At 41.2% G+C, this 70561-nt stretch overlaps 5 protein-coding genes across 9 annotated transcripts in view; 2 read left to right on the top strand and 3 right to left on the bottom strand.

Annotated features, from left to right (window-relative positions):
• b4galt1l (DP-Gal:betaGlcNAc beta 1,4- galactosyltransferase, polypeptide 1, like) overlaps window positions 1-8977 on the bottom strand; it is a 29817-nt gene extending 20840 nt beyond the window's left edge. Inside the window, exons 1-2 of the mRNA XM_067519575.1 lie at window positions 8079-8977; window positions 324-559 (exon numbers count right to left, since the gene is read on the bottom strand). Of these exons, the coding sequence (XP_067375676.1) occupies window positions 324-559; window positions 8079-8382 (540 nt within the window). The 5' untranslated portion in view covers window positions 8383-8977. The remainder of the gene's footprint in view (window positions 1-323; window positions 560-8078) is intronic.
• A 4871-nt stretch (window positions 8978-13848) lies between these two features.
• rest (RE1-silencing transcription factor) lies at window positions 13849-22536 on the top strand. The gene is made up of 6 exons (XM_067519043.1): window positions 13849-14006; window positions 15778-16078; window positions 16184-16738; window positions 16819-16979; window positions 17140-17223; window positions 18966-22536. Exons 2-6 carry the CDS (start codon window positions 15849-15851, stop codon window positions 20816-20818), a joined length of 2883 nt encoding a protein of 960 aa, XP_067375144.1. The 5' UTR covers window positions 13849-14006; window positions 15778-15848; the 3' UTR covers window positions 20819-22536.
• A 2850-nt stretch (window positions 22537-25386) lies between these two features.
• On the bottom strand, window positions 25387-31655 carry noa1 (nitric oxide associated 1). The gene is made up of 9 exons (XM_067519044.1): window positions 31253-31655; window positions 29940-30908; window positions 29363-29527; window positions 29022-29135; window positions 28714-28805; window positions 28258-28389; window positions 27310-27426; window positions 26169-26286; window positions 25387-25907 (listed from the first exon to the last, which is right to left on the bottom strand). The coding sequence occupies exons 1-9, from the start codon at window positions 31449-31451 to the stop codon at window positions 25663-25665; spliced, it is 2151 nt and encodes a 716-aa protein (XP_067375145.1). The 5' UTR covers window positions 31452-31655; the 3' UTR covers window positions 25387-25662.
• A 1035-nt stretch (window positions 31656-32690) lies between these two features.
• On the top strand, window positions 32691-36254 carry nipsnap3a (nipsnap homolog 3A (C. elegans)). The gene is made up of 6 exons (XM_067519045.1): window positions 32691-32851; window positions 34148-34355; window positions 34428-34589; window positions 34662-34811; window positions 35009-35095; window positions 35950-36254. The coding sequence occupies exons 1-6, from the start codon at window positions 32798-32800 to the stop codon at window positions 36024-36026; spliced, it is 738 nt and encodes a 245-aa protein (XP_067375146.1). The 5' UTR covers window positions 32691-32797; the 3' UTR covers window positions 36027-36254.
• Window positions 36255-36433: 179 nt separating this feature from the next.
• Window positions 36434-68981, bottom strand: LOC137134335 (phospholipid-transporting ATPase ABCA1-like). Of its 5 annotated transcripts, none has more exons than XM_067519037.1 (49): window positions 68825-68981; window positions 65873-65996; window positions 65018-65111; window positions 60734-60875; window positions 60342-60460; window positions 56732-56853; window positions 56328-56543; window positions 54649-54738; window positions 52182-52422; window positions 51783-51922; window positions 51584-51700; window positions 51302-51496; window positions 50430-50635; window positions 49429-49605; window positions 49130-49352; window positions 48369-48590; window positions 48083-48287; window positions 47823-47936; window positions 47003-47177; window positions 46711-46842; window positions 46343-46620; window positions 46034-46254; window positions 45858-45933; window positions 45532-45782; window positions 45227-45278; window positions 44976-45098; window positions 44665-44813; window positions 44457-44581; window positions 44278-44376; window positions 44006-44195; window positions 43564-43658; window positions 43451-43483; window positions 43268-43373; window positions 42804-42878; window positions 42316-42485; window positions 42013-42190; window positions 41820-41935; window positions 41533-41677; window positions 41318-41441; window positions 41093-41222; window positions 40864-41014; window positions 39778-39840; window positions 39583-39689; window positions 39080-39221; window positions 38852-38986; window positions 38401-38504; window positions 38016-38108; window positions 37608-37851; window positions 36434-37456 (listed from the first exon to the last, which is right to left on the bottom strand). In XM_067519037.1, the coding sequence occupies exons 2-49, from the start codon at window positions 65936-65938 to the stop codon at window positions 37304-37306; spliced, it is 6924 nt and encodes a 2307-aa protein (XP_067375138.1). In that variant the 5' UTR covers window positions 65939-65996; window positions 68825-68981; the 3' UTR covers window positions 36434-37303. The 5 variants fall into 5 exon arrangements, with proteins under 5 accessions (XP_067375138.1, XP_067375143.1, XP_067375142.1 ...); XM_067519042.1 differs by having other exon boundaries at window positions 40864-40990; XM_067519041.1 differs by having other exon boundaries at window positions 45876-45933.
• Window positions 68982-70561: the final 1580 nt, after the last annotated feature.

Raw genomic sequence — 70561 nt, 5'->3', positions numbered from 1 at the left:
CAGAACCAACACACTCTCTCAAATGCTGATTCATGTCATACTGCAACTCATCATTGCTTGCTCAGGCTTCATGATGTTTTCCAGGATGTTTCCAGGACCTTGACACACCTCGAGCACAGAATAGTCAAAAGTGTCAACACACCTTCTCATTAGTTTTTTCTCTTGACTCCATTATGTTTTACTTTACAACAACCCATTACCACAGTTCAACTAATACCTGGTGGACACAAATGAGCACAGACCACCGCTGTGTTAGCTGGAAGGAAGAAACCTGACAATGGGCACAGGTGATATGATTACATCACTATGACATTACGCCATACCTGGTTGATGACGAAGACGCCATAGTCCAGCTGCTGCCTCTGCAGGATTGGGTGCAGGTAGTACAGCCAGTACTTCAGGTGTTCATCCCTTTTACGGAAGGGGATGATGATGGCAACTTTCTGAAGAGCCTCACAGTCTTTGGGTTTGAAGCGTCCCCCTGGCTGCACATTAGGGTTGTCCCTCTTTATTTGGTCTAGATTCACGGGGATGTTAAACTCCACTCGCAGAGGACCAACTAAGGACAAGAGACATCAGAAAGCTTTAGAGTATGCCCGCATTATATAGTGTTAAACAAGTTCTTCTCCTTCAGTTTCCACAGTTTCAACATTCACAGACATTAAGGCCTCAATCAGACAGAACATGTTTTAATATTTTCTGAGGATGCTTGTTTGTGATTGTTTTCTATCAGAGTGAAGCATTTTGGGCGTTGTATTGTGGCACGCCTCGCACTTCTCTGTTGTATGTGTCTGATGTTTTTTGCATCACCATGAACATGTCCAGTTGAAAAAGGCTAAACTCTTGGCAGAAAAGCATTCTTTAAAAACTATACTGACTCATCCTAAAATACGTATCATTCTAAGATGTTTAGAGTAATGATGACACAATATTTAGACATGTTTAGCTACTAGTGATCTTTAGTTTAGTGGTTAGGCTAAGGAAAGTGATTTAGATGGTACCTTCCGGTAAAAACTAAACCAAAAAACGCAGCAAGCGGCTAAAAAGCATTCTATCTGATTAGGGCCTTTCAACATAAAAAGCTAGTGTGTAGCACCTTATGTTTTCGAAATTTAAAGCCTGGCCTTCATTTCTGAAGCCTTTGGCTTCCTTTTCCTCTTCCTTTTCTGGAATCAGTTGTAAAATGTCTAGAAATGTTAAAGGAAGAGTGGATTGTTAAATTACGTCTTCTCTTCCTTGCTGGACTCTTTAACACTCCATCACATTGTCTTTAACATTTCATTTAATGTGTTATGCAACATTTCTTTACTGTGCTGTTACTTAAAGGTGTTTTTTTACTGTGTTTGATGCAGTTCTTTACTGCGCTGCACTGCACTGCATTTCTTTTCCTTCCCATATTGCATTGCATTGCACTGCTGCATTTCAATGTGTTTGTTTGTTTACTGTATTCTCATATTTACTGTATTCTGCCATGTTTTGACTTTCTCACTCTGCTGACATTACATTATGTTGGGGAAGATCTGAAAAAGGATTAATGGGGATTAATGAGGATTACTGTGAGGTTTTACAAATATAGTAAATAGCCTCTGCAGACATATTGAATGATCACTACATTTATGACATCAAAAAGTGGTATTCAGGTAGGATGTTTCAGATACAGGGTTTAATGTGTTTCCATTTGTTGTTATACATTCATTTCTTATAGCTTGCACTTTGTTTAATTCTTAGATTGAACTAAAGACAAATAGCAGGAGAGGAAACTTTTTTCCTTCCAACAGACAATTTTCCAAACTTTAGTGTGTAATCAGAAAAATATGTTGCTGCAGAAAGAGGCTGGTTTCTGTCCAAACTGATCATTAACACACAGACTCAGCAGTTCACTAACACTGGTAGTTTTCCATCATGACTAAGATACTTCAGAGAGCAGTTAGACGTACTGTATCTCAGGTCAGCAACCTTTATCTGATCTCCACGTATCTTCATATTCAATTTAACAATAACACGTGTCTGGTTTGGTTTTTATGGAAATATCTGTGACTAAAAACAGGACACCACCTGGACTATAAACTAGAACTAAAAAACAAAGAACCCTTTTTAAACAACCCATTTGTGAACATGTGGTGCGTTCTGAATTGTCCTCTGCTGTCAGATGTCACAGTTACTGGATGGTTTGATTCTTAAGTCCAACAGTCATCAGTTTGATATCCAATGGTTGACTGATGTGTCTGTTCACCACTAGTAGACAGAAACCACACAGGATTCACCAACAAGGAAAGAGGAAAATGTCTGATGAACAGACCTCCATATTTTATCAACATGATTTCTCCCCCCACATATTTACCAAAATAAGGTAAACTAGTATCTTTGAATGCCCTCATAAAGTCTTAATTTTCCCCCTCAGCTTAATTTATTCAAACATTATTGTCAAGGATACCAGATGAATTTAAGTGTTAACAAGCTTTTTTCCTTCCCCTCCAGTACATAATGTTTCCCACTCTGGTCCAAGTCAGAGAATTGTGTATTCCAGGAAAAACCTTTGTAAGTCACTAACTTCCCTCACCCCTAAACAACAGAGAAACATTTGGTGTTGTTACAATCAAAGTCTGCCGATTATAGACATAACTCGAATTTAAAGCAGTTTTGACTGCTATGAACCAAGTCTTGAAACAAATTGATGGATAGAACTCTCTGGAAATAATCAAATTACAATCATGGTTTATCTTGACATTTCCCCAACACATGGTCATAATTTTGGATTTTCACACACATGTGGAGGCTCCATGTTGGTTTGCTGTGTGCGGGAGCTGAAAACAGCATTAACAGGCACGACAATGCCTGTTGTTCTAATTTGGGTATGTCATTTAGGTGTTTCTTATCAAAATGGAGGATACAAACATCCGATTCTCTAAGCTATGACACAGAGAAGAAACATTAACCAACACGATGACAAAAATTAAACGATGTCTGTTAAAAATTTCTGGTGTCATTATTTGAGTAAAACTTTAATTTAATCCACTGTTGATTATATTTTAAGTAGCACTGTCAAAATAAGATGTTAAATTTAAATAATAATCAAATCAAAATTATGCGTTTTTATTATCAGCTATTATTCATGTTCCATGCTGCTCTTTGACCCAACATAGTATGAGTTCTATAGCTCTCTCTCTATGTCCTCACTCGCCACGACACCCCACAACATCCCCATGCCTCAACGTACACATACACCAATTCAAGTTCTCACTTGATTTCTTCTGATATATTCAGTTTCGAGAACAAGGATTTTTTTACAACATTTTCAACGACGGCAGACAACAGCAGAATGAAAGGCTGATTGAAAAGAGATAACATAATAAGGAGCGATGCCTAAATATATTCCTTTCCAGCACCTTTTCTAGATAAGATAAAACTTTATTCATCCCACACTGGGGAAATTTCCATGTTACAGCAGGACTAAAAGTGTGCAAAATGTGTGCAAGAATTTCTGTACAGATTCTGTACAAAAAGTCAATACAGATTTTTTTTTTTTTTTTTTTTAAAGTTGCATGACATGAACTCTCTGCATCATCTCCCCCTTGGAGACAGTGTATACAACAACAAAGATATCAGAAAGCATTGCTTTGTGTGACCATACAGCTACTATTTGTGAGCTACAATTCTATTAGTCTGTAGATGTGGATTTCATTAATATAAAATAAAAGATAAAATCAGCATAAAATGTTACTGATGAAAACTAAAAACAATAGGCTATAAGCCTACATTTTAGTCAAAGCAGGGGGGGAGCTGTGATGCAGTTGGCCTGAACTCACTGGGAGCCACAAAAATTGGGGTTCGGTGTCTTGCTCCAGGACACTTATAGAATAGAACAACAATCCTGGGATCAGTGAACGAACGCTCTGCCTCCTGAGTCTAAGTAGTTGTCTAGAATCCACTTTCATTTTAAATATTAAAGCTTGTCTAGCTTCATATTATATATTTTTTACAGTTTTATTGTCTATTGCTATTTTACATTTCAAACTGCAATTTATATCTATCTCCGTTTGTAAAATGTTCATGTTAGTCACATGTGCTAGAATCCCAAACTTCTCCAGTCTTTACCCAGAGGAATCCAGAGGATGTAAAAACCTTAATGTCTGAGTCAGATGGTTCAGAGATTACCTGGACTTTATCCTGCGAGCCCCCCAATATAAAGTCCAGGTAATGTGAGTGAACATGTTGCTCTGTCACAAATTGTCAGGATGATTTAAAGCGGGCAAATGGGCATGTTAATGATACAGTATTTTCATCAGGTGAATACCAGTATCTTTTTTTAAAACATGGCTTTGATGTGATGTTAACAAAACACTCTTTCCTGCAGCTGAATTTTACCATCATGTTGTGCCTTCTGTACTCGCTCACCCCTCAATGAAATCAAGCAAAGTTTCCCTAGTGAGACTCTTCAGACTCAGACAATCTCCCGCTGAAGTGACAACCCCGGACAATGTCCAGAGCTGATTCTCCAGACAATATCTGGCTGTGCTTTGTGTACCTATACAAAGCTGTATTTGAACTGAGTCATTTTATGTTCACATTTACTATTAAAGGATAACACATTTATATATGAAATAAACCTGCACACTTTTATTTTAATAACACAAACAGCTTTACACTTAAAAATAAACTTCAAAGAATATTAAAAGTATATCCAGAGCTGAAAAGAAACTTTCTGCTTCTGAGCTGAAACTCAGACCTGGTGGGTTCAGTTCGTGGGTTTTCAGACTGAGGTGCAAGACTGGGGTGGGGGAGTGACAGCTAAGAAAACATGGACACCCTCAGACTGAAAACAAACATCGGAATAACATAAACTGATCCATCTGAGACAAACTGGACCATCTCAGGTCACTGCAAAACCACATTAAACCAGCACACTGCACAACTGTTTCCTTCAAGTATGGCTGCTATTGTTATTCGCCAGGTTTTGATAATTTATTTTAATTAATAAGTTTTAAGTTAAATTCTTATGTATTTGTAGCTTATTGCTGATTTGTTTCATCATTCACCGTGTGTTGTGGGTTGATAACAATAAAGATTACTTTTCATAAAGGGGAACAATAAAGTTATTAACTTACAAAACTACAATGTTGGACAGTGTCCAGTTAAACAACAATACTTAGTGCACAGTATGTGGGATGAATTATTTTTAAATTTTAACTTTGAATTTTACTTTGCCTTAAATTATTCAACCTCAAAACATAATTATAATGCCCATCTCAAACTCTCAGTTGCTCTAACAATCCAACGGATTATTCAACCTCAATTCAAACTGAGACTGAGCTCCTGTGTTATTATCAAGCAACAAAGGAAACCCACAAACTCTTTTATCCAAAGCCCTTTACAATGTTGATTCCCATTCACCCATACACACACACACACACACACACACACACAGCCGTGGCTGCCATGCAAGTTGATCACCTGACCTCACCTGCTGCATACAGGCACTTTAACCAGCTAAGCCACAGCATGAGCAACTTCGGTCTTGCCCAATGACACCGACATGTAGCCGGGAGCGGGGATCAAACCACTGACCCTGTGGTCCATGGACGACTGGGCATTTAGAAGCAAGCTATTCATATTATATTATATTATATATATATATTCATAAATGGTGTGTGTAAACAGAGGCAGTGCTGGGATTTGAACCCAGGATCTGCTGTTTACAAGACAGGCACTTTAACCAGCCAAGCCACAGCACCTCATGCTGTGGCTTAGATGGTAAAGTGCCTCTCAGAAATACTGGTTAATTATTATTTCTGTTATTCGACCTGTAAATTCAGATAAGAAATGATGTTGTTTGTGCTTCCAATCTTTTGATTCAATTCACTCTTACTTATTCTGCAGTAATAAAGTGGAACTTCAGGTTTTCTCCCAAAAGACTTGTAACACTGTCAGCTGCTGCTGCTGCTGGGTACTTCCTACAGTCAGAAAAAGCAACAGGCTGTAAATCCTGCACTCGCTCTCAGGCTGCAGCATTAACTCCTTACACTGCCATCACACCACACAAACTGCTGCTGCTCAGAGAAGAAGACAGTGTGAAAGAGTCGAGGAGGGAACACAAGGAGGGAGGCAGGGAGAGTAGGGAGGAGATCAGGAGGGAAAGGAAGGACCTGAGGAGGACGTATTACTAGGGCCAGGAATGAGACACTGACAACAATATAAACTAAGATGACATCAGATCAATGATGTCACATGATAACGTTTGAGAGTTTCTGTTTAAGATTCCCCTTGAGGCTCAGTTTCTTGAGAATTACATTGTGTGGCGGGCAGGTAGGTGATGAAAGAGTGGACTTAAAACAGTGCCTGTCCTGTAACACTACATTCAGATATGACTACATTTTATCATCTACTTTGAGGGCTGCAAAATATTGTCAAAAACTGATGCAGAGTTAAGCTAACAAACTGACAGAACGAACAGTTCCAACAACGCATGGTAAAATTGTTTTTCCCAATTGTATCAAGAAGAATTGGCTGTAGCATAACGTGTTGGGGTAATTTCCCATTAACATCACATGTCCTGTGATATGACTATTGGACATTGTGGTTATAATGCTGAAATTATATATCATGCTGTTTGAGTTACACCTGTAATACAGTTTAACTCCTCATGAGTGTCGTCAGTGTTTAACCTCAAGAATATGATAAGCTTTAGATATTTACCACATAACCACTGCTATCAATTCACAAAACAAGACAGATCATTTCAAAACAAAAACCATTGTTTGAGATCAAAATGATGTCACAAATGCACAAAAGCTCATCCACACTCAGTTCATCCTCTATTACCGTTTTCTGGAATGCAAGTGAGTGTGTGACATGTGTGAAACACGTCACATCTCTGACACTAGGATCTCAGCAGCTGTGTAAAAACAACGGGAGCAGCATTTCAGTCTTTAATACTTTGTTATAAATATCAAAATCTGCCTTAAAGCAGAGCTGACTTAACACCATCTATGTCAAAATCGGGCTACTGTGTAGGGACATGCCCAGTGAACTATGTTTGACATTTTCAGTGTAGGGCAGGTAAATTATAGCAAGTATTTGGTTTTGATCATTTTAGGACATGTAGATAAGTGTTAAATAACTGTTTGTTTTTTGGTGTGAGAAACATCTGGTTGCTCTTTAACCTTCTTTTGTTATGGTAAGAAATGTTCCCTCATGATAAAAAGTAACTTTTCTGAAGATAACCCAACTAAAATATTGTGTTTCCTCCCTGTTCCTGTGATAACTGGGCTGACACAGACACAGGTGAGATTTTACTTTCAGGAGTAAAAGCTTTCAATTGTCTTAAGTCTGTAATGATCGTTATCACAGCTGCATGAGAGACTAAATAAAATAATTTTTAACAGGGACATTTCTGTCCTCACAGAAACACTTATTTTTCGATTGGTCAGGGTCAGCTGCTTTATTTATTCAAGTCATTTTGCTGCTGCTGCTGTAACAGGGGCATATTATTACTTAACAAACACACTGGGTAACAGAAGGTCAGTTTGAATTTAACTGCCTGACAAAGTTTAAACAGCACCACATGGATAGAACAAAGGCTTTGGGTTATACAAACACTGACACTAGTCTGACCTGTAAGACAGGTGGGTGTAACTGAGGTGTTTTCTGACAAAAACTGGGATATCCCAAAGAGTCAAGAGAGCAGCTGAAAATCACAATAATGGTGATTTAATGGGAAACAGTACTTTAAAGTACCTGTTTGGTAATTTATTGATCGTTTTAAAATAATGTTCTGAACAGTAAAGGTGTTGAGACATGTTTAATTTCCTCAAAACGAATTACCTTAGAATTATTTTGGACATAAACTCGGATGTGACGCCATACGTCTGTTACTGACAAACTTCAAAGCTTATTTGATACGATCTTAAATCAAAAACTGATGCTCGTTTTCAGTCACTACTCTAAATCAGAACAACAGAGACTGTGGTGGATTTTCCCTTAATCTAAAACCTACGTTTAACCCTTTACAATGAATCTGTTCTTTGTGTTCCTGCGGTGACGTGGGAGAAATCCCCAACAGGAAACGAAAGCAGTCTTACCGAGCAAAGGTGATGTTTCCGGGCATTTGTCCAGATTTTTCACCGGCTGGTCGATCTCCTTCTCCTCCGGATGGGGCTCCGGCTGCACTACCGCGGTCACCTCCTTCTTTGCGTCGGAGTTTCTGACCTGGTTCGTTGTTGTGACATGGTAAGGGGACTGCTGATTCTGGGCAAAGGCGAAGCGGATGTCCAGAGAGCGGACGTAGAAGACCACAGTAACAGAGATGTGGACCAGACACAGTAGCACCACCAACTTACAGATCCGGTGGAGAAAGTTAAAGTTGACGTTGTAGTCCCCGGACATACTGGGAAGCTTAAATTAAAAATAAAAAAACAAGAGACGTTCCGACTCAGCCTGGACAACGAGCGCAGTCTATAAACAATGTGAATATAAACTTTAACTCCACCCTAACCAACTGTTAGCTGCTGCTTTCGGGTTCCATGTTCGAAGTTCTCTTGAAAGTTTCAAAGTTTATCTATCGACAGTCGGTCAGATTAACACGAAAAGCTACCAAAAGCAACCCAAGTAACACAACAAAGTTTGAATAGGTGTTATCTCCGTCAAGGTCAGATATCTGTACATTAATGTGGTGTTCAGGTCAGTTATTTTTAAAATTAGCCAGTTTAAAGTAAATTCTTGGCGTTAGCCGCTACAACGTTAGCCACTCAGCAACTCTGCGTCTTCGTCAAATGGATCCTTTAAAACTGATGGTAATAGATGAAAAGTTATCCAGGCGGTCCTGAATAGTACGTACGTAAATTGTCATTTAATATCCTTACGCAGCAGTTAAGGACATTTTCTTGTTTTAAACAGCTACGTCAAATAAAGTCAGCGGAGAACGTTCGATAAACTTTACGTCTCAAACTGTCTGGTCGCCGGAGGGCACTAACCTGTCAGGGTGACGAAATGATCCGTTTCACTTCCGCTCCACAATTTCAAAATAAAATAACTTCGTTCATTTTTTTTATTAACCGGATGTGTTAATGGAGTGACCTACCAACAGATAATTTATTTTGCAGCACCAAGGTGGCCATTGGTTGCTGGGTGGGGCCACACCTGGTGCGTGGGACTTGATCTTGCTGCCATCTCCATCTCAACCCAATGCTCTACCACTCATCTCCCTGACCCCATATATTTTCTTTTGCAGTGTTTAGCATTATTTGTTTAATTAACTAATACATTTTCAAACAATGTAAGAAAGTTATAAAACATTACAAATACGAAAGACAATGGGGAGATTGATAAATTAAAGACTTGTTTCTGCTATTCACAAAACTGTCTCCAGCATTCAGTTTACCTTCCCTGATGCTTGAGGTTGTTTATATATGAAAATGCCAAATTGTCATAATACAGTGCAAAGACAAGTGATATAGTTTTATTTTTTCTTTATTTACCACTTGGTGCGTTCCGTTTGCCAGAAGTAGGAATTTCCGAGCCCACAGTTGGAACTTTCAACTTGAACGCCCACTGAAGTAATTTCTCGGACCGGACGAAACTGAGCAACCCCGACCTCCAAAACCCAGTAGGCTTATCCGTTCGTCAGCAGAGTAACCATTGTAGTAATACACATACAATTAGTAAATGGTCTGCACTTATATAGCGCTTTTCTACGTATTGGCACGCAAAGCGCTTTACACTGCTTCTTATTCACCCATTCCCACTCACAATCACACATACATTCATACACCGGTGGGGGAGTTGCTATGCAGCTGGCCAACGCTCACCGGTTCAGTGTCTTGCTCAAGGACACTTCGACATGTGACCGGAGGAGCCGGAGATTGAACCAACAACTGTGAGATTGGTGGGCAACTGGTCTACCTTCCAGTATTTTAAACACAAAATACAGTTTGATGCGTTGCTATAAACCAGCGTTGCTAACCTGGTTTTGTTGTAGTTAACTAGCAGCCAACTCGGGTGTTACGTCATCCCCTACTCCGACTTCCAACTTTCGAGGTAAATAAAACGCACCAATAAGCGATTAAAGGCCGACGCGCTTTGTAAACATGTGACGTCACTTTACCGACAACACACCAGGCTTATAAAGGTTATGAATCAGTGTTTATTCAGTCACTGATTAGCCTATTGTATGATTCCTGATTCAGTCTCAGACATAAAGACCAGTTTGAAAAGTGCCTGCAAGAAAAATAACATGTTTATATGCCTTTTTTATTTTTGGAGAGCATTTTCTGTACAACCTGTGACGTATAAAGTAAATAAATCTCGAGATTTTATCTTTTATATTTCATAAGCCCAACAGTGACGCCGGTTTTGAAAATGAAGCAGCAGCGTCCTCATGAGGCAACAAGAATTAAATGCAACCACAAATTTGTCAAAGCGTCCTTTTTAATTTTGTTTAGTTTTTAGTTTCGTCATGTTGCTTATTTTTTTCAACAGTTATATTTATAGTTTTCTTTCTTGTTCTCTTGTTTCCATTTTATTATTTTCTTAAAGTTACATTTACTATAAAATCAAAAATGACACATGCTGCTTTATTTTGGATCATCTGAAGGGGTTCTATTGTGCTGCCGGTAGCCCCATCAGCAGAGAATAGTAGCAGTTGACAAGATATATGACCAGTGTAGAGAACAAATCTGCTGCCCTATTGACAGAGGAGGTGTGGTCAGTAAAGCTCAGTTGGTTGTCAATGATGAGTCCCACATTTCTGGCAGACTTAGTGGGTACAGTCACTGAACATCCTAAGTTGATGCTGATGTTGTCTTGTAGGTAAGACTAGAACTTCTGCCTTGGAGAGGCTGAGTTGAAGATGTCTTTCTCTTATCCAAGCAGAGATGTCAGAGAGACATGCAGAAACGTTTTATGAGACAGTGGAGTCATCTTGTAGAAAGGACAGGAAGAGCTGTGTATTGTCAGCAAAATCATAGGAAAAGCCAGAACCCAGGGATGTAGTATAGATGGAAAAAGATCAGGATCAAGAGCTGTGACAGTTAGGAACTTGCCCCTGCCAGAATACCTGGAAGATTCATCCAGATAAGTAAGTCCTCAGCCAGCCCAGAGCTGTACCAGAGACACCAAAATCAGAGAATGTGGACATGAGTATCTGGTAGATCATTGTGTCAAAGACTGCAGACAGATCGAGCAGGATAGAAGACAGAAGACTGAGCTGCAGCTTTTGCAGCCCGCAGAGATTCCACAACTGTCATGACTGAAGTTTCTGTAGGATGACAATTCTTGAAGGCAGACTGGTTGATATCAACGAGGTTGTTCTGAGAAAGAAATGTTGAGATTTGATCAAAGACTGGCGTAAAAATGGAAGAAGCGAGACAGGTCTGTAATTCAGAGTAAAAACTAGGAGAGCAATGCGTTGTTTGATGAAGGTAGCAGGATGTCTGAATCTGTGGACAAGAGATTTAACAACTGAGCTACAGTCACCCCTTTATTTTATTTAATTATATCTATTTTTTTCTGTGAACCCTGTGTTCCCTTGGTATCAAAAATACTCAATCTAAATCTTACTATCTTTTTCAGCAGCTGGCAGATGTTTGATGAAAATCCTCTACTGAAGAACAGAAAGCATAGAGGGGGTGGATGGGTGTGACAAAGGTCCAGGGCCTTCCAGGTATGTCCTATATAAAGTGTAAACTGGAGAAGACGCAGAGGCTAGCATCGTCCGTCCATATGAATATACTGTAATAACATGTTTTTGTTTCTGCAGTCAGACCTGCATGTGTGTGAACCCCGTACGTGATGACCAGAAACACAAAATGATAATCTGCAGCTGACAAACTCATTCACACATTTAACTATCAGTATTTATATCATGTGAGAGCCCCACCCATTGCTAATTACCCCCAGGCCTTGTCTGTGTGTGTTTTTCCAGTTTTCCTAGTTTCTTGATCTTATAGTGTTTGTGACGATGAAGACCAGGAGCCAAGTCTCAGTCCTGCAGTTAGGTGATCTACATTTCTCTGAGATCTGTTCCACGTCCTCTTCACAAAGTCTCTGGTTTAAGACTAATGAAAACCACCAGTTTGACATTAAATTATTAACGTAAAATCACTATTTAAGGCTCCTGTTTGTCTTTGTTTGTGGGAAAGATTTTAAGCTTCAAAGACCCTAAGACAAGTTTTGATTTACTTCAGACTCAACTACTGAGATGGAGAGACTGCTTGGAGCAACAACAAATCACAAAAGTATTTGTAAAGTGGCAGCAATGATGGTAATAACATTAGTTTTGTTTTATAATATACGTCTATATTGCATTTAAACTATAATTCCTAAATTAAATGCGTGTATTTCTTATATTAAATCCAGTTTGTCGTTACACTGTAGTCTATTTAAAACCATGATAATTTACAGATAATAAACTATATTATTAATAATCAAAATATTTGTTCAGTGCAAGATATCTGAAACACAAAAGTATGTATTCCGCTCAATTAAGTTTTATTTACAACAAAGTCATCTCAGGGCACTTCACATAATAAGGTCAAAACCTTACAGAATGTAGCCTAAACAGGTTTGCTTTGGACTACTTTTACCCAGCTACAAAGACCCCAACAGCTCTGAGAGGTGTGTGAGTGTGTTTAGGTGAATGAGTAGCAACTTTATAAAGTGCTTTAGATTAAAGCCCTGACCGACCCAGAGCAACATAGGGTTCAGTGTTAGGAGGACAAGGACACTTGGGCTACTGACATGTAGCCAGGAAGTACCAGGAGTTAAACCTTGGATCGAGGTCACCCATTTTAACCACTGCAGCAGGCAATGGCAAACAGAACACATTGATCACAAGATGGAGCTGCATCCCCCAACAGTTAACATGGTGTGATGTCATTTAACATTTACTGTTTTCCAGTAGGAAATGAGGTGACAGAGAGAGGGGTATGATCTAAAAACAAATATCAACAGGTGGAGTGAATACAAAAACTCTGCAGCTCACCATTTCAGTTTCCTACCACTGGGTTTGTCCACCAGCACATTATTTAAGTTCACTGTGAAAGAAAAGGATGTTTTTTGACAGAAAAAGGGGAATCATTACATTTCTTTGTCATTTTGAGAAAAAAAAACTATATCTGAATAATCTAGTCTCAATTGTTTTAATTTATTAATATGGTTAGTAATTATTTTTTATGTGTATTCAGAACTTATCACCAAGCGGCAGTGCAGAGGTAAGAACCAGCTTTAACTGAAGAAACCTGCAGCAGAACCAGGCTCGGGGTGGGCGGCCCGATTACCTTGACAGGTTGGTTTAGTGGAAAGTGGAGAGAAAAGAAAAGAGGAACAACAAGAAGCAACAACAAAACTATAATCCGGAAGCTAACAAGAAACTTCCAGGTGCAACTACCAGGTAATGCCTATAACACAGAAGCTCCTCTCCATCAGAGAGAGGAAAAAGGTGCACAGCCTAGATGCTCATGTGCTTGCTAAAGAAAAGATGATGCTGTGATTTTCAGTAAGTTCAAAATTAAGAAACAGTTTTTTAAATTTGAATTAACATTAATAATTATTATTAGTACTCTGAAACGCCTTTCTTATGTAAATACATAATTCTCTACGGTGGCTACATGTTCACTAACACAAACACACACAAACAGAAAACACACAACAAGCAAAAACAAAACGCATAACGCCTAAAAATAACAGAACAAAGAAAATGACAGACAGACAACGATGAACATTAGACACAAGAGAAGTCATAACGAAAAGAAAGACTGCCTCAGAACCTTCACGTCTACAACATTTCACGTTAATAACAATTTTAATGTATTTTTTCTCTTCTGAAGTTTTTAACACGAACATGTCACCGCGGAGCGACGTGCTGACGTCACAGCCGTACGTGGCTGTGGAGGAATGTGCGGAAACTTCTCCGTCTTCACTTTTTCTCTTTCCGCGCTGTTTGTCGAAGAAAAAAATCACTACGCTGGTAAAAAGTGCACCAAACTCCAGTAAAGTTCGTATCTGAAGAGTCGGTGAGTTCCTCCGGGTTTGGGTTTAAAGTGTCGGACAGAGTCCGGGGCGGCAGGGTGAATTTTTCAGAGAGCAAAGCGGCTCTAAAGTTGGAGGTAGTTTAGATAAAATGGAGGCGGTGAGGTGGAGAAGAAGGCGCTGTCCGGGGCTGATCAGGACCATGGCTAACACTCCGACACAGCTGCCCCCATTTTACACACATTTAACCAGCTTTAAGTTTACTTTCCCAGCAGGAGAAACTTCCTGCAACACATTATAAAAGCTTAAATTATCTAAATGTTTACTGTTTGATTTTGTGCTTCCGCAAACGGAAGTTTTGTGAAACACTGACGGATCTGAAATGGTCGCTGTAAATCACAACTTTGTATCAACTGGACCCGAATTAAACAGTCAAATTTCAGTGTATGAATTTAGCTAAACGTAGATTACAGTTACAGACAGGTCTAACTTACGAGTTTTGTAGAAAATGTTCCAGGCTGATGTTTTTTAATCGGATTAAAGTCCTCAGAAATCCTACGGAGTTTCTGTTCTTATCACTTTCCCTTTTTAGTCTTTAAACTCGTTGGATTTAAAAACTCACTTGTTTTAACTATGTTAACCTTAAAGTGTTTTTTTACTAAAACAACTTTATTTTTACTAAACCTACATTTAGGTTTAACCATATTTAATATTAAATCAGAAATCTGTGGAGAGGCTGTCATTACGTGCCTGACGTTTTTAAATACTTTGAATGTAAGCCAAAATCCAGTTTCTAAACTTTGTGTAGTTTTTAAATCTAGCTTTAGATTTATATTTAGTATCTTTTAAACTTCAGTGTGTTTTGAGTAATGTGTTAAAGTCTAAAGTTTTCCGGGGGGACTTCTGAATATGTTTTCTGCATGTGTGGCGCTGTCGACTGAGCTGTGGTGCTGTTTCAAAATGGCCGATAGGCACATTGTCAGTGTGCTGCGTTTCCACATCAGAGTAATCCAGCGAAAGTTCATATGAGAATTTTTTGCTTAAATAAATCCATGTCTAAAGGATATGTCGGCTGGTGCAGAAAAGTTAAGTAGAAAAAAATCATCTGCAGGTTATATTTTGAATTATTCATTGAGTCTCTGAAACATCATAAATAACCCAACATATTCATAACCCATGTTGTTTTTTAAAGTCTAAAATATTTGGTTTACAATAAGAAAATCAGGAAATCGTCCTATTTGAGAAACTGGAGTCAGAATATTTAACATTTTTTTTATTTTTACTCCAGAGATAATTAAATTAAAAGAAAAGTGTCACATTATTCACATTCATATTTAAAAAATAATGATGTCGAAAGTAATTTGTCACTTTCCTGTCACCTTTTAAATAAATTAAATCTGCTGAGAGTAAATTTGTGTTGTGAGATTTAATATATAGTTTAAAATGATGTGAAATAACCTTAGTACAGTGGGTTTTTCTCTCTAAATTATTAAACTACACATATTTGGTCATAAATATGAATCTGATTCTACTATAAAACTGTGTTTGACTGTTGTGACCGGTAAAGGCAGATGCCTGCCCACCCTGAGCCTGGTTCTGCTGGAGGTTTCTTCCATTAAAGGGAGTTTTTCCTCTCCACTGTTGTCTAGGGTTGTGCAAGGGGGAATTGTTGGGTTTTCTCTATGCATCTTTATAGTCTTGACTTTATTTTGTAAACTGCCTTGAGATGACTTTGTTGTAAATTGGCGCTATATTAATAAAGTTGAATTGAATTGTTGATTGGAGTTTAATCTGAATGTCATGTCTTCACAACAGGCTGTTGTGAACTCAGACTGTCGAGGCCTCCCCAGATTTTCATCCACGAGGAGGTGAGAGCTGAGATCAACATGTCTGGTCAGTTTTCTGCAGAGATGTTTCCTGTGGGCGTGTCTCTGATGGAGGATGGTCAGAGCCACACACTGCCCCCCCCCCAGCTGGTGATGCTTGCCAATGTGGCGGCAGTGACGTCAGCAGAGGGCGGTGGCTGCGATGACAGCATGGCCGATGAGAAGGAGATGATGGAGCTGAAAACGGTGGGATGCAGCTACTCCGACAGCGAGGACGAGAGCATCATCAGGTTTGAAACAATTTTTTATTGTTGCGATTTGAGTTCGCTGTAATTATGCTGATAGGAGTAACATTGTGAGCATCTGAGCATTAACTCACCTGTCTGTCTGCTCAGGTACAGCTACGACAACCAGAACCACAGGGAGGTCTGTATTATCGAGTACCCAGAGTCCCCGGGCCCGGGTGCCAACACCATCATCGCAGGTAAAAACGTGGAGGAGGAAGAGGATGAAAAGGACAAAGCTGAAGACCTGTCCCATCGCACTCGGCCCCGCTCCGCCACTGGCACCAAAATACCTGAGCAGGCAGCCAAACGTAAAGACGGGCCTGGCACTGCTGCACCAGAGAAGAAGAAGAAGAAGCCATTCCACTGTAAACCGTGTCACTTCCAGGCTCAGAATGAGAAGGAGTTTGTTGAGCATCTCAGCACCCACAGTATCAGCAAGATGATAGTGGTGAACCGGGTGGAGGGACGCAGCAAGACAAGGACCAAGGAGGCAGAAACACCCGAGGTTCCGTCAGGTGGAGATGGAGAGGGCAGTGGGGATACAGGAACAGCAGGTGACATCAAAGGGCTGATTAGGTGTGAACGGTGTGGATACAATACCAATAGGTACGACCACTACATTGCTCATCTGAAACACCATAGCAAGGAGGGAGAGGACCACAGGTAACTGGACACAAGCTATAGTCATTGTACCTTCATTCATTAGAGTAACCTATGTTAACCCACTGTTGCTGTGTCTGCAGGGTGTTTAAGTGCACTCTGTGCCCTTACACCACTGTCAGCCAGTATCACTGGAGGAAACACCTGAGGAATCACTTTCCCAGCAAACTGCACACTTGCAGTCAATGCTCCTACTTCTCTGACCGCAAGAGCAACTACATCCAGCACATCCGCACTCACACAGGTATGAAGAATGGGGGTGTCTCTCACTTTCCTTCTTTTATATTTGATTATTCTTTGTAGCTTACTTTTTCTGTCTGCCCTTAGTGTAAACTGTCAGACAATTAACACTAAAAGCCTTTATCCAGGTGAACATGTGATGTAAGTGTTTCTGCATTTTACAGGTGTGCGTCCATTCCAGTGTCCATACTGTGACTACTCCAGCTCACAGAAAACCCATCTGACCCGACACATGAGGACTCATTCAGGTCAGTCGTCTACACAGAAGTAACTTAAACTAAACCACAGCAACAGCTGCAATGTAATAAATCTGCTGAATAACTGACTGATCAGACTCTCTATGTCAGGGATCCTTCACTGAATTGCTTGTAGAGACATTCTGTGACAGTCTGAGCTCTGGACAGGCAGACAGTTTAGGACTTTGAGATGACTGCAGACCTGATTTTGGATCGGTCTGTCTTTACCTGGGTCTTGCTGCTCCTGACAGGATGTTGGCAGTACTGAGCAATACATTAAATTAATTTGCCTAATTCAAACGTTTGCTTTTGTTTTCACGGCAAAGTTGGACACTAGCAACAAAGAGGAAGCTTCTTTGTTTGGTGTGTTTAAATGAACAACGCGAAAAAGTGAATATGTGTAACTGCTTCACATAAACAGTGTCAAGGACATAGAAATAGACATCACAGAGCTTGGCTGCTTTACTTTTCTGGCACAAGCACAGATGGTGCAGTTGGACAGTACAAATACAACTATTATTAAAAGAAATAGTAGTCTTACAATAGGAGTATAATAGTTACATCAGTAAAATGTTTTTTGATGTCATTTGTGTTTTTCTTTTTGACACATTGGGAAAATTTCTGTTTGTTTTCTCTGATGCAGTCGATACTGGATTAACACGGTAAAGTGATTTACTGTAGAACTACACACTGATGTCCTGTGTTGTGTTTCTGTCTGAGGAGTTCACAGTACTGCAGGTCAACATGAAAACCAACTGGTGCACTAGATTCGGAAAAGGAAACAGTTGAGTGCTTGCAGAAACTGTTTCCAGGGTCATCTGCTCTACTGTGGACTCTGCTGAGACCTCCTGCATGAACTGTCTTCCGATTTCAAAACGTTGTTAGTAACAATGTTCTGGTCTCCATCGGCCTGCATGAACAAATACTGAATAATTTAAAATATATAGGCAGTCACATCTTAGACAACAGACTCTAGTGTCTGAAAATTTGATAAGGCCACAGTCTTAAAACGTACTTCAGTTTTGCCGTCACCGTGTAGGTTTTTTAATAATAATGATTACTTGTCTCAGGTGTGCCAAAAACTGTAAAGAGATCATTGTACAGCTACAAAATAAATGTTTAAACTTCACAATAAATTAAGTTATAACTTAATTCACATTAGATTTTTATAGTTTTAAGTGCTGTCAGTATTTAATTTTACACTGTGGCTTTGGTAAATGATCTGCTTATGTAGCATTTTTATGCAAAGTGCTTCACAATGTTGCTAAAAGCATAGAATATTGAACTACTTAGCCTGTGGTTTGTGGATGACTGCTTTACCAACTGAGCTCCAGCTGGTCTGCCTTTGCCATAACACGACACTTTGCATACCCATTATTTGCTTTGTACATATTGCTATATAACCTAACAAATCATCACATGGATAAAATATAGAACTCTAATAGAAATAAACTGTTCAGTATGTGGGTGAATGGGAATCATCATTGTAAAGCGCTTTGGATAAAAGCGCTATATAAGTGGCCATTTACCATTTAACCATTTACCAGTGATGTCATTGACTGGGGAATACTGGAAATGTTAATATTTCTGAAATCTATGTTAAAAAAGCTTGTAAATATTAATGTTTATAAAATGTTTGTTTTGTGATACAGTAAATATCTTTACATGACATATCAGCTTGTAATGTCAGTTTTCAGATGAATTGCATGAAACGTTTTGGTGTCCACTGTAACATCTTACCTTTTTGTGTTCAGGTGAGCGTCCTTTCAAGTGCGAAAGCTGTAACTACTTGGCAGCCAACCAGCACGAGGTGACTCGCCACGCTCGGCAGGTTCACAACGGCCCCAAACCACTTTCCTGCCCATACTGTGACTACAAGACTGCCGACCGCAGCAACTTCAAGAAGCACGTCGAACTCCACCTGAACCCTCGGCAGTTCCTCTGCCCACTCTGCAAGTATGCAGCCTCCAAAAAATGCAACCTGCAGTACCACATCAAGTCCAGGCACTCTGGGTGCGACGTGGCTGTGGATGTGTCTAAAGTCAAACTGCGTGTCAAGAAAGCTGGTCCTGAAGGTGCAGAGGAAAGCTCAGAATCTAGAGAGGGCAAGTTGGATAATTCTTCCATCATAGAGGAGGACTTTGTCATGGACAATGGCAACACAGATGAAGATCTGGACTTGAGCCCTATCAATCTCTCAATCAAAAAGAGCAGTAGGCCCAGCACTGTCCAACTGGTGCAGAGTGACACACCCGATAAGGCTCAGAAGAAATGTAATGCTATTTCTGAGAAACTGCCAAAGACGAAGGACAGAATTGAACTAGAGAAAAAAGTCACAACAAGGCAGAAGAAGGTTGAAAAGGTCAATGTGAATTCTGTAGAGAACACATCTGAAACCCAGATAGAGACTAGAGCTGCTGTAAATACAGGCAGCAAGGGAAAGAGACGAGTGAAGAAGCTGCCAACGGAGACAACAACTGGCCAGGAACAAACAGAAGTACCAGATTCCCACAAATCTCTCCCTCATCAAACAGTGAGAGAGAAATCTGATCAACAAAGATCAGTGGAGGAAAAAGTGGTGAAGCAGAAAGCAGGAAGGGAAGAAGAAAAGTTGAGGCCTGAAAAGGAGAAAGAACAGCAGAAGAATGATGGCAGTGGGAAAGAAAACAAAAGCCTCAACAAGCTCAGGAAGTCAGGATCTAAAAAGTCTGAGAAAATTACAGAAAATGTTGATAAAGCCCAGCAAAAACCAGACAGTCAGGAGGAAAGTCATAAAGAAAAGGTCGTTAAGGAAAAGGCTGCAAAGAGGAAAGCAGTGGAGGCTTTAGATCTTTCCACAAAATCCTTGTCTGAGACTCCATCCAAGCCCAAACGGCTAAAAAGCTCTGTTGGAGAGAAGCTGCGGTCAAAACCACCTTTAGATAATTTTAAGACAAGTGAAGTCATTCCAACGTTGCACAAGTCCAGAGGAATGATGCCAGCAGTAAAGCAGAAGAAGACAAGGAACTCCAATAAGAAAACTACAGGCCTTCAAAAAAATGTGGATCCAACAAAAGATAAGACTTCTTGTGACAATAGTTCATCCACACAGGCTCCAGAGGCATCCCCTCAGCTAGACAAGAAGAAAACCCCGACAGATGAAACACCTCCAGCAGTACCAGAAAAGAGACTGAATAAACCCACAGAGAAGATGGAAGTATCACCCTGCAGCTCATGTGAGGACACACCTCCCCCAGCTGAAGACTTCACTTCTCCCACCTTCCTGAAACCTGGTTCACCGCCTTCACTAGTGCTTCCAGGTCCACGAACCAAACCTGCCGATGCAGAAGACGATGAAGGCATCCACAGCAGCCATGAAGGGGGAAGTGACATTAGTGACAGTGCCTCTGAAAGCAGTGATGACTCCGGGCTCAACGGCAGGTCAGGTAAGATGGCCAATGACCCTGAAACGCCCTCTGATGAGATCCCAACGCCAACTGAGCTGAAGAGTCACATGTGTATTTTCTGCGACCGTACGTTCCCTTTGGAGGTGGACTACCGTCGGCACCTGAACCGCCACCTTGTCAATGTCTACTACATGGAAAACAGTGCCACTGGAGAGAAATGAGGATCTGAATCCTCTGCAGTACCTGCAGTAGCACATTATTGCTATAAGCAGGATGTTTGAAGCTCTTTGTGCGTTAAACAGAAACTTTAATTTCCACTACTCAGTGGTCTGGAACATAATTAATGGTTTCTTCATATATTTTGTAAATAATGGCACAAAGATTTCCTCTACTCTATAATACGATTATATGAACTCTATTTTATACTGAGGAGTCTGAGCACCAGTGAAAATATGCTGAACCACATATCAGACTGAATTGGCATCAGATGTTTATCAATTACTAAATATCAGATGCATTTGTTTGCAGCTACAAGAGCTCAGCCTCTGTTTGTCTGGGTTCATTTTAGGAAGGTTCAATGAAATTATTAACTGACACTAAATATGGTACACTAATCCTCAATGTGCTCCAGATCTATAATGCCAAAATTACAGTATCTGATTAAAGACAAAGATGGAGGACTGCCAAACTGGGCAAGAAGTAGTAGATACCAGCTGGAAGTTGTTAATTGTGTCAGAAGGAGGCTTGGGAAAGCCAGTGGTCAAGGTTATAAGCGCCAAACCCTAGTTTGTCTATTTTCCAGGGAGAGAAAGCTGTTAGGCCTTAGGTAGATGATTTAACACACTCACTGGCCACTTGATTAGGTTCACCTGTACAATCTGATCCAATCCAATATAGCAGCTCTGCCATGGATTTTACTTTTACAATGATCTCTCTGTTTGAGTTGAAACTGTTTGAAAGGTGGTAATTCTACTATGTTCGTAATTGCGAGGTGATTATGGGTGGTGGAGTGGTAGTGTGTCCTATTAAGAGGTGGTTCTAATGTTTTAGCCACCGAATTTAAAAAGAATGAGGGGGTATGTCAAATGTTTATGCATCATTACTCCAAATCAATTTTAAAAAGATAATTCAGGACCTTCTCTTATTGATTTGTTAAAATCAACGGGACATTGACACATTTCAGTCCGAACAGTTTAAACTGCTACCACACTGTTCAAGCTCTAAATCTGAGGCACAACAGCAGTGAAATCTGGTCATTCTCCACTACAAACTGCTGGGGAGTGTAGCTGTAATATACTGTGTGTAGGTGGGGTTAGAAATATTAGTTTCTATGATTAAAGTTGATTTTCTATATGTATTAACTTTAAGTGCTTTTGACAATCAACTTCGTGTACAGGAAATCCTTTTAAGCTTTTGTCTTCAGTTTCAGTGTCCAGTGACTCCATAGAAATAACACATTGTTCATTTAAAAGTGCTTATTTCCCTAATGTAATTTTGTAACATGAGCCAGCAGAAAAAAACCTGAAAAACATTTTCCCTTTACAGAGACGACTGATTGATTTCTCTAATGGAAAATGTTTTATGCAGAGAGAATGGTTTTTCCTTTCCTGTAAAACAGGGTAAGGATTTCAGACTATTTTTTTTAATGGTTAAACAAGAAACACTGAGGTTAATTCTTCATTTAGAACCATATTAGTCTAAAATAATTAAGCTTCAGGCTAAAGTCAGCAAAAACTATTACTGGAGTTCATGTAAATATTTCTGTGCAATATTCTTTCTTAGTTAAGAAGCCAAAGTAAATTTAAGTCTTGTTTCTGACACGTTTATTTCTTCCTGTAAAGGATCTTTATTTTCTCCTGATATTTAGAAATAATGTAATAATTACAGCAGTATGATGATGCCACCTCTAAAAAATAAAATGTCACATTTCTCATTACAAGTGTTTTTAATTTATTTTATTTTGTTGCATAGTATTTTCTTATGACAAAATATCAGTTCATACACAGAAGTTTCGTAACAGCATTCTTTTATAAGTATGTGCTGTTTTGGGGAAATATTGAAAAGAAAAAAGAAGTATGCCTTCACTGTAGGTTATGGTTTATTTTACTGCAGTGATATGAAAAGCTAAAGGACAATGCTGATGTTACTTTACATATAAAAACAAACTGAAAGCAAGTATTGATCTATTATTATCATCCACTAATGTTGTTATAATTAACTGTTCTGTAAAAAAATTATATTGCCAACAAGTTTTTTTGGTTCATCTATTGAAAAATAAGCAGTGAAACCTGACAGTGTTTTCACTATTTTCTGAAAACAACATGATTATTTTAACAAATGAAAAGTAACATCAGATTTAGTTTCCCCCTGTCACTAAAAATCGTGAGAGTGAAGAGAGACATTAGTATATTCACCTATATGTAAATCATGGACATTTAGCTTGAGTGAGGCTCTTTGCTTCAGTTGAAGGCTCAAGGTAAATGTGATCTGTATCATTATGAGATCCTTTTCTTTATTATTATTATTATTTCATAATTTTTCGGTCACTATCTACTCCTAGACAGTTTGTTGTAGAAACTTTGTTCCACTTCCTAAGCGCAAGTCTCTTTTAGGAGATCTACGCTCTTACTTTTCATATTAACTTTAATTAATAACTTAATTAACTTTATACTTTTTATATTTCACTTTTTATCAATTTTTCCTCCCATAGAAAATGAATGGAAGCCGCTTAAAACTTCCCTTCAACTTGCCTCTTTTGATTTGCTTCTTGTATCGCCATACTTTGGCGTAGAAACTTCATTTAAAGTTTATATGGGTCTAGACCCTGGCAACATTTTCTGTGTTGTTCAGCTTCTTTGTATCTTTTATACTTTTTGAATAATCACAGTTTTAGTTTTAGGCACCTTTTGGAGCTTTTTCAACTTTTCCATTAGTGTGTATTGCAGAATGTTGGAGCAGCTAGAGTGGGTGACATCACACGCACTCTAACTTTTCAGCTTCCACTTTTAGCAACTTTTTTCCTTCAGTCAACTTTAATCTTTAACATTAACAAACTGTACATCAGAATGTAGTAGTAGTGACATAGTGACAGGACTTAGTTATTTCTGAAGCTGTCCAGACGCAGAGAGTGTGCCATCTGAAACTCCCATTGGAGGCCATTATAGCAGAGGTCCTGAAATTCTCCTCAAATCACAAACAGGGAGTTGTTTTAAAATTGCCACCATGCCTTCATTTGATCGAGTTTCTTCAAATAAAGTACATCACCATGTTCGTTGAAGCCTTTTGCCGCTCACAGTTTTTGAATTTTGTCCATAAGACTAATACTTTTTCATATTTTGAACATTTTGCGAGGCAAAGTCTCAGCACTTTCCCAACCTGCCTTTGCATTTGGCTCATGATTTAGCAGGCAGGCAGCAGTCATTGTCATTGTAACGGACACAGCTGCATGAGTTCATGTGATCAGCCTCAGAGCTGTGTCCACACACTTTACCTGAGTTTTTCTCCCTCAACATACACAGTGGAGAGAGACACACACGAAACACTTTCAAAATAAAAGCCTTTCATCATCACTGTTTCAATTATTTAGCATTTAAATGCTAAAATGAGTTTGTGGTGAAGTCTCCCTACAGTGGACACACACACCCTTTTAAAGTAAAAGCCTTTCATCATACTCATTTCATTTATTTAGCATTTAAATGCTAAAAAAGACTGTGGTGAAGTCTCCCTACAGTGGACACACACAGACAGGAAACACTTTCAAAATAAAAGTCTTTCATCATACTTTTTTCAATTACTTAGCATTTCAATGCTAAAATGAGTTTGTGGTAAAGTCTCCCGATAGTTGACACACACAACCAGACACTTCTTTCGTTTTTCTTTACACTTGTATTTTTTTAAATTTATCTCTCTTCAGCGTTTGCGGCTTTGAACATGCGAAAGCCTCCGCTCTCTGCAGCTTCTGAGTGGTCGGCCTCTACCGGCCAACTTAACAGCTCTCCCACATAATTTCATCGGAAATTGCCTGTTCTAGTTTCTTTTGTTTGTTTAAGTAAAGTCTATGCTTAATGGTACCTCTGACTCTGTTCTTAAACACACGTTCCAGGCGCAAACTATAGATTTTATTATGCAGTCAGAAGCAAAAATATTTCGATTAGATATTTCTATTCACATTTTTCCACTGCAGCAGGGTCTGGTGGCTCAAAGGGAAGAGCATTGGATTGCGATATAGAAGAACGGAGTATTGAATCCCACCCCACTAGGTGTGGCTCTGCCTAGTTCCCAAGAGCCACCTTGGTATTGTTACTGAGTTTGGATAAAAAAGGGAGGGCATCTAGTGTAAAAACTCCAACACGTTCTGCTGTGGTGACCCCTGAAGTGAGAAGCCAAAAGCCGATGACCTTTGATTTTTACACTGCAGCACACCAACCTTTACCCTTGTTCTACATAGAACCTGAACTGAAAAATGCAATATACACCTTCAGCTGGTGCTAGTAGGAGATTCAAAATCAAAAGTCTGGCTCACACAAGACCTTTCCACAAATTGTCACAGCATATTTCCACAAAAATATCTGTTATAAAAAGGTTTGTACTGAAGGTTTTGGTGCAACATTATTGTCTTTCTAGTGGATTTTATTTCGGACATATGCGTCATGTATATGACAGCTTTGTGTTATGAGACACTCGGTATATATTAAGTTGCAGGGAAGAGGGAGTACATCCTACAGTATGTGATGACAGATGTCCGGTGAGTTATTTGAGGTGGATTTGTGTTATATTACAATGAACAGGAATTACAGTGATTGACAGCTGGTAAATCATCCAATTATGCAGAAGGTTCATCGTATTCTGCAGAATACTGCAGAGTCTTACTGCAGGGCTGAAAGGACATCTGTCACTTTGTGTCCAGGTCCCAACATCTGTCTGCTGCATCCACATCTGCAGAGACATGTTTCTGTAAAATCAGAGATCCTGAGGCAGAAACAGGGAGTACAGCGTCCTCACTGTAGATGCCGGCTCCTCCTACCTATACTTCCATTATTCCAATTGTCCTCAAGTGCCTACATGTTCACGTCTTCTTCTTCTTCCTCTTCTTTACCTGCAGCCTCTCGACTACTCGGGCCGAGAGCCCGTTGTCCAGCAGTCCTGCAAGTTTCAGCAGCTTGTAGGCCGGAGTTTTTCGGACCCGATCTCCCTTCAGAGACACGACATGAGGCAGCAGTGGCGGCGTCCTCAGACTGAATCCTGCCGCCTGTGGACCATGAACCCTCAACAGAACCTGATCACCTTCAACTGCTGTCACAGCCACCCAACCTGCACACAGAGGGGGATGTCAGTCAACGCTGTTATTTCACTGCTCTTCCTTTCTGTACTCATTTTAACGTTAATATCATGATCTACATTATAGTGTCACAGGAAAGTTAAATATAATTTAATTCATCAATAATTGCACAAGCAGCAACAACGACAAACCATCTGTAAAGAGTTTTTCCTGTTAAATTTGGAGCGACAGAGGAAACTGCCAGTAATTAACTTAGTGTGAAAAGGACATGAAACATGTAATTGCTCTTTTACCTGCAGATGACAGTTTGATGTCAGCAGCAGCTTCCAGGTAACCACGCCCCTCTAATCGAAACTCCTGAGGAACCAACGCAGGAAACTCCTTCATACGCTCCGAGCCCCCCCCAGGCACCTGAACACACCACACAAAGATCTGTGTTAGTATCTGATCCCAGTGAGGCAGACTGAGCTCGCTGTCAAGAGGTTTCCTCAGGGGGTGATGGCAGCAGGACGTTCCAATATTGGGTGCTAAAACATCTGTACAGATGTTATTCATCAAATGATTGTTTGGCACAAAATATTTCAAAACATCCAGCAGTAATTTTAATTTCTGTGTGATGCTTTTACTTGCTCTTTTCTTGTCATAATTTTACACTTTACTGTCTCCTTTTTCCCTAATTTGCCATCAAGCTAAAGTAAACCTGCTGAAAATTGTACTTTCTCTATAAGGCAGAAACTTGCACACTGATGTGGGTTGATGTGAATTGTCCTGAGAAACAAAAAACCTAAACAATCACAGAATATCTGCACATATCTATGGTGTGACCTGATATTTTTAGCATCTGATAAAAGCCACAATCTGACTAGAGTGGATGTATTAAAAGCCTATGAAATGTTTAGAAATGTTTTGACTGAACAACGACGTAACATGTTCCAACAGACATAGAGCAAGGTTGATCCATACAGTCTGAGGAAGACTTTTTTTGGCCAACTGTTAAAAATGGACAGTAAAAACAACATGACATGACTGAATAAAAATATTTTCACTTTTTAGCTTTAATTCAGTATTTGACAAAGGAACTATCAAAATAAATAAATACATTTTGGAATTTTCATATCATTTTTATTGTTCAGAGAGCTGACCAATAGGTTTTGGGCTGTTTGCCAACAGTTCAAATTCACTATGTTCTTACAGGCAGATATTTTTAAAGAATACTTGTCTAACACACAGTACTTAATAGTCTAGTCTCATCATAACCTAACAGCTTTCTAAACCAATCAGTACCTAGATCAGGCGATAGCCAGGTGTTTCCATCATGCTCTCTGGGACTTTGCACGAGAAACTGCTGCTTTGTTTACCATGTCTGACCTCTGAGTCGGGATCAAGCTGGATGCACACATTGTGTGTTATTGTGTGTGCATTCATGTGACTCACCCCCAGCAGGACATGTCCGGCGTGTTTCTTGTAAATGTCGTCAGCTTTTTCCAGACTGGTGATGTGAACTGGGACCCTATTGGAGACCACAGCTGAAAACCAGCAGGACCTCCCCCCCTGTCAGAGACACCATCCGAACCACAGTGATCAATTAATGATTGATCGTCAATCAATAACACCTAACAATCTCAAGCCACTTTACAGAATATAGTCAAGACTATAAAAGATGTATAGAGAAAAACCGACAAATCCCTATTGCGGAGAGAGAAAAAACGCCCTTTTATCAGTGTTTTCAATTTTGAAAAGGGCGTTTCACAAGGCTCAATCTTAGGTCTATTGCTGTCCTGTCTTTACTAGTCATCCTAAATATTTGATCAAATAATTTTCCTCACTGTCATTTACCCACATTTGTCTGGTCTACAGTACATAAAATTCAAATGTTTGTTGCAATCAGTTTCCTCTAATTTAGAACTCGCTTTTTAAGTCTCAGTCTGCTGTCTGCTACTAGATATCACCTCAATCATTCATTTGCTCAGTTAGTTATTTTACTGAAGATCAGAAAGCTGCTGAACTTCGTTTTCCAGTGTGACCCAGTTAATAGACCATCTGCCACTATGTGGTAGTAGTTGTGTGTGATCAGGTTTGTGTGATCTAGGATGGTAGAAAGGTTTCTGCTTGGGTGTTTTTGTTGATACTGGTTATATTTTTATTAGGATTATTTCTTAATGTTTGAGTTACCACTTCCTATGCATCTGAAGCAGATTATGTTCTAAGTAAATCAGAAGAAATAAAACACTATAAAGAAAGGAGGTCAGATTTTCAGGAAAGAGATAATCGTTCACATATGAACTATATCTGAAACAGTATTTACTGAATGAGGTAAAAAGTGACAGAACAGGTGTCCTGCAGCTGAGTCCTGCTCATTAGAATAAATGTGTGTGTCCTGACCTGCAGTAGGTCAATCCGGGCCAAAGCCCCCACAAACAGACTCATCCCGGACTTCAGCACAAACGTTCGGGGGACAATGGCCTGAGTGGGAACCACCGACCTCACTTCCTGTTCTTTCAACAGGTCGAGGATCTGGAAGAGACACATTTAGACAAACAGGGAGAGAAAGGTTCTTCACCAGGATTCATACATCCTAGTATCACACTGACATAGTGTTAGTACTGCACTGAGTATTTCAATGTTCTGCTACTTCTACATTGTAGAATATTAAAGTAAAACATTTTTCTGTTACACTTTTTTTACATTCTTATGTAAATGGATAAAATCTAGTGTTTGCAACATCAAAATAGTATTAATGTCCATTCACCACTAACAAAAATAATAATAAAATAATCCTCAAAGAGAATTTATTACTGTGTAGGAAGGACTTTAGTTTCCGTGGGGACAAACACTCACGTCATATTCCTTCATGATGCCCGGGGTGTCGTACAGCCAATGGGCATCTTTCAACTCGTTGTACGTGAACTCCCCTGTTGTCTTGCTGGGAACTAAGGGGTCAGAGGTCATGCAGAGGTCAGAGACAGATGGTTATTTGAGATGTAAACTGTGGAACTGCATAAAACTCACATATAAGCAGCAACGTAACTGCATCTTAATGTGGTAAAGACACACAAAACCAGAACACAATGATCTCCATTATACCTGCTTCACCATGAGTAAAAGACACACCCGTTGCTCAGTCAGGTGTCTCTCTCTGTCCTCACCTGTTTTTGTCATCTCTCCATCTTCAGTTTCGCTAAAAGCCAAACTGTCAGGGTCAAACTGGATCTCATCAGGCCTGGATCTAACGCCAGAGTGAAATGTTCTTCCAACACGACCTGAACACAGACATATCAACAGTAGGTGGACAGGTGAGTGGTCATTAAGGTGAGGCTCAAGCTGGGTCATATCCAGTTGTCTAAACAATAATTTGATGTAACTAGATGAAATATTAAAAAATTTAATATGGATACATGGTGAAAAATGTTCTTTTTTTAATTAGAACTTTCCTTACATTTCATCCAACCACACAACACAAAACATGCAGTGAGGAAGTCAGTCTTACCCACTAAGTATCCCTGCTGGCTGAACCATCTCAGTCTCTTCAGCTCGTCCTCCGACAGCTCACTTTCCGTCTGTCCTGACGCTTTGTTCAGACGCTCCAGACGTCTGAACATCCGGTAAGGAGTTGGGTTGATGATAGGAAACTTCAGCAGGTTCAGAGTTGTCCCTGAATGCAGCACAGCAGGACAAAAAACAAGAACACAGACAGGATAAGTTGGTCCCTTGAAAGCAGCTCAGCAAGACAATCAACTCAAAACTCAACTCAAGGCTAATAATTATTAATATTCTGCTGATTAACAAAAAGCTTTAAACTGTACTAAACATGTCACAGATAAACAGCAGAACAGAAAATACTTTATGTAACTAAAATGCAGTTAAAAAAAAAATTAAAATAAAAAAAATCATACTTATGAACTAATACATTTCAGTACATGTGATTAGGTTTTAAGCTTCACTGGGATTTTCAGGATGATAAGGACCCTGCAGAGTCACAAAACCTTTCCCATCATGCATCAATCTCTGGCTTCTGTGTTCATGTTAATCCGATAGAATAGTAAGGTAAAGAGTCTGGTGCTAACCCGGCCATGGTGATATGGTGGCCTTGTGAATCAGGTCTGAGGCTTTGGACTTGCAGTAGTCAGACTCTAGGAGCGTGTTGAAGAGGGTTGACTTCCCTGAATTGGCGCTGCCCACCAGGTACACGTCACCTTTGTACTTCCAGGACCTCTGGAGACTGGAGATCAGTGTCTCGATGCCATAGCCGGTCTTAGCACTGATCAAGTGGACATCAGTGACCTGGTCACCGAAGCCGGCATCCCTGCAGTACTGGGCCAGCTGCCGTTTGATCCTCTGCAGGTAGTTGGGCGAGTCTCCGGGCAAGAGATCGATCTTATTGCCGAGGACCACGATGTGTTTGTTGGTCCCCACCATCTCAGGCAGGTCATGGACGATGGAGTCGGGGAGGTCCAGCAGGTCCACAGTGAGCAGCACAAGGGCCTTATGGGGCCGGATCTGCCGTACCACGTCCAGGTACTGGTCCCTGGACACCTGCAGGCCCAGTGCCTTGTGGTGGTGGGTGATTAAGTAGCAGCGCTGACAAGTGGCCCCACTCAGACCCCCCTCCATAAGCAGGACCTTGTACTTCTCACTGGGCAGGTACCCAGGCATGTGGGGGGCACTGCAGTGCAGGATGGCCCCGCAGCCCATGCAGAAGGTGTCACTGACTGGTTCGTCCACGTCAGGAGTCCCGAACACCTTGTGCTCACCTTTACCTGCCGCCACCTCCTCCTTGTTCTTCTTCTTCTTCTTCCTCTCTGCAGAAACTATTTCTTTATCCAGTGGGAAGTTGATGTCCTGAAACTGGATCAAAGAGTCAGGGTCCTTCTCTTTCCGGGCCTCATCCCTCAACACCTGGAGCTGCACCTGCAGAGACCTCAGGTGGTTCTGAGAGCTCACCTGATGGACGTCAGCGGGGGAAGCAGGGGAGGAGGCGAGGCTCAGCTGGTGGAGGAGTTCTTCCTCCTCCTTATAGGGGTCCTCCTCTGGATCTGAACCAAAACAGAAGAAACAGAACCACAGAATTCTCTCATCCTGGATTTAACTTTCATTTTATTTTTTATTTTTTACTTCTCAATACTTGTCTGTCATAGCCTGTCATAGTACTTCTACTTTACCTGTTGTTACTCTGAATGTGTGTTTATACTTTCCCCAATAGTAATCAATTGTCCTACTGACTAACCTGAGGATTTATTCTTTTGTTAAATAGTAAATATTCTGCTCCTAACCTAATCCTAACCCTTAGGATTGGAGTATTAGTATGTGCACCTCTCAGTGTTGTTTATCCCTTTCCCCAACACCAGTGAAGTACCTGTAGTATTTTCAGTAGCAGTACCTGTACAGTCCAGGAAGACGAACTGTTCCTCCAGTTTCGGGTCTATGGTGCAGCTCGGGATTCTCCTTCGATCTCCGCTGCAAAGCTGCCGCGTCAGACCCGGAGCCGATCCGGAACCCGCGGAGAGAAGCCGGGGACTCGGGAAACAAACGGACTTCCAGAGCCGCCGGCGGACACATACCTGGAGCAGCTGGAACATGTCGTCCCGGTCCAGAAACGCCTGAACTCGTGAAACTCACCTTGGAGCCAAAACACATGTGACAGCATTAAGGAGACTTCCTCAACGGATGTGATGTTTTCTTCTTCACTCTATTCGGGGTTTAATGGCGGGAAGCAAACGAGCCCCCCCACTTGGCTGGAGTGTGGATCAGCAGATAAAATAATCTTTTTTCATGTTTCTTATAAGCACACAATTCAGAGACTTCTGTCCTCTTCTGTCTCTTGGTGAAGTGTCATGTGTTTTAAATGTGATCTAGTTTCCTTCCTTGTTCCCACTGCACTTCCTGTTCCCAAGTTTCAACCACAGTGTGTGTGGGCCAGCAGGCTGCTGGCCTTTAGGGTGATGGGTCCTGGGTTTGAGGTCTTTAGTCATTGACTGTGAAAATGTCCATGTCTTAATCTAATGCAGACTATGTTTCAGTGATTTTCCTGCGGAAAGCTGGACAGTGCTGAGAGGAGGTGAAACACCAGTGTGTCCAGTCTCTGTCTATTTGGGACCATCAGTGCAAATCCTGTCCTAACATTTTGTTAAACAACTGTATCTATGGATGGAGCAAAGGAGTTTAAATTCACCCTCCTCTTTAATTCTCCAGCCCCACTGTGACCTGATTAATAAACACACAGTAGAATTATCTGACAGATTCAACCTAAAAATTGACAAATTAGAACCCATGCAGACAGAATTCATAGCAGAGCTGCTGGACTGGGTCGGATGGTACAGGAAGAACTTGGACTCCTTATTACTCGGCATCGGTCCCAACCCACTGTCTCTGAAAATCTAGACCAGTTCTAGACTCAGTGAAAGTGGTTCCTGCTGCAGCCTTTGTCAGCATGTGGGTGTGATCACACACCACTGTTGGAAACCCTCCACCTGTCCACTGAGCGCCAACGACAATGACATATTTTATTTTTTACTTATTTATTTTAACGATGATATGACATTTAATTTTTACAATTACACGAAGCACGTGGCAATTATTTTATCGATGCGCGAGTGAGTAAATGAATAAATAATCGATAAGTGAAAAGATTCAAACTTCATGACTGACAGGAGATAGTGGCGACGAGATTACTCACTCTTCAGCAAATTCAGGAAATTCTTAAACTTTACATGAACTTCATTTTAACACTGGTGCAATTTTCCGTCTGTAAGAAGTGTTAAATATAAAAATGTCTGACACACACGTTGAGTCTGTCACACTTTATTTCCTCTTTGTCTTTTTCCCCCCCGTGTGGAGTGGAGCTCTACCGCAGAGAGGATCTCTGCAGACTTCCTGTCCCAGTCTCTCTGTTGTCCGTCTCTTTTTCTGCCTCTTCCCCTCCAGCATGTTGAAGTTGTGGAGCTCGTTATTGAGATCAGCTGCTGCCGCCGCTGTCAAGGTGAGTCCAGCACAAACAATCTGAACCACAACTGCTGCAGACCGACCAATGTGGAGAAACCTTTTATGCCCCGAGGTCCCTCAGAAACCGGAGTGCGGTTTTTAAGAAACCTGTTAACTCGTTGATCTTTGGACCGAAGGCTTAAAATGAAGCAGTGGCTGAGGGGCCCTGAACAAACTGGGTACACCTGAGACCTTTGGGTCATGGAAAATAATGGACCAAAAAATGGTTTTGTCAGTGCTGGAAGGAGTACTCCGAGATTCTGCTTAAGTAAAAGTATCTGTAACCCAGTGTGCAAATACTTAGTCACAAGTTCTGAATTTAGTGGAGGACAGACATATTAGTAGACAGTATACTAAAAGTAAAAAAAAGGCACATTGTGCAGAATGCGACGGGTTTGTAAAGTGCAGTTCGTTCCAGCAGCTGATGATCCAGATCTGGGTTAATTACCGATCACACGCCCACTACTGAGACCAATGATGTACTTAGGTGGTTCGTGGTGCACAGTCACGTCCCTGAGCTGCAGGGACCGGGGTTGTTCGGCAGGCGGCAGCAGAACCCGAGAACCCACTGCCTTCATATCATAAACACGTTGTTCAATATTCTCACCAATAATTAAAATAATAGGAACCAGACATCACAACGTTGAGTAAATGTGTGTGAACTCCTGGGATTCGAAATATTAATTTGTAAATCAGTGTGATGTCAGTCCGCTGTGAGTCTGGGAGGTTGTGCCTCATTTATCATTAACCTGGATACTCACTATCAGTCTGATGGTGACAGCACAGGTTTGTAGAAGTGTGTCGTGGCTCCAACAAACCAGATTTGATCAGGACCATGTGGACAAACCAGGACGATGGCAGAAAGTTCTGTGGACGGATGAGAACGAGGACTTGATTCTGCCACAGGAGGTGCTTGTGGAGAGAAAATCAGCAAAATGAGCACATTTGATTAATCCCAGGAGGACCCTGTTGGTCCTTTGTGGATTAACATGATCCTGGGCCTGTTGGTTCGTCAAGGGCATGTGGAGCTTTTTGTCCTGGCAACAGGTTCTTCAGCCAGTGGAAACAGGAACTTAGTTCATGAACTAATTATGATCTTACAGGATCAGAAAAAACTTTAATACTAATCAGTTGTGTGTGAGTGAGAGAGAGAGAGAGAGTGTGAGTTTCTAATTAATCTGTGCTGTTTAAAATTACACCTTTGTCAGAGGGACTAACTTGAGACTCCCAATCCAGTTTAGGATGTAGTCCAGCTGGACTCTGAATGTCTCTCTGCTCTTTCTTCTCTCCACAGCCTCATGCAAACCTCTCCACTGGCCCTCAGCAGAAACACAAAACCTTCTACGAGTTCCGCACGTACTGTATTCACCCCGACCAGAACGCTGCCTTTCTCAAACTGACCAACGACAAGATTCACCTGCGCACCGCCCACTCTGAGCTGATAGGCTACTGGAGCGTTGAGTACGGCGGCCTGAACCAGGTCTTTCATATATGGAAGTATGGTAAGGATATTCTTCTTCGTGTGTTCAAAGATTCTTCTTCGTGAGTTTTTTAACACAGTCTTCTCATCGCAGACGATTACTCTCAGCGGGCAGCTGTTCGGGCTGCTCTGGCTCAGGACCCCTCCTGGGTCTCAGAGTACCTGTCCAAGGCCATGCCAATGCTGACGTCTCAGGACAATGAGGTCACCTATCTGGTTCCATGGAGCAGCCTCCAGCAGCCACCACAGGAGGGCGGTAAGCCCCACCCCCTCACTGTATAAAGGAAAGACATCACCGCTACGTTGTAACACCAGGTGTGTGTTCCAGGTGTGTACGAGCTGGCGTCCTACCAGATGCGTCCTGGGGGGCCAGCGGTTTGGGGCAAGCCCTTCCAGGCTGCTGTCACTGCCCATGATGCACCGGGGTATGCCAAGCTTGTGGGCGTGTTCCACAGCGAGTTTGGCCAGCTCAATAGAGGTACACAGTAAAATACAGGCAGCCAAAAACATCCAGGTCATTCAGGTCTGATAGTCCTCTGAGGACACAGTGAGGACTGTATACGTCCCTCCTTTGTGCAGGGTCTAGAGTGTCAGGTGCTTTGTGGCTCTGCATTTACCGTAACTGGAAGATTTTCTTTGCACTTGTGTTTGACTCATTGTAAATTATCGCGGCAGTTCACGCCCTCTGGTGGTTCAAGAGCCCCGACCAGCGAGCTGAACTTCGACAAAAAGCCCACAACGATGCGAGAGTGGTCGCTGCAGGTGAGAGTCTGCCCTCTGCAACAGTGACATCTCACTTCAATGTGATGCTTAAACTATTGTTTTGAAAAAAAATTGTTCATGTAAATTTGTGAATTATTCACAAACACTTATTATATTTTAATTATATTTAAAGCTGTAGGTAGCACAGACTAAACTCTCCAGACACCAGCTGGACAACTGCTCCTGTAGATGAGATCAGAGACTAGACAAAGGTGATTTGAGGACAGTTCTGATAGACTACCCTCAGATTTTTAATCTGTCAATGACAAACAGCTTTCAGATTATACAATCATTGTTTTGTTGGAAAATATTCACTTTCATTGACCCCTGGTGTCAACCAGAGTGTAGCTCTGTACAGAGTGTACTGACACACTCGATTCAAATTTAGATTTCTGAGCCAGCTTTCCAAAATACAGATTACATTATGCCAGGGATTCTCAGCCCTGCTTATTTTCCAACTATTCCTGCACTTCCCAATGCATATTACCTGGATTAGGTGTGTTCAGCCAATTAGAGGCTGGGCGATACTAATCTGCTTTGCTGTCCCATCCCCCTCTAAAATGGTATATTACAGAGGTGAACCACTATTGTTGTCTGTATTCTGATGCAAACATATAAACAGATTTTTATTTGATAAAAGCTGGAACTCCCAGTTTCAAGGTTGGCAGGTCTGAATCTACAATAAAATATAATTTTATGATATAATGTATTAAAAATCTGAATCTCAAATCTTTAGATATAAAGTCCACAGAGAAACATAGGGAAGATACATTTTAATTTGCGAATGGAAGTGAAATCTAGATGACACCAGTAGTTAAAAACATCACTTAGACATTTGTCTCTTTCTTTCTCAGTTAGAAACAGCTTCGTCCATCTCGACTCTCAGAAGAACAAACTCCTCTGTCCGTGCCCATTCTCTCCTTTGAAATGACTTCCTGTTATCGTACCTTCGTCTCCATGGCAACACAAACACATTATGTAAAATGTTTTAGTTCTGAACCTGTTTTACAAATGTTAATTATGTAAATGAACCTTTAATTCAATGAAAACATGTGAACCACTGATTTTAGCTTCTGTCTGCTGGACTGAATCAAATTGAAATGACTGTTTCTGCTGCATGGAAATGACTAATAAATGCACAAATGGTTGTGTTCTGTCAGTATTGTTCATCTGTTGGATCAGTGAACACACTCCTCATGATGTACTTCCACTAACACTTGTACTTCATGTCTGCACATTCTAATATTCTGAGCATTTATGTTGTTTTTTCTCAGAAAGCGAAAGTACAGTGAAGGAAACAGTGAAACAAAGGTTCGGTTACAATAAATAAGAAAAATATGAATGAGAAGACACAGATTTGTTTTATTGTAATGAGAGTTGTTCAGGGTCAGTAACAGCTCTTCTGTCACATTAAATAAACATGTTTCTGGTTCAGATCAGAAGCAGCAGTAGTGCTCCTGATCAGGACCAGCAACACGTTTCATCATCTACAAACCATGATAACACTTCAAGTGCTGCAGACATGGAGCTGAGTCACTTCAATCAGCTGATTCAGTGTAGCCTCCTGCTGGTTGAACACTAGTTCATACACAACATGAAAAGGAAGCTGTGATTGATCAGATCGATCAGCTGTTTCCAGATCAATACTGCCATGTACTGCAAGGAGCCGATGAGGTATTTAGATTTACAGCCAACCTAACAAATCTGCTTGTTTCATTATATTTTTTTAAAAAACAACTATAAAATCAATTGACTCTTCTTTGTTTCGAACACTTTGATTGGCTGTTAAACACTACAGGAAACGGTAATGCCACTTGGCTGTTGCCAAAATACAATGACAAATTACACTTTGTTTCAGCTAATCATATAAATAAAAATGGAATAAAAACGGAATCAAACGTTAAAAAAGGGGTTTTGCATTCGAGCCCTTGGCCGAAATGATTTGGATTCTTCATCAGAAAAACAAACAGACCCTGAAGTGGTCATTAAAGGCACCACTTCAATCACAGACAGAAAAGAGAAACGTCTCAGTGCCGACACGGAGCCACAGGATGAGTCTGTTTGATGTTGGGTGTCGTCAGCAGCTCCACAGAGATTTGTTTGCATTGAATGGCATAAGGCAGCAGGTGAGGAGGGGGCGTTCTCTCTACTACAGGGTCCAGAGTTCCAGCCAGAGCTCCACCCTCCTGCTATCACATGATAAAGTGGTTACATGACGCTTTCGCTCAACCCACCCCCGCTCTCTGCAGCTCCTTTCTTTGAGCTCAGAGTGGAGATGTCGATGGAGACGTCCTTGCGTCTTACTGAGTTGTCTTTGGAGTGATAGTCGTCGCTCTGGTCCTTTGCAAAGTTAACAAACACCTGAAACAACAAACAATAAAGTCAGAGACAAACCATATTAAAGTCATGTTAGAAAATAATATGAAGTGAAACCACTAAAAGACGTGCAGGCACCAATCCTATCTGCTGCTTTCAGCAGTGAGTTCTCTGGCTGTCAGGCGTGTGCCTTTACCTGGTCCAGTGTGGTCTGGGAGACAGAGTAGTCTTCGATTTTCAGTGTCTCTTTATTTTTGGCCAGGATGGAGAAAATGTGAGCGAGTGAAGTGAGAGATGAAGGCAGCTGATACTGAAGCATGTTCCTGTGTTTCTCCTTCAGCGTGCTGCCGCTCAGCTCGCTCTCGATGAACTTCATGACGGGCAGCAGGTCGGGGTCAGGCCCCGCCACCCGCAGGATGATGGTGTACCCGTCCCCAAACCTGTAACACAGAAACCCACTTAGATGCACACAAACAATACGTAACAGGAGTTGTGGTCTTTGTATCTGCACTAGAAGTAATGAGCTTCATTCAGACTTTGTGTTAGTGTTCAGGGTAAGACATTCAGTTGGGTCGGTTAAGGTGGGGTTGAGTGTCTGCGTTACCTGTTCTTCAGGTGCTGGACGCTGCCAAGACATCTGAACCTGCCATTCACCATGATGGCCATCCTGGTGCACAGAGCCTCACACTCCTCCATACTGAGAGACATAACCCACACACATTTAATACACACAGAGATACGGAGTGGAGACAAAGTGAGGGCATGAACTGACAACATGTTACTAAATTAAAATCCCTGTCCTATGTGAGTGTGTCTCAGTGAAAGTTCTTCCTGATTGTTGTGCATGTCTAAACATCAGCTACGGAAGCTGTTTGAGATGCTGCCAGAGGAGCCTTCAACCTCTTAAGTAATTCAAAGGTCAACTTTCTTTTTCCACCCTCACACCGATTGTTTGATGACTGTGTTCTGAGACAGATTTCCACTCTTACCTGTGTGAAGTTAGGACAATGGAACGGCCCTCCTTGATCACGCTGTGGATGCAGTTCCAGAGTGCACGGCGGGCTTTGGGGTCCATGCCAGTGGTGGGTTCGTCCTGTAACAAGGAGGACAGCCAGGGTGAGCTGGTCCCACAGGTGAAGCCGAAGTAGGCAGAGGAGCAACATATCAACTACACCTCACACTGACCCACTCTTCTATTTTTACTCCAAACCTCCCTGTCTCAGTAAACTGTTTCTCCTTTTCATCCCTAACCCCTCCAAGTCTTTCTGAGGTGCTCTCTGTTTGGCTGAGAAAAGAACCACAGAAAGTAGGTCGACTTTATGTTGAGGCTTTTATCGTGACTCAGTGTATTTCAGGGTCAACAATGAGCTTTAAACAACTGGCACAGCCTGTCTACCTTTCATCACAGAATACAGGTGGAGAAGAAGAATGGGATGTTACCAGAAAGACGACAGGTGGAGCTCCTATCAGAGCCATGGCTGTGGACAGTTTCCTCATGTTTCCTCCACTGTAGCTTCCTGCTGCTTTGTCAGCATACTTCACCAGACCCAACTTTTTGATGCCCCACTCGGCCACCTGTCAATCAAACACCGTCATCACCATGACTACCACCATGTACAACGGTACTGTGTGTAGTGGACTGTTTACGGTGAGTATTTTCAGACTTACATCACAGACTTCAGTCTCGGGGACGCCCCTGAGAATAGCGTAAAGCTCCAGATGTTCTCGTCCTGTCAGCAACTCGTTGATGGCATCAAACTGAGGACAGTAGCCCATGTTCTGATGGACCTCATCGATCTCCCTCAGGATACTGCAAACACACACAGACACACACCAGGATACTGTTAATACACACTGACATATCAGGATCAGGATGTGTCAGACCAAAGATCTAAATTCAGATTAACAATCACCAGGATTTATTCATAACTATATACTAGAATAAATATTAACAAAAATAACCTTTTGCTAAAACACCAGCTGCTTTGCTAAAGAAAATGATGAAGCTGCAGAGCGACTTCAATAACACAACCACAACAAGTGGTCTCAGTGTTTGTCCTTGGAATAAATCTGCAGGAACAAGGTCAATATCCAGCAGGTTCATGATCACTGCAGGTCCTGGACCCAAAAACTTTATAAAAACTTACAGGAACTGAGAGTCGAACCCTCACCTCTTCCTGGCAAGGAAGGCCTCTCCGCTGGTCACCATGGTGTCTCCTGTCAGCATCTTAAAAGTTGTGGTCTTTCCAGCTCCGTTCACACCGAGCAGGCCGAAACACTGACAATACACACACACACAGATCAGATCTGTCTGGACTCTGAGATCAGAGTTTATGAGACATGTCTGCAGGTGTCATGGGTCTCACCTCTCCTGGAGGAATCCCCACACACAGTCGATCCACTGCCGGCTTCTGTTTCCTCTTAAACACCTGCGGGACACATTTGACAGAATCACCATCAATCTACTCTTGTTTGAAGGTTTGTAAACCTAACACATGAAGTCAGACTAAAAGTGACCCTGACAACAAACAGAACATGATGAACTGCAGGTATTAAAAGTTCCCGTTTAGGTTTAGAAAATGTGGCCCATTTATCCAGATTGATAATTTGATCTAGATCTCATGATGTGGAGGTGCCAGGTGAAACATGCTGACAGTGGAGATCACAGCAGAACGGTCATGCAGCAGTGATCAGTGCCTAAGGCTCAGACTTGCTGTACTTAATAAAGCAAAAGTCGCACAATAAAGTTTTACAGCCTGACTCCTGAGAAACGTGTCCACCTTTATTTCTGGGAAGGTAAACACGCGTATTTCACCAATTAACTGCTGACTCAAAGTGTTTTAAAATGTTACAGTTAAGTTTGGAAGATGGAGCAGTGATACGTTTACCTGAAGAGAATGTTGAAAATCCCGGTTTTATGGTCTAAAACTCGGCAGACTCACCAGAAATCAGTACAGGAACACATAAATGCATCACTTTGGAGCTCCTACTGACAGTGTGAATGTAAACAGAGGGAAAAAAACCCTGAAGAGGAATAGTTCTGGGGGATCTCCAAAGGGGGTGGGGGTGGGGTAGTAGACCCTAGAACTAATAAAATAGTTTGGTCTGAAAGCGCCCAAATTAAAAGCAGCAGTGTGCCAGTTAACCCCGTGTTTGGCTCCTGCATGTAAATCTTATCTTGACACTTTAATTTGGGTTAGATGTGCACTGCTGCTCTAAACTCCTCTCAATACCACTCAGACAACTGCATATGAGAACAAAAATGTTTGTTTGAGATGGCCTGGACACTTGGTCTTGAGGCCCCGGGTCCTGGGTGATGTTTCTCTCAGGCCACTGGCCCTGTAACCTACATGCTCTAACCAAATTCAACCAGTTTCTCCCCATGTAAGAATGTGTTTTCCAGTTTTCTGGGTTATTTGTTTTGGGTGTCTGTGCATTTACTGTGTGTGTACCTTGGTGAGTTCTCGAAGCTCCAGGATGTCTCCATGCCCAAGTCCATGGACAATCCTCTGTCGCTCTCGGGCCACATCCTCGTCCTCCTCACTCAGGGGTCCCAGCTTGGTGAGTTTACTGATGGGCCTGCACAGAAACAGAGGACACATCCTTTAACCCATCTCCACCTGGCTGTTTAATAAAAGCTGGTGTCATGTCATTTTGATCATATTTTAAAAAAGAAAGTACCTGGGTTTGATGCAGAACCTGTACTGGATGAGGACAGTGATGATGAAGAACACCACTCCCTCCACAGCCATGGCAAACAGGTTTTTTCCTACCATGTCCCACTGCAGAGGAGAGCGGAACCTGTTCTCACCTGAAACAACATTCACACAACCGTTAAACAAAACACTTCCTGTTTTCTCTGCCAATCCTGATAAAAGGACCAACATTTAAAACTGCAGCTGTTACCGAATCTTTCAAGGGCATCGGCCATTGCCTGGTTTTTCACCATATCGATGAGTCCTCGACCGAGACAGAAGTGGGGGAAGATGAGGAGGACGTTCTTTAGGATGTCATTGATTCCTCCAATTTCCTGCACAGAAAACAAAGTGACATCACAGCTCAGAGGCTTTATTCATCAAAGTGATTTATCCTACAGCTGCCTCCTGTCTGCATGTACTCACGTTGTTTCCGAAGAGCTCCATGACAAAGGTAGCGATGCTGCCATTGATGCCAATTAGAATGTTGACGCTGGTGAGGACGACATATGCCGTGCTGGGGATGTTGAAGACGAAAGAGGCTGGGTACATGAGAGGCGTGATCGACCAGCTGAAGAAAAAAAAAAGGTTTCTATCGGAGCAAACTGCTTTTTTTACCATATGGAAGTTTTGAGGTTTTACAGTACTATGTAGCACTATGTAGTACTGTGTAGTGCTGTGTATTGTTGTGTAGTACTCCTATAGTATCTGACCCATAGAGCAGCAGCAGCAGAGCAAGTACTGGCAGGTTGGTGGAGGAAACGTAGGCTTTTTGTTGGAAACAGATGAAGATGAGGATGACAAGCGTTGCAGGGACGATGTAGTTACACTGCAGACACACACACACACATCAGCAACACTGAAAAAACACACTGACTGAAAGGATTTGCTTGTTTTATGTCTCACCATGTCCCACGTGAAATTGGCCACCCAATACAGAAGCGGCTGCACTCCACTGATGAAATGCATGTGTTTAGCTTTGCTAACACGCTCCTGAATAAGGAAGACCACAAAGCTGGCTGGGACAAATGACATGGCGAAGATGACACAGATGGACACCAGGACGTCCACAGAGGTCGTTACCCTGGAGACAAAGATAAAGACAAAGAGAAGGTGGAGGAATCAGAGATATCATAAGTAAAGGACGTCCTCATTGTTTCTGTTGTGTAGAGGGTGTAGTACAGGTGGAGTTCAGGTGTGTTTACTCACAGAGCCACCTGCGAGAGCTGTTCCTTAGTCAGGTTCAGAGGGTGGTTAAACGCGCTGATGCCATAGCTGCTCGGGTCCTTCCCCTTCGGAAGGTTGGCTCTCAGGATCCCGTTGCTCATCACGTTGATGAATGCGCCAATGCTGTGCCAGCCTTTGTTGTTAAACCAGATCTGAGCACAACACATCGGTCATTATTGTTAGAGAAAAAGTGGAAAAGTGTTTGAAATCAGGCAGATTCACACATAAATGTGATGACACATGAGAACTGCAGTCAGCTGTAGATAAACTACATGTGTTTTTATACAGTAGAGAAACATTAACTCTTAGCTCCATTTTTACTAAATTAATTCTTTACTGAACTTTCCTTCCAAATACTATTCAAAACCCAAATGAAATCAAATGACTTAGTCTAAACACTTGTTGTTTCTAGAAACTAATTTGTTGTTTGTTGTGTCAAAGTAAATCTGCCATAAAACCTGTTTTCTTACCTTGACGTTGTTCTTTGTGTCCAGACCGTTAATGAATCCTGACAGACTGTCCAAGAAGCGATCAGCAGCTGCTCCCTGCACCAAACAACACTTTACTTACTCTATTGATGTTTAATATTTAGTTTTAATTTTCAACTAAAGCTGGAAAAATATCCTGCAGAATAGCATTTAACCATCTGCAATTTGATTTTTTCAGACAACAAACTGCTCATTAGTAAATTTTTCCAGTGTGACTCCAGGACTCTTTCTCCTCCTTGTCTGAATTTGTTGTACTAATTTAGTCCAAATATACAGCGTAAAGGTGTAGAATTGTCTCAGGAGCTAAAGCTGAGACTCTGATCATGTGATGTTCGGTGACTGTAACACACTTTATACCACTAGAGCCCTGATATATTTCTGATTTTACAATAGTTGCAGCTCAGACAAACATTCCTTTCCATAGGTTCTAGATCAGAATTTTTCACCTTCTGAATCTCAAAGATCTTCCGGACTCTCTCGATGGCTTCATCAATCTCTTTTGCAGGTGGAAGCACCTGAGTGCTCCTGGCTCCCACTGAGAATCCTCCATACCTGCAGAGACAAACAGCGAGTGAACATGTGGAACCAGCTGCCGACTGACCGATTTCACAATAAAAGCAGCGACTGACCTGAACTCATTCACCCAAACTTTGTTCTTCAAGCTATAAAACACATAGAAACATTAGTGTTGGATTTGTCGGGAGTGTGTTTTATCAGGAGAGTCAGTCTCTGTGTGTCTTACCTTTTTCCAATGATCTGAGCATAGGTTTTCACCAGGTAATCAGAGATGTTTCTTCCTGTCAGGTTCTGCAGAGTGTCGGTGGCGCTCAGCTTCATCTGAACCACAACACAAAATTTACTCACAGCAGGACACTGTATTGCTGCAGTGCAACTTTTCTTAGTTTTCACCTGCTGGTTTGACTCTTTATATCAAAATACTTAGCACATTTTAGAAAAACACCCACACCTATATTCAGTCGAACACTTTTAAAAAAAAGTAATTTTTTAATGCAAAACATGTTCAGATGACTGTCACATCAATACCACAATTTATACGGTCCAGCGGAAACTTTTCTGAACCATCTGCACACCAACATTTTTCTTACTGAGTGAAACTTGGATGATTGTAAGTGACCATCAGTCTAAACCAGAAGATAAATGTTTACTGTCTCAGGTGGACTGACCTCAGGGGGGGGCAGGCCTCCTGCTCCAGGAGGACAGTCTGGCAGCATCTTCTTCTTGCCATCACTGCTGCAGACACAGCCTGGAGATGGGTTCTCCATGGTCCAGTTCCCAGAACTGAACAGCTGTTGGACGCTTTCAGGGACGTCAGGAATGTGCCAGTCGTCGTCGCCCATAGTACAGGGAGCCTCCCTGTGACAGAGAGGACAGAGACTATTATGAGCCGAAACACCTGCTCCAACACCTGACCCAGTAACATGTTTACACTTCTTACGGGATGGGATGTCCTTCCATGCAGCGAGTCCCAAAGCCCGGTGCATCCAGCAGGCTGTTCAATAACTTCTGCATGTTGGTATCTCCGGGAGCATCATCACTGACACACACAGGGACACAGTCACACTAAAACATGCTTATTATGAATATACTGCATGTGACACCTGGACAGGTTTTTACCTGATGAATGTGACCTGGTCCTCATACATCCAGGGCTGCAGCTCCAGGCTGGGGTACTTTCCAAATGGCGGGACTATGAGACTGAAGAGCAGAGCGATGCAGACAAACACAGCAGGAAGAACAATCTGAAAAACACATGTTTAAAATATTTAGAATCTAAAGAGACGAATCAGCAAAAATGCACTAAAACTGGTCTGACTAAAACTACCTGAGCGAAGAAACCCTTCCTGGAGCGCCGAGCGTACAGGAAGCGTTTCCACATCAGAGCCACAAATTGCTGCCGCTTCAGACTCCAGCCTTTCACCTGATATGATCCTTTACCATCAATGCACTTCAGCCACTCTGTATCTCTGCACTCTAATGGGCCACATGATGACACAAAAGCAAAAGTGTTGTCCTGTAAAGAACTTTATATCTGTTCAGTCCATAAACAGTCCCTACTATTTATTAGTGTTTGTTTAATTATGTGGTATTAGTTATTACACAAAGACTATATAATGGCTATGCACAATAATATACCAGGGTCTCCATCAGACTCGTTGCTGTCATTGTTATCATCAGTTAAAGGTCTCAGACAGCTCTGAGGGTCTCCCCCACCAAAGGCGTGAGTCCTCCTCCTCCTCCGAACAGGAAGTGTACCATCTTTAAATATGCAAACACACAAACACAAATTCTACTTCACATCATCCATAAAGTGTCAGGATGCTGTGAAATTATATGCTGATTTCAGTGTTTGTGATTTTTCTATTAAATCAGAAATCACTCCTTACCTGAGGGCACTTCAGTGTCAACTCCGTTATCTTCAGCTACTTTTAAGAAAATCTACAAAAAGAAAGTTAATAATTAATGTTTAATTCTTGTCAGGGTTTCCTACAGTGATCAAGAATTATTTTTATCACTTTTCTTAAACTGTTGTTTTGAAAGGTGCACATGAATAAAGTCCTTCTCACTAAAAAATGTCATGGACCTCACTGTAACTTAGGGTTTGTCAGTGAGTAGTGTGAACAGGAATAAAAGCAGAGTGATCAAAAAGAGGATTTTCTCTCCCCCACTTCTTAAAAATTTGTGTCGTCACCTCTTCCAGTGTGGTGTCTGATACTCCGTAGCTGGAGATGCCGAGGTCGGGCAGCTTTACATCCAGGTCTTTGAAGAGCTTCACAAAGGCACCATCCTTGGCGGCGCTGTATGGCAGGACGTAGGTCAGCTCATTTCCTAGGTCCTCCGCCATGCGGGCAGCAGGGATGTGACGCATGATCAGACTCGACACCGGGGACACGTGTGGAGGGACAAAGGGGACATCACAGATCGATGACGCCAGGCCATTCTCTGAGGAAGGAGACACACGAATCAGATCCACCTGGAGGTGAAGGAATCAAACGCTCAGCAGGACAAAGAGCTCACCGATGGTAGCGGCCTCACTTTCATGTTCGCTGCCGAGTCCTGCGTCACTGCTGCTAACCGAGCCGCTCTCCTCCTCCTGAAACACAGAGATCCATGACACAGTGTTTACATCTACTACACAATAACTTGTGTGTCCTGTCTCTGTCTGATCTCTGTGGACTCTTTTAGACTCAGACCTTCTTTGTAAAGGACACAGTGCTGGATGAGTTCCTGCAGGAGCTGAGTGAAGGCTCGGGTTCCTTCTTCACCAGTGTCAGGTAATAACCCGTCCCCAGCTGGTTCTTCAGGTACAGAGACGAGCCTACGCAGCATAGCTTCCCATGGGAGATGATGGCGATCCGGTCGCCCAGAATGTCCGCCTCGTCCATGTGGTGGGTGGACAGGATGATGGTCCGACCTGAAAGGAGACAGGAAATAAACTTAAGGACCAGTTGAAGACTTAAAAAGCAACTGATTGAGGGCTGAGCGACAGATTGAGAGCTCACCCTGTCGGTAATTCAGAAGCAAATCCCAGATTCCTCTACGGGCATAGGGGTCAACTCCAGCCGTGGGCTCGTCCAGGATCACGACCTTTGACCCCCCGACAAAGGCCAGAGCCACAGAAAGTTTCCTCTGCATGCCCCCAGACAGAGTGCTAGTCTTGGAGGTGCGTTTGTGCGGCAGCCCAGTGTCCTGCAGGATCTGCTCAATCTCACCTTTTACCTGCTGCTCTGGCAGACCTTTGAGCCGTCCGTAGAACCAGATGTGCTCCTCCACCGTCAGCCTGGGGGAGGGGGGCGACAGCACAACACCAACACAGCCACATGAGGAAGACGTTTACAATGAAACAAAGAGAAAATCACAGAGTACTCACATGCTGAAGAGGACATTGTGCTGAGGACAAACTCCCAGACTCTGTCTGATGGCACTCAGCTCTGTCCGGATGTCTTTTCCCAGAATGTAGGCCGTACCGGAGGTGGGAGGGAACAAACCGGTCAGGATGGACCTGCAGGGATCATATTATTATTTACATTTTCATTATTATTACATTATTATTTATTATTTACACCCACAGACTCAGTGTCAGGAGCTGTGCAGATTTTCTGTTATGCTACTTGTCCTATTATCCGTATATATATCCGAACAGTTTTTTTCCCTTGACTCACATGGTTGTGGTTTTTCCAGCTCCATTATGTCCCAGAAAGGAGGTGATCTGTCCCTCGTAGAAGCCGAGTGTCAATCCATCCACTGCCAGCTTCTTCCCGTGACGATAAACCTTCACCAGGTTCTCAATGTAGACGCCGGGCTCCAAGTGAGCTGGCTCCTCCTCCATACACACTGCTGTAAAAACAATATGAAGACACATCCCATTCCACTGTTCAGGAAGTCTCTTTCACATTAAGTCTTGTAAATTACAAGACAATTTCTCTGACTTTTTGTGATTACAGTTTTATTGTCTGTTCGTCTTTTAGTTAAGTAAGTAGTTGTTGTTTATGGAGAATCTTCACTAATAAATTGAAAATTGAACATCCCTCTTAAATTTTGTATTCACCATCATCTATGTCCTGGTAAATAGTAAATGTTAAATGGCCACTTATATAGTGCTTTTATCCAAAGTGTCCAATGTTAATTCCCATTCACCCATTCACACACACACTCACACAGTCTGTGGATGACTGAGATGATGATGATTCATGTTCTCATCATCGAATGCCTAGAAAATCTAAAATAAATCCTACTAAATAATCATTGCCCATTTGCTGGTAAACTAGCAAATTATTATATAATTATTATTCCCTAGCAAAAAACATTGAATAGCTGGAACATAGCTTGGGAGAATAAGCCCCATTAGTAAATGCTCCTAACTGTGTTTGAGTGTTTAGACCTGGCTACAAAAACACTTGCAAGTCTAGTTTTTGGTGTTTCAGTCAGTCAGTGCAGCTCTGTAGCACCACAGTGTGTTTGTCTGTGTTACAGCGGTCTCACCTCCTGGATTTCCTTTACGGTTCAGAGGAATGTTTCTGGAGGGTCCCTCTGGCTCTCCAAACCAGTATGACTTGGTAAAGGGGAAATACCAGGGCCGTGGGATCCCGTACTGACCTGAGACACAGAGTAATAATATATAATAAAAATAGGACTAATGCTCCCTGTTGGGAATTTAATTGTTTTGATGTTTTGCTTCAATTTTTGAGTCAAATCAATACCCAGAGAAACAGTGTCTGTGTTACAGATATAAATGACCTCACCTGGAAACACGGCCTCAATGTACCAGGTCAGAACTCCATACAGGAAGGCGTCAAAGTACATGACGATGATGGCAGTGCGGAGGCTGAATTCGTCCTCCTCCAGAGGACTTGACACCAGGTTCTTCCACTGGATACCGACACCCTGCTCCTCGAACAGAGCAAAGTACTCGCAGCCGAACCCAAACGCCACAGGGGACAGGAGGCTCTGCAAGGGTGAGAATTTCAGATGACTTACACTTTCCAATCACATCACAGCATAACAACTCATCACAGCCAGCAAACGTACAGCAAAGACTTTGGTTCCAAAGCCGATGTAGTCCTGCCAGGCGACACAGAGAACGTATGGAAGATACAGCGTGAAGTAGATGATCCCTCCACATGCGGCAGCCAGGTTTGCTCGAGCAAACGCAGTGCTGATTAGAAAACACTGCATGACGGTCACCACAGCAAATGATCCAAGGAAGAGGAAGACCACGCCAGGGTCACTGTAGGGCAGCAGGTTCCCCTTCTGCACAGAACATGACGAGACCAGTAACATCAAGTTAACAACATTTAAAACTAGACCTAAAGGCAAGTGCAAAACGCTTGTTGGTATCTGACCAATCAATGATATTCAGAACTGTAGGCATTGTCCTAGGAGTTCCTGAGCCTTAAGAAAGTACTACACACTAGGCCAAGGATTATTTTAGGGGACACAATGACCCCAACTAAATTTATACCCACTTTTCTCTTGTGAAAACACAGGAACTAGGTTCCACAAAGTTCCTGGTCCAGGGGAAATGTCCCGCTGATGAAAACGTACTGTTTTACAGATAAAATTCGGGTATTGAGATCATTGCACTTGTTGTGCTGGGTAGGAGTCTGGAGTCAAACTCCTACTCATTCTTCAACATGTGTTATTGCAACTATCAGGGCCTGTAGACACCATTAAATGGTAACAAAAACTGTAGTTTTTTTTAATAGTTTGGATTATAGATTGGTCAATAAGTAAAATACTTGTAAGTTGCTGCCCTAGTTTACTGACATGAGTGCCCCTTTGGTCATCACCTTGAGCAGCAGCACCAGCAGTCCGGCACTGATAAGCAGAGGAATCAGGCTGCTGATGAACCAGCTGAACCACAGGATGCCGTTATCGAGCCCCATAATCCTCATTGTCTCCTTCAGTCGAGCCTCCTTCTCGTACACTACGCTCTTCAGGATGATTGCCACTGAGTACATCCAGGCCAGCGTCATGAAGAGAGGCATGGAGCGGCTCATGACCCGAAGGAAACTGAAGAAAAAGACATGGTTAGAGACAGAGCAGTGAGACAGGTCACAAACTGATTACATGCTGTCAGTGTTCATACATGTCATCCACATAGCAGGGGTAAGGCATCTGCTGGATATAGACACCGGTCTTCTCCTTGGTGCCCGTCACTGCTCTAATGATGCCTTGCTCAATGATGTCCTGCAGGTACAGGAATCCACCCCAGATGTACCTCATGTCCTCAAATGGGTCGGCACGAGGACCCGGGTCCCAGTACCTGGAGATTTAATGCTAGTTTAAACAAGGCAGGTGTGATGAAGTGCTGCTGACAGGGTTCCCCTTTACAAATCTACACTATAAAGAGACAATACAACCTCTCAAAGTATCCTCTTTTTGCTACCGCCGGTCATATGACTGAAGATCAGATTAGTGCCATTCACAAATTTCATAAAGTACAGAGCCGTCAGAGTCCTAAACAGACTGATTTTAGCAGAGAAATTTTATTTAAAATTCATAGAGGTTTTATCTTAATGAATTTGGAGTATAAATATGACAACCTTAATACTAAATCAACGTTCTATTCACCATGCAATCATCTCCCAGTTTAGTGAGAGGTACTTTTAAATTTTAGCATTTTTACTGTTACTTACTCTAGTTTGTTTAGAAAATCCAAATAAAACAGACAGTGATTCAATGTTGTAAAAAAATGAAAAGGTGAAAATTTCCTACCATTTATAGGCACTGTATCTTAACCCCAGCCTAAACTCAGCACTGAACCTAATCCTGATTTTAATACATTATCCTGTTTCTAAGCCTTTAAGCTATGTTAAGCTAACAAGAGGCTGGTTTTGTCTTTACTGTGCAGCCATTAAACTGGTGTCAATCTTAAAATTTAACTTTGACAGAAAGAGAGGAAGATTCTACTGAACGATTCATTTAACTCTAACAATGAATGGTGGCCATGGTGAGGACCTGCTGGCCATAAATGAGACATGAGTCCCCTGTAAACAAACACCCACTCAGGCCTCTGTGTTTTACTGCAGGGTTACTGAGGTTGTTCCCACCACTCTGTAACAGGAAGGCTTTCATCAGTGTCCTTACGCATCTTTGATCTTATTGGTCCGCTCCACGTTGTCAATGTCCATGCGAATTTTGAAGTTTACTTTAGCTGGCAGCTCAGTGGCATTGGGGGCGATGTCTGGGAACACGAAACCCGCCCAGAACTTCCTGTCCTCCAGCAGCACCATGGACTTGTTGACCAGCCGCTCCTCGGTGGAGACCGACTCCAGTTTGTCCAGGTTCACACACTGTAAACACAGTTCAGGTCAAGTGATGTTCCATCACCAATCAGATCTGTTAAACTGCAGTGTCATTACTATACTGGGCGTACATTATTAATAATAAATCATTAAAATGAGCATGTTCAAAGGGACATCAACCAGGCCACTTCCAAATGTAATGGATTTAATAACTGTCAAATATAAAAGCCTGAGGTCATTTCTTCTCGATTTCCTTCATTTTCAGGAGCCACAGAGACCAACAAACAAATGGATACGTAACATCTTGTTGGATACAGAGAATCAATAGGCTTAACAGAATGAATGTAGGAACATTTCTTTAGTTTGGCCACAACCAGCTTGTACTGTTGCTTGTTAGACAATGTTAGAGGAACCAAACCCAACGGCTCACTGATAACCTGGACCAAGACTCAGAGTTAAAATCTGGAACAGATCTAGATTTATTACTGCTGTAGAAAAGGTTTAAGGTTACAAAAAACATATCTGCAAACATTTGCAGTTGTAACATATTGTTTTATTCATACCAGGTTTTGGAAGATCATTGGTAAATTTTGGACCCTTGAAAACCGAAACCTGGCCCCGTGGGGACCAACAGCTGATCTTCAGAAATAACCTCTTACTGTTTTAAATTGGAACTTCAGACCTAGTATTAAGCTCCAATTCAGCTTCACTGACCTCCATGAAGCGGGAGATACTCATGATGGCCTGGTCGGTGTCGTTGAATACCTCCCTCCAGGTCAGGGCACTGCCCTGTGGCTGCGGATCTTCTGCTTGTTTTGACAAGAAGTTGGAGACATCTGCTACGGTCCAGTCAGTGTCAGACAGGTGAGCATGGAAGAACCTGGCAGTAACATTGTTCTTCAGCAGAGTCTGGAGGAAGGACAGGAGTGAGGGGGGTTGAGTGATGACTTTATCACAGGAAAATCTCATTTCAGCCAAAGAGTAAAGTTTGTTTACCCGGATCAGATCCATCTGTTGGCTGTTCTCCATGAAGTTCCACACTTTGGGTTTCATCTCCTCCCACATACCTCCCAGGTCCCTGAATACACCTAGCTCCTGGAATGTCCGATTCACCTGAATGTGTCAAGGAAACAGGTACAGATGAGACAGACTCCTCCTAACGCATGAAGTGGTAAGACAGGAAGTGAGGGCATACCTCATGGATGATCTTCTGGGTGGCAGGGTTGTGAGGGGTATATAGGATCTTTCCCATCAGCAGAGGCTTCAGAGCCTGCCAGATCATTCTGGACATTGGGTTGGAGTCCATGTTCTTCACCAGATTGTTACAGTATGGAGCTGGAAGACACAAAAACAAACTAAACACACAGAGTCACTAAACTGAGAGCTGTTGTGTGTCTCTTTGGTGTGTCTTTGTTGCTCTTTTATGTGTTTTGATATTTGTTTTATATTTTTTGCAATTATTATCTGTCTTTTTATTGCTGATTTTGTGTGTCTTTGTGCAGCTCTTTATAGGCATTTAACCCTAGCACCCCCTGTACAAGAAGCTCTCCTATTACCTTCCCGTCAGACTGAACTAAAATAAGTGTGGACTCACTGGATGAGTTGTCGTAGGGCGTTGTTGCCTCGTCTTCACTGCTATTGTAGTTTCCAAACATAGCCTTGTAGTTGCTGTCTTCGTACCAGTTGAGGGATTTGATCTGCAGCCCACCACCTTCAGGATGGCCGCACACAATCCTGGAGACCGCTTGGTACATGGCACTAGGGGATGACGTGGCATTCTGTGTCAGGAAGACGATCTCGTTCCTCAGGTCGATCCAGCTTTTCATATCAGCCAACTGGAGGCACAGATATGGGACTAGTCAGAGACACCGATATGGGACTGGTCAGAGACCCCATACAGTACATTTGTCTAAACAAATCAGACTTGCTGCAGGTCTTACTGGGTGTTAGTAATTCATGTTGTAGCAAACGGCTGGTATTTTCTAGTATTAGAGTATTAGAGCTCTGCATGTCTGAAAACAGCTGCTTCCTGCTAAAATTATGCTCAGAGAGACTAAACCCCCAATAATCAAACTATCCAGGCACAAAAAATGAGCACCAACAAGCCCTGTAAAGTTTCAGCTGATTATTATGGTTCAGCACTACCACAGACTCCTCAACATTAAAAGCTGCTTTAATACCACCAAGTGGAAGATACCTCCTGACATTAAACTGAAACTGTGAATCATAAATTTGTAAAGTTCAGGCAAAAATTGCAAACATAAATCAGGATTTTCTTATTCATGCAGATGCTGCCTTTAATTACCACCAGAAATATGACAAATAAACAATAAAAGACTAATTTCTTTGTATGAGAAGCAGTGTAAAGTACTACCAACAGGTAGAAAAGTGCTATTTAAGTTCAAACCATTTACCAGTTTTTAAAAATGTTTTACCAGGTGAGCCCTAATTCTAAGAAAATCCTAACTGTACTGCAGGAGTTTCTATCAAATAAAGAAATAAAATTATTTTTCAAAAGTCGTAATCTTTTGAGATAAATGTCAAAGGTCATTTAAATTATTGTCATAGTTTTCTAACCCTAACCCTTAAAAATAAAAATACATAAATAAAGGTTATGTAGTCTTCCATATTTAAATGTCAGATGGTGAATCAAATATTAAAAACTTTTTAGCCTGGATAGAGAGAAACAAAAAACTGTAATAAGTAAAGCTGTAAAAGCTTTACTTATCTCAGATGTTACAATGAGCCAGAAAACAGGAAAAGTAGGACAAGAAAAGGTGAAACTGAGAAGAGAAGCCTCGGCCGGAGCTTTGTTTCCTGCAGGATGCACAGAGAGGAAGAGCTGGAGTTTACTGCAGGTCAAGTGCTGCTAAAACCGCAGCAGAAGTGAAAGACACTTGGCCTGAATCTAAGAGAAAGATGACTTGTTTAAAGGAGCAGAAGGCGGATTACATTTAGCACGTCTGTAGTCTGTGTTCAAATTTGAGATTTAACAGAGTTTGTAAAAAGTTTCAGCATTATATCACAGATGCCACAGAGAGAACTGTGGCAGACATGGGTTTAAAAGTTTAAATAAAGTTTGTTTCAAATGTGACAAAAACAGAAACATGACATAAATTGTGTCACTTCAGCAAACTGATGTTTTGTTTCTGTCTATGTAACTTCTGCAAAATTCCAAATCAAAGCAAACGCTTCCTGATTATCTAGACTTTCAAAATAAAGCGCCACACTTGAATTTAGAAAAACATGTTTATATAGTTTAAAGGATCAACGTGTAATTTTTAAAAAATGTACTTTAACTTACTTGTAACTAAAAAATTCCTATCTCACAAGCCAACACACACACACACACACACACACACACACACACACACACACACACACACACACACACTGGGTTAAAGTGAAAACATGTGTCTGCTGTGTTTGGTTAATGTGGATGCTGAGTCAGGAACTCTGAGAGTGTGTGTGCATGCGTGTGATAACCTTGTGGTGAAAAACAACAAACTGGGTCAGTTTGAACTTTACTCCCATAATTAGATAATCAGACTGTCCTCATTGTGACTGTGTGAAGATTTGGTCCAATTTTACATCCACTTTTCTCCCAGTCTGTCCCCCAGTAAAATACCTAATTTCCCATTGAACCAAACATCAATCTGTCATGTTGCAGCTTAAATCTTAAAGCAGGTCTGTCCCCCGTGTTACTGTGGGTGAGGGACATGCAGCCATCTGCAGCATCTCAGTGGGACACTGAAGGGACACTAAGGGAGATGGGGACAAACACTGAGTGTTTGCTGTTCGTTCAGACTCTTAGGACTATGAAATGAAAACCTGCTGAGATGGGGAGTCTTTGTTCAGCTGCGAGCTTGTCCATCTCTGCTTCAGGAAAACTGCTTTTATCTGAGATACTGAGACCTGCCAAGTAAACCCAGTGGCCCCGGTCCTGGGAGACTCTACTGCACTCTACTGTGAGATAAATCACACATTGTCCTGTCTTTAACACACACACAAACATGTTGCTTCACGTCCTGTCACTGGACAGGTAATCAACTGTTTCTCACCTCGACGGCAAGAGAACCCAGACTGTCCAGCAAGTTGTTAGTCGCTCGGGCCACCTGTCTTACGGCATCGGAGTCTGACTCCACATCCTTCTGAAAAATAAGAAACATATATGAATAAGCGACAAAGTCAAAGTACTAGATAATTAAAAGGAAATTTTCAAATTATTTTATTCTCCAGAGGTTTTCTGCATCATGCTACAACAGGCTTCTGTCACATTAAGTGTAGTTGTTTTAAATTCTGGCCAATCTGCTTTAAATTAGTCCTGCTGGAGGCAGACGTCAATCAAAGTTACAGGTAAATAAAATAAAAACAACAAATCCCCAAACTCCATAGTCTAACTTAAGAAACTAAATAATCTACAAACATTCTCAACATGTATGCGTCCTTCTTTTAAACACAGTTGAAAAGTGACCTGACGTCAGTGGAACTGCAGGTTAGAGAACGTCAACACTTCATTAATTAGAACAAAACTCATGAAAAAGGAGATATTCTGGAAGCTAACACATCTGAATCCTTTGACTGCAAAATTAGGAGCTAAATATTCAGTAACTTCTAGTAAATTAATGTTACTTAACGTGAACTGTTCTAGAACACATGGGCAGCTGATTGTCTGAATGAAGCCAACATCTAAAGCGTGTAGAGTGATTTTATCTCTGTTTTCTTTGTGTTGTCATCCAGTTTTGGTGCGACAGGGTCCAAGCTTTGTTTAAACACAGTATTGAAAGGAGAAACTGGAGGATTTCTCTGACTGTAGAGAAGGATTTTACAGATTTCTGTCTCTGCCTCTGTGGAAACTTTTATCTCAGACAGAAACACAGTTTGTTAGTTTCAGGTTCACACAGCTGAAAAGCAGCTCGTACATTTCTGCAGACAAAAGAAGCCGAGGCCTCGCTGACTCGCTGACGTACAGCTCGTTGTCAGACCTCCAAGCCTCCAAAAACTGGTCTCCAGGCTACGAAAACTGAAACTGCGAGACAGGCCGGGACAGGCCTCCTCCCACACACCAAACACACTGAATAGAGAACCAAACACACCTTGACTTTGTGTCACCTAAACAGTGAGATTCAGGTGAAAACACCTCCTCCCTGTTTGTACAGGACTCAAACAGCACTTTTTATACATTGGTAAAACTTTTAAGCATGAAAGAAGAAGAGGGGAAGACTCCAGTAACTGGGTTGATCAGGTGATCGGGGAACAGTTTCACATGTACTTAGGATACCTAGTTATTGAAAATCCACAGCAGCACAGTATTCTCAAAAGCTCATTTTTACTGTGGAAGCTCACATATTTCAACTGTGTGGTTTCAGTTTTAGTTTGACTTTAGTTGGAATTCAACACAAGGAGGCATTGCTAAATTTAATGATGTCTGCTTTCATCCAGACACTTCACAACTTTCCCTGTCTGCAGACTTTTGTCCTGCACATGTTGAAATAAGTGTAGAAACAGCAGTACTCATATACACCAGAGAAATCAGAGTTATGCAGCAGAACTCTTCCAGGTTTCTCTGATCCCGTACACCTGATTACAGGAACCAGGTTTTTGTTGAATAAAAGTACTCAGATGTTGTATGAAGACGGCGGTGATCTGGTTACTTTAGTTCATATGATTGTTGCCGATCCACATGTGGAGTATGTACCAGATTTAAGCTGATAGTCAGTAACTGAGCAGGTATGAGCACCTGTGTTTTTATCAGGATGGGTCTGAAGAAGTCCAGGTTGTTCAGGAAATGGTCCTCAGCACGGTTCAGCCAGATGGGTGCCGCCTCACAGATCACTTCCTGGACCTGTGTCAACACCTGTTTGTCTGAGATCGACACAAAGTCCTCCAGACTATGCTTTCCTCCTTTCCTGGGACACATTTCCCTCAGGTGGACTCCAAAACCCCTCAGGAGGACCTAGGACACAGAGACCAGTATGTGTCAAGTTCAGGAGATTCTGGATTATATGCTACTCTCTGACTTTTCTAAAACATTCCGTTTAGATTCTTGGAATTATTAATTATTTATTATGATTGAATTAAACATTGAATGTCCTCCTGTCCTCTTGTGTCTCTTAGGGACAGACTAAATTGAGAACCCCCCACCTTCTCCAGGTTGATGTCAGCCTCTTTGATCTGCTGGACTATGTGTTCGGGAAGCGAAGCATTCCTCAGCAGAAAGGTTGACAGAGTCTCATTGTCTCGCAGAAAATGCTTCACCTTGAATCCTAAGGGACAAGAAACAGAAATGGATGAGAGAACCGAGAACCCTGACATCAACACCTGACATCTGCAGGTCAACTGCCCTATGCTTCGTCAACTGCCCTGCACTTCATTGTGCCCTGTGCTTCGATCTAATCGGATGACACAGATACCTGAGACTACTTGGACTGTCAGCCGGAAGTAATGACCATATTTGACATTCTGGTAATAACTAGCTGAGCTTTCTTTAGATGTTTTCCAATGACTGAGATCATTCACCTTTGTCTCATCTGCATGTTGTCACATGTCTGTGGACAGGTTTTCACTCAGGTGGGGTTCACAAGAAGCACACAACACACACAAACACACACGGGCTCCCACCCAGTCTTTTCTTCTTCTACAGGTTTAAACAGGCAGCTGAGAATGACAAAGAGAAACTTCTACAAACTGGTGATCACAGAAACGTGTTCAGTTCAACATGCTTTATATCAGCAGATCTGATGATGGACTGGTTGTTCTCTGTCTTGATGTTTGTACATGGACTTTATCTAGAACTCTGTCTAAAATGCTCTCCACCAGACTTTGGATCAGATGAGAGAAAAACTGGCTCACTGGTTTTATTTCCCACAACTCACAGCTTCCCACCGGAGGAAATTGACTCATAAACAGACAATTACTCAGTAAATGGACTGGAAGATGAAGATACATTAATGATCCATTGAGAATAAACGTGAAACATCAGCTTTACTGACATACAATAACAGCTCCATCAGTTTCCACTCTTCCACTCTGTTAATGTAGAGTTTTTTCTTCTTCTCGGCTGCTGTTGTTGGTCTGACAAACAAAATGCAGCAGATCCCAGTTTGTAAGAGAATGAGCAGAACATACAGAGGCCTCACATGGAGAAAATGCTGACATTAGTGATGGGTCAGTGGTCAGGTGGAGCTGTCTGACATCATCAACTCTGAGTGATGTGATTGGTCAAATGAAGTTTCTACAACATGTGGAGGCTTCACATTTTAAAAGTAGTCACCAATCGACATTTTAAAATTAACCTACTGCAAAACGTGTGCTGTTAGTGTCCCTGACACCTGTTGTTAGTCTTCACCACATTCAGCCCCACAGCATTATGCCTCCACCACCATGTTTAACTGTGGAAATTGTGTTCTTAGGGTTGAAGGCTTCTCATTTCCTTCACCAAACAAAAGCAGTGTCCATGTGCCTAAGCAGCTCAAGTTTGGTGCCACCTAACCAAAAGACAGACTTCCAAACTTATACCCATGCTTTGAATGTTCACGGCCAAACTTCAGTCTGGCCTTAATGTGATGTTGTGTGAGCAATGGAGCTGGGCTCTAAAGCCCAGCAAGATAAAGAGCCCTCCCAACAGTCAAAACATAGAGTCCTAAAGAGGCCAGTTCTGCAATGTTCTTGGCAGAGATCTGGGAATTCTTGTTGATATCTTTGATTAACTTCCTCTCCAAAGTTTTTGAAATCTTGGACTTTGGAGACTTTCTGGTTTATTTCTAACAGAATTTGTCTCCCTGTGCTTTGCAAATGGCAGTATAGCCTTGCCAATTGAGATTCTGATTTCCAAACTGATTCCTTTACTTTATTGCTACGTATTACCAAGTTTTTAAGAGTAGTCCCTGTCAATTAAGTGTTCAAGAGCCACTAGCTCTGTTCGTTGGACTATCTTAAGTTCGGTGTTGATTGATTGCCCAGGTGTGGTTTGAAATAAAAATTAAAACTCACCTCATTTCAACTACATTTAGTATGATGCAAACCTGGAGATTTATTTTACACAGGGACGTTAACAATAATTCATGTTTAACTATATCAAGTTTCATAAATGATGGAAAAATTGGGCAGAACTTAAAGGAACCATTACTTGGGGGTGATAATTTCAACCGGAAATGTTAACGAAATGACATTTATTAAATCCATTCTGCTTGACTGATGGGTGATGAGTAGAAAGTGATGAGGTCAGGGTTGGCTACAGAGCTGCAACAGTTAAATCAAACTTCATCTGGAGCTGATTCAATGATTAATTTCAGTCATATTCTGAAACTGTTTCCTGCTGCTTTAACTTGGGAGTTTCCTGCTGAGAAAAGGTGTCACCATTCAGACCCAACAGTCCATCTGTCAGCCAAAAAACTCTGCCGATACAGTTGACCAACAGGGATCGAACATGTTGCCCAGGTTTAAGGACCTGAAGTGAACCAGTCCAGATCTCGTCTCAGAGCCCCTTGTGTGTTGGTTCAGCTGCAGAGCAACTTGTTTGAACTCTGTGACGCTCAGCGTGATGCTTCTGAACCGGGCAGCAGAAAACTCAACGTGACAGGAAACAAACAGAGAGGGGACACGCTGAGTCCCCACCCGCAGAGCAATAAGGTGATGGACATTTGTCTCATTAACATCAGAACTTCTGTTCAGATTTCAGTGGAAAAACCACCAAAGGCTCAATCTGACCACAGACACCAAAACCACCATACAGACTTAAAAAGACAACCCACAGAGACTCACAACCACCAGAGAGATTCAAAACCAACACAGAGAGAGTGAAACAAACACAGAAAAACCACCAGAGGGCCTAAAACCCACCTCACCAAGACTCAAAACCATAACATAGAGACCAAACCCACCACACAAAACACCAGCACTTTATTATTGCAGAGAATAAGGACTGTGATTTACTTATTTTAAACCTTTACTGATTTTGTACCCCCAACTCTCTAGATCTGTGCCCCCGTCTACCTTGGTCTCTTGCTGAGGCAGGGGCCTGAACCAATTTAGAGGTTTCCTCTCCCACAGCTTGGGGGCTAATAAGACTAATAGGTATACCTGCCACAGCTCGTTCCCCCGCCCACGCGCACATCTCAACCTCTCGTTCTCACGAATAAAACAGGCGTCGGGTTTAATGATCGAGGGAATAAAAAGAAGTCCGCTTCAGTTCCACCAGAGGGAGGGGGGCTGACAGGTTGGAGCAGGTACAGAAAAGAAACACCCCCCCACAGCGAGATAAAAGTGCAAATTAACACACAAAGGAAGAAAATTCTTTATGTTCAATGAGGCTGAAAAATCCAACCAGAGGGGGGACACTGAAAAACTGTAGAGCAGAGCAGACACGTATGAGTTGAAACTGAGTTCAGACTGGAACCTGGTTCAAGTGTTCACATTAGTTTTATATATGGAGATAAATTTAAAGTCTCCCACAGATGTTTTACCACACTTCATACAATCTGTATTTTCAGTTTTATATAAAACTAGGACAACTACAGAAACACAAAGAAAAAGAAACAAAGAGTCATAGTTCGACACGGCTGATCAGTGTTTTCTCTACGACCTCTGTATTTGTGTCATTTCACTCCGCTCAAACTTTATGAAGTCTACATCACATTATCATGTGTTTCTGACAGTGATAAACCCGATGTCTGAGAAAACAAACCGCTGAATTGACCCAGACCACAGAGTTTAGTATGACTCAGCAGTGATGCTGTTTCTGGGTGTTTCCTACCTGACGGACTGCTCTGAAGCGCCTGCAGGGCCTCAGCCAGCTCCTTGAATCCATCCAGGTTTTTATCATTCTGACTGTACAGAAGAATCCTCTTGCTGTCCGAAAACAGACGAGAAATTCTGCGAAAACAAAGAATCAGGTGAGTTTGTTAAATGTCAAAGAATCAGAGCTGAGAGTGTGAAACATGTTGGACCTGAGGACGAAGGTTCAGGAAGAAGATGCAGGTGTAATAAACTATAACGAGGTAAAATGTCCTAAAAATGTCGCTTCATTTACTTTTATTTTTAAAAGACTCCTTCAGCTTCAGTAACTGCTATGATAAAAAAGTTATTTCTGGTGAGGGAAAATGTGCGGGTGAATCAGTTTTTTAAGAATAGCAGTGTTGGTCTCACATGGAGTCGTTGAAGTTGCCAACGATTCCCGGAGACTCGCCCGGAGTCGGGTTCCTAAAGCAGGGGTTGTTGGCATTGCAGAGGATTCCCTGCAGCCAGGGCAGCGTGCCAGCAGATGGCATCGCCTTGTTGGGAAAATGACCTGCAGGCAAAAAATAAAATTTAAATAAAATCAGTAGCATGATAGAAACAGTAAGACCTCAGAACTGCAACTCTCATCAGTGGAGACTCATGGGATATGTAGCTTTTTATTGTTTAAAACTTTGCTTGTAGAGTCAAACTCTGCTTATTCTGATCAGAAAACAGGAAAATGTCTACTGGGAGGACAATTCTCAATAACTACCAAGAAAGTACTTATACAAGTTTATACTTCAAGTATTCGAGAAGAGTTCTCCCTTCTGTGACAATATATGAACATAACACATGTGTTTCTTGCAGCTTTTTCATCTTTATCTTCTGCTGAGTTGGAACAAATTGTCCATATGTTCACCTGGACTCAGGTAGATAACCTGTGATTTGTTTATTATCACGTGCAGCAAAGCACCAGTTACACTAGGTCTTCTACGACCTTTACCTCCCCTCAGCTTTATGTTGAATGAAGACTATCAGAAAACCTTTAGGACTGCCAACAGGCTGCTTTCTAATCACACAGATAAGATAAAGACTGGCTTAGACTCACAGGACAGTTACCTGCAGAGGTGAGTAGACAACAAAGCACACGTCATTTGTCAGCATCAATCTAACCAGCAACTACTTTAATAATCGATTCATGATGGAATCATGTATAAAACACAGTAATTGTAAAGACTTTATTCAATTATTTTTTTAATCTGTAAATAGAGAAAAGCGCTGAGTTCTGATATTTGACCTAAAGGAGACGTAAGTGTTTGCAGAGACACAATATCCCTATTAGGAAAATGGCTTTAAAGCCTTCCCTGCATTTCAGTTTTCCAAGATGTTTTCTGCAGTGAGGATTTTATCTGAACTAACAACACTTACAATACATTCCCCTGAAGGAGCAGCCACATGAAGCTTGTAAGGACTTCTTTCTTTTAACATTTTATACCCTGAGTGTCCACAATCCTAGATATTTCTAACCTGTTCCGTAATCAATCTATTATTGCTGTAAAACGTACAGTAAAGGTTCTAAATTTAAATCTCCAATAAAAATATGTAAATACTCAGAGAAAATGTAGTTAAAATATTACAGTAAGTAAAACCACTCAATGCATAAAACTGTGACTAGTGTAATAATATATATTATACTGTGTTATCGTCTGTGTATGCAAAAGTGTAGACATTTTAACCTATGTGTGCCGGACTGAAGGTAATAGATTATTTTTTATTTTCTCAATGACTTGGTATGTTTATAAAACTCAGGAAACAGTAAGGTCCTTCACTGTTTGTTTTAACATGTTTTATGTGTTTACATGAACATATATTTCAAAGTTTTGTTAATTATGAATTTACTGATTGTTCATCTGTTGGGCAGTTTTATTTGTAAAAAGGCTTCTCATTGTATAAGTTGTTGATTTATAAGAAACTGATGATTTATAATAAACTAAACTGTAAATAAACTAAAGCTGTCAGACAAAGCGGTAGAAAACAAGTATTTCAAATGTGTCCTTGAGAAAAAATAATTGGATTCCACCATGATAAGAATCATGCGATTTAACGCTTAATAGTTGACTAATAAAGGAAAATTTAACACTTTGTGAGCCAATGTGCTGCTCTTTTTTGGGAGGGTAAATTGGTCATAGTGTTTCTCCAAAACTTACAGCTCGTCTCTGAGGCACAGGAACATTCAGTTAGCTCCTCAGAGTCCTGAGCTGTTTTAACGCAACGAGTTTCAACACGTCTGAGCTCACATGGTGCATGAATCACAGCAAAAATATTCCTCTAACCAGGAACCGATAGCATGTCAGGTCCGCACAGCTTCTGCTTTTACATGGTAGCAGAAGGATGATTATTTTTGCAGAACAGTTTAACAAAGTTTAGTCACTGCATCTCTTAATCCAAACTCTCCCTGAACCCTGATCCGTAAAGAGATACTGATTCTTAACTGATATCTGGAGGAGCTGTGGGCCAAGTTTTATTCCTGCTGTAATTACGCTTACACGACGCCTCAGGTGGCTGTTTTTGCTGCTGCTACTCAGAAACACTACAATTATCAAACCAGATCCACTTTTTATTCTTTTCCTCGACATTAAGAAAAGTCCTTTAATTTTTTGGGCATTTTTATATGAAAGTCAATTTGTACTGATGTAGTTTAGCTTTTACATGTGTTCTTGTTTAACTTTTTTACTTAAGCACATGTAAATTCACAGATTGCTATGCTGACGACACACAGATGACTCCACTGTCTCGTCTGCCTGCCTCTGACATCTGCTTGGATGAGAGAAAGTCATTTCAACTAAACCTCTATCAGACAGAAGTACTAGTCTTCCCAGCCAGACCTTTAATACAATCAGCATCAACTTAGGGTCTTCAGTAATTGTCTCCACCTAGTCTGCCAGAAATCTGGTGGTCATCCTCAACGACCAACTGAGCTTTACTGACCACATCTCTTTTATCTGTAGCGCAGGCACTGGTCCTATAGCGCCTCAAATACTGTGATGTTCTACTGAGAGAGCTACCAGCAGCACAATCAAACCCCTCCAAATGATCCAAAATGCAGCAGCACGTCTCATCTTTAATCAGCCAAAAAGGACACACATTGATTCTCGTAGTACTTTACTTTAACGCCTTCTCCCTGACTAAAATTTTTGCTGCTTTGTTTCTCTTTTATAAATCTCTTTAGTTGAAAGCATCTGTCAAATGACTAAATCTTAACACATTAATCTTAAATGTTTACACATGAAGCTTAATTTACATCAAGAATGTTAGATCGTGTCCAACCACTTCTCCAAAATACTAAAAGTTTTTTGTCACATTAAGCAAAGAAACGTAGCAAAATGCTAAACTAAAAACTCTGCATAATTGATGTATTAATAAAATACGGCTGCTGATTAAAATTCTCCCAGCCAAATACTCAATTAAACCAACTGTTAGCTGCTGCTCTGCAACACTGCAGGTTTAACCCTTTGGTTACTTGGCTCCATACTGTGTAACGATTGTTAATTCTCCAGCAGCCAAAACAGACAGGGTTCAGGGAGCAGAGAACACATTTGTGCTGAACTAAGGTTAAACTCTTTCTACTGCAGGTGGAAACACAACTTACATAATTCCATCACTACTTTATTGATCCTGAATGGAGCTCTGTGACCTTCACATGGTTTGATAATAATATTACAGCCCAGTGATAACAAGCCATAAACTAATAAATAACACAAAGATGATGCTTCATTCAGACCTTTAATTTGAAATCCTGCAGCAGCCTGTTCTGCACTTCCAGCACTGGGACGATTATCAATCAATAACCTTTGTTTATCAGCGATCAGTGGAACTCTTGGTGTCAAACAGCTGATATCAGATGTTCTTAAAGGAGCAAGGGTCTGCTGGTAAACGGGGACACAATCACTCCCAGCATGTACCTGGCTGCCACTTGTGATACTAGAGCTAAAGGGTCCTTGTTCTAGTAAAGGCCAAAAGTATGGGGACAACTGATGACAGCCTCAGTATAACACACATAACAGTAAGATTTAGCTGTGCTCAGACATGCATAGGCCTCTGCCTTAGCTGTTTCTCAGTAGCCAGGACAACACATGGTCAAAAGTAAGTGGACAGTCTAACACTATGCCCAGATTTATTGTTTCTACAACACTAAAAGTCAAGTACAGAAAGTTCAACATTAAGAACAGTCTTGAGTCACTAGTCTTTATAGAAACCCAGTATCAGCCTGACTGCAGTACCTAGATTGAACTTGTAGACAAAACATTAGAAAGCTTTCCACATATTTGTTTGTATGTATTTGTATGTGGTTAAATAAATATCTCAGCATATATATGTCAACAGACTGTTCACCCGACTGTTCACCCAAACATTGTTAGGTGAGTGTGAAGGGTAATGTTTTTTTTCATTGTGTCGTATTTGTCAGTTATATATCTGTAACGGCAAAAAGCAGCTGATTGGTTCACCTGCAGATTTTCTCAATATATAAATAATCATTTAGTCTATGTTAAAATGTTTCTAATCAGTACAACGTTCCAAAACCAGCTGACTTAGTTTATTGTAAAAATTAAATTGTATCTGGAGAAAAAGTCTTCAGCGATGACCCTCCAGTGTGAACTGGTCTATTGTCCACTGAAGGCTAAATGAAAGATTTCAATAAAATTGGAAACTCACACTCATGCTGTTCGTACGGAGGGTAGTTCAGCCGCACGGAGATGAGAATGAAGAAGATGAAGAGCGGCCAAAGGATCTCAACAAGGAGCTGGAGCTGAGAGAGAGAAAGATATAGAGATTCAGCCAGAACCAAGACAAGGACCAGTATGCATTACATCACACTTACATGCTGTTTGCATTTTAAAAGCTTCTTGTCAGACTTATTAACAGACTGTGAGCAGGAAGCAGCTTCATGTCTTTGTTATTACAAGTCATTCATAATTAGTAACTCGTTGTGGGTCGATTGACTGCCCACACACGTCAGGAGACAAACATTTAATCACTATACAACCTGTAATGACAGATAAAAATTAGCTTTATTTTTGGAGCTAATATGAGATTTTACAATTGCAACTAGTCATTTATTATACTTATATCCAAAGCAACTTAAGAGTAGAAGACACTAGGGACAATTTGGGGTTCAGTGTCTTCCCCAGGGACATTTTGACATGTGGCCAGGAGGACGGAATGTTGAACCATTTCCTCCAGGGTTCATGGAAGACTGATCTACCAACTGCGCTACACTCGCCCTTTAACAGATGCAGCTTCCATACAGAGAATCAGACATCTGAACCCAGACTTAATGGAACAAGTTCAGTCAGAGCTGATTCACATTGTTTAATAAATTGTTGAGGAAAGTTTGAACTCATTCTCACGTTTTTATATTGTTTTAATACGAAATAAATTCAGCTGAAATTCATGTTTCCTTTATAAAATGACATTTTGCACAAGTCTTATTCAGACCATGTTTTTGAATAAGAAGTGCAAAAAATCACATAGCTGAGGAGGGAAGAGGTAAATCGGAGAGAAACTCACCGCCTGTCGTCGTCTGTAGGTGAAGTTCTTCCACAGCAGCAGACCCAGCTGTGTAGAGACGGACATCTCATGTACCACTGTTCAGCCGTGACTCTGCCTGATTGACTGTCAGCCTCTACTCGCTCTGCATAAACACACAGACGAAGGTCAGCCAGCATATGGTTCAAAGGTCTCGGGGTCAAAAGTCACAGCTCAGTTGTTCATTTTAAACCATAAAACTCTTCTTTAGGTTCAACATCACTAGGTAATTAATCAGTCAATGGTGTTTCTCCTCTTATCACAGCTGATTCAACTGTTTACTTACTGGTTTCACATGGATCTCTGTTGTCAGCATAATCATTATTAATACTGTATGCAAAATGTATTCAGGTTTATTTCTTTTTCTTATTCTTTGCACCAGTCTGCTTATGTACACTAATACTACCAACAAATACAAAACTATCATTAGTGTTCATCACACTGCACACAACTTTTTATATGATTTTTTTAAACTCTTTAGTTTTTGAGTAGCATTTCTGTACCTATCCTCTGAACTGAATATTCTCTGAAAACATTACTACATTGTGGAGAAAACACAGAAAATGGAATAAAAACATAAAATACAGATTACACCTAATTACCATGGAATAATAGCACAGGTGTACTTTATACACTGGACACTGAGCGGATACAGAAAACAATGTGTGTTCTACCTAAATGTCCCTTTACAAGATAGTTAGTTGATATGTTAATTGCAATACACACTGATTAAGTCCAAAGAAATGTGGCAGCGTTCAGTAAGGGATGGATTATGGAAACATGTTTCCTGCAGCTTCCCATCAGCTCAATGTGATCTTTTACTAACATCAATAATCTAGCTTTCATGACTAAGTAAGCGAGGAGCTTTATTATGTATGTTCGCGTTCATTATTCAGAAGCAGAATAATATCACAATCACAGGTCTTGCTCTGAGACAGGACATTTATCTTGTCTCAACCTTTCAGATTAAACTCTACCTGTAATCAAATTGTAGCTGCCAGGACATGTTCATACAACCTGTGTTTTCCCAGGTCATAATGAGTTTTAACCGAACTTGTTTTTTAGGAGTTACACAATGGTGGTTTAAATTTATTTTTGTCTCAGCATGTTGAAATGTGACACAGAAATTCTGATATGAGGAAGATAAAAAAGTGGAGCATATATCATTGAACACTGTTTGGCAATAGATATTTTCTAACAATGTCTGGAGTCAGCAGTTAATATAAAAACAGATTTATATTAAAAGATCTGGATCATTAAGTCAGTGTGATCATCAAACTGCTGTACTCTGGTTCTGAAGATAAAGAAGTCTGTGTGGCTGATCACTATCTGCCTAATTGATCAGACTGATGGGGAGGGGGGGAAAAGTGCACTTACACACTTGCTAATGTACCCACACACACTCACGCCTATGAAGACACTTTGATCCCAGTGTGCTGCTACAGCTTCTCCTTCAATCACAGGAAATACTCTGAATAATGACTGTGGGGGGGGGGGGGGGGGGGGGGGGGGGGTCATAAAAACCACTCACACATGGACAACAGTGTTCTTGAACTCTGACTGAGGATGATGATTGAATCAGCTGTTTGATCAGGGTCAAACTGTAAGATTTCAAAGATTCTCCACCATCTCTCACATGTTCTTGAAATGATGAGTTCAGTACTGCAATAAACACTCAGGTCCCTGTGAACTCTGATGTACTTTATCTTTTCAGATACTTCCTTCTTTCAGATACTTTTAGTAGCAGGCTTAAAAGTTCCTACAGAGAAGTAAGGGAAGGTGGAAGGAACGAAAAGCAAAAGCTGAAAATTGTCACACAGATCATGTGAACGGACAAAACTGAGACCTGAGATCACAAGAAACAACAGCAGAAAATAATTGTCTTTAACAGTTAAACTGTCGTCCAACACCAACCCCTTCTGCTGTGAACCTTTTACTTTTATGACTCATCTTATGAGGATTCTCTGAATTAGCTGCTTACAAATAACTTGTTCTTTGAGAGATGTGACAAAGAAAACGAGGAGCTCCTCACATCATTAACACTTCTGTTAAAGCATGATTGAACAGATGATTTTTCTATTTCCCCTGGTTTATATGACTTTTACAGACTATCCTGTAAATGTCTTAATGCAGTCTGAAAGAGAGAACAGCTGAGAAATGATTCGACTTCAATTTTTACGGAGATAAATCATGACTTTTTCTGATCACTATCTTGTTATATGGTTATTATGGGGGAGGCTGTAGCTCAGTTGGTAAAGCAGTCGTCCACGGACCCCAGGATCAGTGGTTATATCCCGGCTAGTGTCTCTGTGCAAGACACTGAACCCCTAACAGCCCATTCCCATCCCAAGCTGTGCAGTGCCGGTCCAAGCCCGGTAGTAATTGAGGAGGGTGGCGTCAGAAAGGGCATCCGGAGTAAAAACTGTGCCAAATCAACATGCGGACAATGATCCGCTGTGGCGACCCTGAACTCACGGGATAAGCCGAAAGTACAAAAAAATAAATAAAAATTAAAAAATTAAAAAAGGTTATTATAAAGAAATACAATCTCAATCAAACTTCATTGAAACACGAACCCCGTGGACTTTAACAACTGAACTCAGTCGCTATTCAAACAGAACAAAGTCTAAAAAGCCGCAGTTTTTCCTGCTGCCTTCACACAAACATCTTCGTGTTTTTCACCGTAATTAAAATAGACCTCAACGCTCTTTCCATTTGTTTCTACGCCCTTACACCGAACTTTCCCACATAAAGCGGCTCAGACTCGCAGAGACCTTTACTTTGTTCTCTGCTCCACAGTCGGAACCCGTCCGAACCGAGCAGTCGCTTTGGATTAAAACCGACCCGACTTAAAAACCGGTTTCAAACTGTGGAGCAGAGACAGGTACAGGCCGTATCCAGACAAAAAAGGTTAACAAGGTGAAAGGTGGTTACCGGTTATCGATGTGTTTCAGTCCCGGAGACGTTCTCCTCCTCCGCCACATTCATCCAGCAGCATCTGCCCCGCACGGAGCAGTAGCCGCCGGGCTGAAAAACTTATCGGTGTCAACACCCAATAATCAATGCATCACTCTGCTTCCGCTAAGCTCCTTCAGAGTAAAAAAGGTTTTCGTAGGAAAACAAACCACACCAGCGCAGAATGATATTGTTTTCTGTGTCGCTGACAATTTAAAAGCGACTCTAAAGATGCATTGTTATGTATGAAGTAGCCGTCAATTGGCAACATAAAGTAGATAAGATCAGTTCTGGTCACACTGCATCAATCAGAAAATCACATTCTATAGGCCTGTAGCTGGTATTATTGAGACGAACTGCTGAGTAATCCGTTTTTCACTACTTACTTTATGTATTGCAGGACTTTTACTCACTACTTATGTAGAAAAGTTTAAATATTTGAAAGAGCAAAAAGATAAACCATAAGTCCATAATCTCAGGGCATTTCTGAAGAGATATCTCGAGATTATGTGAACAGACGTCAGTAAACACTTTTTATATGTAGCTAATGCAGTTTTGTAAAAAGAAAACTAATGAGGAATTAATCGAGCACATCCAAGATCAGTACTTATCCAGACGTAATCGTCCAGAGATCACTTTGATTCAAAAAGTCCATCTGGAAATAACTGTTGCTTTGGCTCAACTTACATAGGTTTGTTGCATGTGGTCGATTTCAAAGAATAGTTTGATCTATTTAGTGAGAATAGTAACTATAGATGGTGGCGGACACAAAATATATATTTTTACTTTAATATGGATAAATATAAACCAGAACAAAAAAAAAAACCATAAAGAAAAAAAAAACATAAAGCCGCTAGCTAGCATGAGGTAGCTAAGCTAATGCTGAACTCAGTAGCTAAGTAGATACAGTCGCTAACATCAAACTGCATTGTTGTTAGCCCCTTTGCTTCTACTAAATCAAATAAAGCTGTGATATGGCTAAACTAGCAAAAACTTACTGTTTGTTTACATTTTGTCTCCCATTTACAATGTTTTCCTTGGGAAAGCTATCATGCAGAATTTTTATTTGCTACTGCTAAATTATTTCTTATGAGTCTGTATTAACAAACTTTTCTACTGATCAATATGTAATTTAAGGCCTAAAAGTCTGTATAAAATTAAACAGATCAAAATATTTCATTGTTTCATAACTTTCATATTACTTGTCAGATACATCTAACCTGGATTTTAACTCGAAAGGTGCACACTGATCGTAGTTCCGGTCATACTGAGCGAATGTTGACATAGGGGGTTACTGTCAGTCACCAAGCAACGAGATTGGTCTGTCACAATAAAAGACAAACTATGTGACGTTTCACAATAAAAGACTTTCCACCGTGATTCATCTCAACTGGGAAAGTTACAAACCAAAAACATGGACCATTAAGTTCACCTTAGTCCAGGTTTCCTGGGTAATAACTGGTACCATGAAGCTGGTTCACAGCTGGTTCTTTCCTGTAGCTGTGATACACGACAAAAAAGACTGATATAGGGCTTTGTCACAGTGTGATTGTTGTGATCACAGAACTAGAATATAACCTGAAGTAGCAGAACCAGTGGAAGTCATTTCCAAATGTTAAAGTAAGGCTAAGGGATCTGTAATGTAAATAAGTGCAGAATTATTAGAAGCAGTTATGGGTGATGTTGATGCAGTGTTGAGTAAATACCTATATTTAC

The sequence above is a fragment of the Channa argus genome, chromosome 10, assembly GCF_033026475.1.
Source record: "Channa argus isolate prfri chromosome 10, Channa argus male v1.0, whole genome shotgun sequence".
In the NCBI taxonomy this organism is placed as follows: domain Eukaryota; kingdom Metazoa; phylum Chordata; class Actinopteri; order Anabantiformes; family Channidae; genus Channa; species Channa argus.
The sequence above is the reverse complement of the archived record's forward strand: the minus strand, read 5'-3'. Positions and strand labels throughout refer to the sequence as shown.

What these genes read in the sequence shown, in the direction of transcription:
- rest (XM_067519043.1), top strand. Translation starts at nt 15,849, where the DNA reads ATGTCTGGTCAGTTTTCTGCAGAGATGTTTCCTGTGGGCGTGTCTCTG. An exon ending in AAGGAGGGAGAGGACCACAG is followed by an intron (nt 16,739 to 16,818) that starts GTAACTGGACAC and finishes CTGTGTCTGCAG; the next exon opens with GGTGTTTAAGTGCACTCTGT. An exon ending in ACACATGAGGACTCATTCAG is followed by an intron (nt 17,224 to 18,965) that starts GTCAGTCGTCTA and finishes TTTTGTGTTCAG; the next exon opens with GTGAGCGTCCTTTCAAGTGC.
- noa1 (XM_067519044.1), bottom strand. Translation starts at nt 31,451, where the DNA reads ATGTTCCAGCTGCTCCAGGTATGTGTCCGCCGGCGGCTCTGGAAGTCC. An exon ending in CCCGGATTGACCTACTGCAG is followed by an intron (nt 27,427 to 28,257) that starts GTCAGGACACAC and finishes TGTCTCTGACAG; the next exon opens with GGGGGGAGGTCCTGCTGGTT. An exon ending in CCGGACATGTCCTGCTGGGG is followed by an intron (nt 26,287 to 27,309) that starts GTGAGTCACATG and finishes TGGTGTGTTCAG; the next exon opens with GTGCCTGGGGGGGGCTCGGA.
- nipsnap3a (XM_067519045.1), top strand. Translation starts at nt 32,798, where the DNA reads ATGTTGAAGTTGTGGAGCTCGTTATTGAGATCAGCTGCTGCCGCCGCT. An exon ending in CTTTCATATATGGAAGTATG is followed by an intron (nt 34,356 to 34,427) that starts GTAAGGATATTC and finishes TTCTCATCGCAG; the next exon opens with ACGATTACTCTCAGCGGGCA. An exon ending in GCAGCCACCACAGGAGGGCG is followed by an intron (nt 34,590 to 34,661) that starts GTAAGCCCCACC and finishes TGTGTGTTCCAG; the next exon opens with GTGTGTACGAGCTGGCGTCC.
- LOC137134335 (XM_067519037.1), bottom strand. Translation starts at nt 65,938, where the DNA reads ATGTCCGTCTCTACACAGCTGGGTCTGCTGCTGTGGAAGAACTTCACC. An exon ending in GCTTCTGAATTACCGACAGG is followed by an intron (nt 46,255 to 46,342) that starts GTGAGCTCTCAA and finishes GTCTCCTTTCAG; the next exon opens with GTCGGACCATCATCCTGTCC. An exon ending in CGATGCCCTTGAAAGATTCG is followed by an intron (nt 41,223 to 41,317) that starts GTAACAGCTGCA and finishes ATGTTGTTTCAG; the next exon opens with GTGAGAACAGGTTCCGCTCT.